Source organism: Somniosus microcephalus, unplaced genomic scaffold, assembly GCF_052327205.1.
Source record: "Somniosus microcephalus isolate GS21.2 unplaced genomic scaffold, FLI_Smic_1.0 unresolved_chr1, whole genome shotgun sequence".
Taxonomy (NCBI): Eukaryota; Metazoa; Chordata; class Chondrichthyes; order Squaliformes; family Somniosidae; genus Somniosus; species Somniosus microcephalus.
In genome coordinates, this window is record NW_028225179.1 from 22,900,437 (window position 1) to 22,968,060 (window position 67,624).

Below are 67,624 nucleotides of genomic sequence, written 5' to 3' on the forward strand. Positions count from 1 at the left end.
GTAAAAAGAGTTTCACCGGCATCAGCGGACGCACAGATTAATGGATAAGACGTTTGACTTCCGTTCCAAATGCTTTAGTTATCAGAAGATTGAAGGTTCGAGTCCAACCACGGTCGTTTAGTTATCTGGGTGACACTTTTTATATTCTGAAACTGGCGTTAAACCGACCATTTTTGACAGTCCCTCACCTGAAGTTGAATTTCTTTCAGGGTAGTTCTACTTAGATGCAAAATGCAAGAAATGGAATGTCTGAGAGCAGTGTATCGGTGAGAAAAGGTGGCCGAGAGGTTAAGGCGATGGACTGCTAATCCATTGTGCTTTACAAGCGTGGGTTAGAATCCAATCCTCGTCGCTGTTATATTACACGTTTGATGCTGATGCACTTTCTAAGCATTTTACTGAATCTTACTTGAAATACAATTTCCTGAAAATTGCACTTGTGTTGCTAGTCTGTGCCTCTGCATTGCTCATATCTTGTTAAAATTAAAATATTCCAAGAAATTTCTCAACCCACCTTGAATGAAAGTGGAGATGAGATCGCGAATCGGAGACTGAGAACCCTCTCTTCCTTCTTCCGTCCTCTGCGATTGGCACCGAATGAAAGACTAGCGGCAACACAGGCAAATGATTAGGGAGCAGAAACATAAATTTCTCCTTTGCGGGCAATTTAATTTCAAAAATATTTATCAAACTTAATGACGATTTTTCTGTTTTTGGGACTTTGGTTGAGAGATAAATAATGCGCGAGAAATCCTCGTTCTTTTCAGCATTCTCTCATGGGATCTGAAGCCCCAGTTTAACATCTTACTAGAAAGACGGCACTCTCGACAGTGCAGCACGACCTCAGCACTGCCCTGGAGTGGCAGCCTGGATTATGTGCTCAAGTCTCTGGAGTGAGGCTTGAGTTTGCTACCGCTGAGCCACGGCTGACACCTAAACTCAGTTCATTTGCCTGGAGTAAAATGACGGAGATAAAGGGAAAAATGATAATGGAGTAAACTTTCAACTTGGCGTCCAAGATTAAACCGGGCATCGTTTTAGAAACAGCCCGATTTATGTTGCCATAGATTTCATAAGCTTTGAAAATCAGGCCTGTCTATAATGGGCGGGGTCGCGGTCAGTTGCGAATCATTCTGGGTCTGTTTAAACCGCGAGTGCTCACAGCCCCGGATCATTCTGTGTCTGTTTGAAATGGCAGAGCTCACAATCTCGGATCATGCCGTTTTTTCAGAAGCAGAGCGATTTCAGCTTTAATGACCGAGTTGTTGAGTTTAACAAAATGTGTCAGGGCTCGTCCGGGATTTAGAACCCGGGACTTCTCCCATTTTAATCGTGAAATGCCCAAAGCGAGAATCATACCCCGAGACCAACGAGCCGCCGATGTCATTTCCCATTTGCATTGAGTTTCACTGCGCTGGTGCGAATCCAGCTCACAGAGGACCTGTTAATACAGTTGAAATATTTTTATCTTTTCCTCAATCCACTTCTTTTTTCGAGCAGTTTCCTTGAACCTGCTCACAATTCGCCCCATAAAAAGAGATTCAGCGGCATCAGCGGCCGCATAGACTAATGGATTAGGCATCTGACTTCTGTTGCAAATTCTTCAGTTATCAGAAGATTGAAGGTTCAAGTCCTGCAAAGGTCTTTTAATTATCTGGGCGACACTTTTTATATTCTGAATCTGGCGTGAAACCGGCCATTTTTGACAGTCGCTCATCTGAAGTAACGGAAGGCCTGTTGCTTACATTAAGCTGATTGTACATTTTCAACATTGTAGATCTGTGTGCACGGGCAGGATAAGCGGTGAAGTTGAATTTCTTTCAGGGTAGTTCTAATTAGATGTAAAAAGCAAGAAATGGAATGTCTGAAAGCAGTGTATTGGTGAGACGAGGTGGTCGAGCGGTTAAGGCGATGGACTGCTAATCCATTGTACTCTGCAGGCGTGGGTTCGAATCCCATCCTCGTCGTTACTGTATTGCACGTTTGATGCTGATGCACTTTCCAAGCATTTCACTGAATCTTACTTGAAATACAATTTCGTGAAAATTGCACTGGTGTTGCTGGTCTGTGCCCCTGCATTGCTCATATCTTGTTAAAATTATAATATTCCGAGAAATTTCTCAACCCACCTTGAATGAAAGTGGAGATGAGATCGTGAATCGGAGATTGAGAACCCTCTCTTCCTTCTTCCTTCCTTTGAGATTGGCACCGAATGAAAAGACTAGCGGCAAATGATTAGGGAACAGGAACATAAATTTCTCCTTTGGAATTTCAAAAATATTTATCAAACTTAAAGACGAGATTTTCTGTTTTTGGGTCTTTGGTTGAGAGATAAATAATGCGCGAGAAATCCTCGTTCTTTTCAGCATTCTCTCATGAGATCTGAAACCCCAGTTTAACATCTTACTAGAAGGACGGCACTGCCGACAGTGCAGCACTACCTCAGTACTGCCCTGGAGTGTCAGCCTGGATTATGCACTCAAGTCTCTGGAGTGAGGCTTGAGTATGCTGCCGCTGAGCCACGGCTGACACCTAAACTCAGTTCATTTGGATGGAGTAAAATGACGGAGATAATGAGAAAAATGATAATGGGGTAAATTTTCAACTTGGTGTCCAAGATTAAACCGGGCATCGTTTTAGAAACAGCCCGATTTATGTTGCCATAGATTTCATAAGCTTTGAAAATCAGGCCTGTCGAAAATGGGCGGGGTCGCGGTCAGTTGCGAATCATTCTGGGTCTGTTTAAACCGCGAGTGCTCACAGCCCCGGATCATTCTGTGTCTGTTTGAAATGGCAGAGCTCACAATCTCGGATCATGCCGTTTTTTTAGAAGCAGAGCGATTTCAGCTTTGATGACCGAGTTGTTGAGTTTAACAAAATGTGCCAGGGCTCGTCCGGGATTTGAACCCGGGACCTCTCGCATTTTAATCGTGAAGTGCCCAAAGCGAGAATCATACCCCTAGACCAACGAGCCGCCGATGTCATTTCCCATTTGCATTGAGTTTCACTGCGCTGGTGCGAATCCAGCTCACAGAGGACCTGTTAATACAGTTGAAATATTTTTATCTTTTCCTCAATCCACTTCTTTTTTCGAACAGTTTCCTTGAACCTGCTCACAATTCGCCCCATAAAAAGAGATTCAGCGGCATCAGCGGCCGCATAGACTAATGGATTAGGCATCTGACTTCTGTTGCAAATTCTTCAGTTATCAGAAGATTGAAGGTTCAAGTCCTACAAAGGTCTTTTAATTATCTGGGCGACACTTTTTATATTCTGAATCTGGCGTGAAACCGGCCATTTTTGACAGTCCCTCATCTGAAGTAACGGAAGGCCTGTTGCTTACATTAAGCTGATTGTACATTTTCAACATTGTAGATCTGTGTGCACGGGCAGGATAAGCGGTGAAGTTGAATTTCCTTCAGGGTAGTTCTAATTAGATGTAAAAAGCAAGAAATGGAATATCTGAAAGCAGAATATTGGTGAGACTAGGTGGCCGAGAGGTTAAGGCGATGGACTGCTAATCCAGTGTGCTCTGCACGCGTGGGTTCCAATCCCATCCTCGTCGTTACTGTATTACACGTTTGATGCTGATGCACTTTCCAAGCATTTCACTGAATCTTACTTGAAATACAATTTCTTTAAAATTGCACTGGTGTTGCTGGTCTGTGCCCCTGCATTGCTCATATCTTGGTAAAATTAAAATATTCCAAGAAATTTCTCAACCCACCTTGAATGAAAGTGGAGATGAGATCGTGAATCGGAGATTGAGAACCCTCTCTTCCTTCTTCCTTCCTTTGAGATTGGCACCGAATGAAAAGACCAGAGGCAAATGATTAGGGAACAGGAACATAAATTTCTCCTTTGGAATTTCAAAAATATTTATCAAACTTAAAGACGAGATTTTCTGTTTTTGGGTCTTTGGTTGAGAGATAAATAATGCGCGAGAAATCCTCGTTCTTTTCAGCATTCTCTCATGGGATCTGAAGCCCCAGTTTAACATCTTACTAGAAGGACGGCACTGCCGACAGTGCAGCACTACCTCAGTACTGCCCTGGAGTGTCAGCCTGGATTATGCACTCAAGTCTCTGGAGTGAGGCTTGAGTATGCTGCCGCTGAGCCACGGCTGACACCTAAACTCAGTTCATTTGGATGGAGTAAAATGACGGAGATAATGAGAAAAATGATAATGGGGTAAATTTTCAACTTGGTGTCCAAGATTAAACCGGGCATCGTTTTGGAAACAGCCCGATTTATGTTGCCATAGATTTCATAAGCTTTGAAAATCAGGCCTGTCGAAAATGGGCGGGGTCGCGGTCAGTTGCGAATCATTCTGGGTCTGTTTAAACCGCGAGTGCTCACAGCCCCGGATCATTCTGTGTCTGTTTGAAATGGCAGAGCTCACAATCTCGGATCATGCCGTTTTTTTAGAAGCAGAGCGATTTCAGCTTTGATGACCGAGTTGTTGAGTTTAACAAAATGTGCCAGGGCTCGTCCGGGATTTGAACCCGGGACCTCTCGCATTTTAATCGTGAAATGCCCAAAGCGAGAATCATACCCCTAGACCAACGAGCCGCCGATGTCATTTCCCATTTGCATTGAGTTTCACTGCGCTGGTGCGAATCCAGCTCACAGAGGACCTGTTAATACAGTTGAAATATTTTTATCTTTTCCTCAATCCACTTCTTTTTTCGAACAGTTTCCTTGAACCTGCTCACAATTCGCCCCATAAAAAGAGATTCAGCGGCATCAGCGGCCGCATAGACTAATGGATTAGGCATCTGACTTCTGTTGCAAATTCTTCAGTTATCAGAAGATTGAAGGTTCAAGTCCTACAAAGGTCTTTTAATTATCTGGGCGACACTTTTTATATTCTGAATCTGGCGTGAAACCGGCCATTTTTGACAGTCCCTCATCTGAAGTAACGGAAGGCCTGTTGCTTACATTAAGCTGATTGTACATTTTCAACATTGTAGATCTGTGTGCACGGGCAGGATAAGCGGTGAAGTTGAATTTCTTTCAGGGTAGTTCTAATTAGATGTAAAAAGCAAGAAATGGAATATCTGAAAGCAGTATATTGGTGAGACGAGGTGGCCGAGAGGTTAAGGCGATGGACTGCTAATCCATTGTGCTCTGCACGCGTGGGTTCGAATCCCATCCTCGTCGTTACTGTATTACACGTTTGATGCTGATGCACTTTCCAAGCATTTCACTGAATCTTACTTGAAATACAATTTCGTGAAAATTGCACTGGTGTTGCTGGTCTGTGCCCCTGCATTGCTGATATCTTGTTAAAATTAAAATATTCCAAGAAATTTCTCAACCCACCTTGAATGAAAGTGGAGATGAGATCGTGAATCGGAGATTGAGAACCCTCTCTTCCTTCTTCCTTCCTTTGAGATTGGCACCGAATGAAAAGACCAGAGGCAAATGATTAGGGAACAGGAACATAAATTTCTCCTTTGGAATTTCAAAAATATTTATCAAACTTAAAGACGAGATTTTCTGTTTTTGGGTCTTTGGTTGAGAGATAAATAATGCGCGAGAAATCCTCGTTCTTTTCAGCATTCTCTCATGGGATCTGAAGCCCCAGTTTAACATCTTACTAGAAGGACGGCACTGCCGACAGTGCAGCACTACCTCAGTACTGCCCTGGAGTGTCAGCCTGGATTATGCACTCAAGTCTCTGGAGTGAGGCTTGAGTATGCTGCCGCTGAGCCACGGCTGACACCTAAACTCAGTTCATTTGGATGGAGTAAAATGACGGAGATAATGAGAAAAATGATAATGGGGTAAATTTTCAACTTGGTGTCCAAGAGTAAACCGGGCATCGTTTTAGAAACAGCCCGATTTATGTTGCCATAGATTTCATAAGCTTTGAAAATCATGCCTGTCGAAAATGGGCGGGGTCGCGGTCAGTTGCGAATCATTCTGGGTCTGTTTAAACCGCGAGTGCTCACAGCCCCGGATCATTCTGTGTCTGTTTGAAATGGCAGAGCTCACAATCTCGGATCATGCCGTTTTTTTAGAAGCAGAGCGATTTCAGCTTTGATGACCGAGTTGTTGAGTTTAACAAAATGCGCCAGGGCTCGTCCGGGATTTGAACCCGGGACCTCTCGCATTTTAATCGTGAAATGCCCAAAGCGAGAATCATACTCCTAGACCAACGAGCCGCCGATGTCATTTCCCATTTGCATTGAGTTTCACTGCGCTGGTGCGAATCCAGCTCACAGAGGACCTGTTAATACAGTTGAAATATTTTTATCTTTTCCTCAATCCACTTCTTTTTTCGAACAGTTTCCTTGAACCTGCTCACAATTCGCCCCATAAAAAGAGATTCAGCGGCATCAGCGGCCGCATAGACTAATGGATTAGGCATCTGACTTCTGTTGCAAATTCATCAGTTATCAGAAGATTGAAGGTTCAAGTCCTACAAAGGTCTTTTAATTATCTGGGCGACACTTTTTATATTCTGAATCTGGCGTGAAACCGACCATTTTTGACAGTCCCTCATCTGAAGTAACGGAAGGCCTGTTGCTTACATTAAGCTGATTGTACATTTTCAACATTGTAGATCTGTGTGCACGGGCAGGATAAGCGGTGAAGTTGAATTTCTTTCAGGGTAGTTCTAATTAGATGTAAAAAGCAAGAAATGGAATATCTGAAAGCAGTATATTGGTGAGACGAGGTGGCCGAGAGGTTAAGGCGATGGACTGCTAATCCATTGTGCTCTGCACGCGTGGGTTCGAATCCCATCCTCGTCGTTACTGTATTACACGTTTGATGCTGATGCACTTTCCAAGCATTTCACTGAATCTTACTTGAAATACAATTTCGTGAAAATTGCACTGGTGTTGCTGGTCTGTGCCCCTGCGTTGCTCATATCTTGTTAAAATTAAAATATTCCAAGAAATTTCTCAACCCACCTTGAATGAAAGTGGAGATGAGATCGTGAATCGGAGATTGAGAACCCTCTCTTCCTTCTTCCTTCCTTTGAGATTGGCACCGAATGAAAAGACTAGCGGCAACAGAGGCAAATGATTAGGGAACAGGAACATAAGTTTCTCCTTTGGAATTTCAAAAATATTTATCAAACTTAAAGACGAGATTTTCTGTTTTTGGGTCTTTGGTTGAGAGATAAATAATGCGCGAGAAATCCTCGTTCTTTTCAGCATTCTCTCATGGGATCTGAAGCCCCAGTTTAACATCTTACTAGAAGGACGGCACTGCCGACAGTGCAGCACTACCTCAGTACTGCCCTGGAGTGTCAGCCTGGATTATGCACTCAAGTCTCTGGAGTGAGGCTTGAGTATGCTGCCGCTGAGCCACGGCTGACACCTAAACTCAGTTCATTTGGCTGGAGTAAAATGACGGAGATAATGGGAAAAATGATAATGGAGTAAATTTTCAACTTGGTGTCCAAGATTAAACCGGGCATCGTTTTGGAAACAGCCCGATTTATGTTGCCATAGATTTCATAAGCTTTGAAAATCAGGCCTGTCGAAAATGGGCGGGGTCGCGGTCAGTTGCGAATCATTCTGGGTCTGTTTAAACCGCGAGTGCTCACAGCCCCGGATCATTCTGTGTCTGTTTGAAATGGCAGAGCTCACAATCTCGGATCATGCCGTTTTTTTAAAAGCAGAGCGATTTCAGCTTTGATGACCGAGTTGTTGAGTTTAACAAAATGTGCCAGGGCTCGTCCGGGATTTGAACCCGGGACCTCTCGCATTTTAATCGTGAAATGCCCAAAGCGAGAATCATACCCCTAGACCAACGAGCCGCCGATGCCATTTCCCATTTGCATTGAGTTTCACAGCGCTGGTGCGAATCCAGCTCACAGAGGACCTGTTAATACAGTTGAAATATTTTTATCTTTTCCTCAATCCACTTCTTTTTTCGAACAGTTTCCTTGAACCTGCTCACAATTCGCCCCATAAAAAGAGATTCAGCGGCATCAGCGGCCGCATAGACTAATGGATTAGGCATCTGACTTCTGTTGCAAATTCTTCAGTTATCAGAAGATTGAAGGTTCAAGTCCTACAAAGGTCTTTTAATTATCTGGGCGACACTTTTTATATTCTGAATCTGGCGTGAAACCGGCCATTTTTGACAGTCCCTCATCTGAAGTAACGGAAGGCCTGTTGCTTACATTAAGCTGATTGTACATTTTCAACATTGTAGATCTGTGTGCACGGGCAGGATAAGCGGTGAAGTTGAATTTCTTTCAGGGTAGTTCTAATTAGATGTAAAAAGCAAGAAATGGAATATCTGAAAGCAGAATATTGGTGAGACGAGGTGGCCGAGAGGTTAAGGCGATGGACTGCTAATCCATTGTGCTCTGCACGCGTGGGTTCGAATCCCATCCTCGTCGTTACTGTATTACACGTTTGATGCTGATGCACTTTCCAAGCATTTCACTGAATCTTACTTGAAATACAATTTCGTGAAAATTGCACTGGTGTTGCTGGTCTGTGCCCCTGCATTGCTGATATCTTGTTAAAATTAAAATATTCCAAGAAATTTCTCAACCCACCTGTGGAGATGAGATCGTGAATCGGAGATTGTAAAACCCTCTCTTCCTTCTTCCTTCCTTTGAGATTGGCACCGAATGAAAAGACTAGCGGCAACAGAGGCAAATGATTAGGGAACAGGAACATAAGTTTCTCCTTTGGAATTTCAAAAATATTTATCAAACTTAAAGACGAGATTTTCTGTTTTTGGGTCTTTGGTTGAGAGATAAATAATGCGCGAGAAATCCTCGTTCTTTTCAGCATTCTCTCATGGGATCTGAAGCCCCAGTTTAACATCTTACTAGAAGGACGGCACTGCCGACAGTGCAGCACTACCTCAGTACTGCCCTGGAGTGTCAGCCTGGATTATGCACTCAAGTCTCTGGAGTGAGGCTTGAGTATGCTGCCGCTGAGCCACGGCTGACACCTAAACTCAGTTCATTTGGATGGAGTAAAATGACGGAGATAATGAGAAAAATGATAATGGGGTAAATTTTCAACTTGGTGTCCAAGATTAAACCGGGCATCGTTTTAGAAACAGCCCGATTTATGTTGCCATAGATTTCATAAGCTTTGAAAATCAGGCCTGTCGAAAATGGGCGGGGTCGCGGTCAGTTGCGAATCATTCTGGGTCTGTTTAAACCGCGAGTGCTCACAGCCCCGGATCATTCTGTGTCTGTTTGAAATGGCAGAGCTCACAATCTCGGATCATGCCGTTTTTTTAGAAGCAGAGCGATTTCAGCTTTGATGACCGAGTTGTTGAGTTTAACAAAATGCGCCAGGGCTCGTCCGGGATTTGAACCCGGGATCTCTCGCATTTTAATCGTGAAATGCCCAAAGCGAGAATCATACCCCTAGACCAACCAGCCGCCGATGTCATTTCCCATTTGCATTGAGTTTCACTGCGCTGGTGCCAATCCAGCTCACAGAGGACCTGTTAATACAGTTGAAATATTTTTATCTTTTCCTCAATCCACTTCTTTTTTCGAACAGTTTCCTTGAACCTGCTCACAATTCGCCCCATAAAAAGAGATTCAGCGGCATCAGCGGCCGCATAGACTAATGGATTAGGCATCTGACTTCTGTTGCAAATTCTTCAGTTATCAGAAGATTGAAGGTTCAAGTCCTACAAAGGTCTTTTAATTATCTGGGCGACACTTTTTATATTCTGAATCTGGCGTGAAACCGGCCATTTTTGACAGTCCCTCATCTGAAGGAACGGAAGGCCTGTTGCTTACATTAAGCTGATTGTACATTTTCAACATTGTAGATCTGTGTGCACGGGCAGGATAAGCGGTGAAGTTGAATTTCTTTCAGGGTAGTTCTAATTAGATGTAAAAAGCAAGAAATGGAATATCTGAAAGCAGTATATTGGTGAGACGAGGTGGCCGAGAGGTTAAGGCGATGGACTGCTAATCCATTGTGCTCTGCACGCGTGTGTTCGAATCCCATCCTCGTCGTTACTGTATTACACGTTTGATGCTGATGCACTTTCCAAGCATTTCACTGAATCTTACTTGAAATACAATTTCGTGAAAATTGCACTGGTGTTGCTGGTCTGTGCCCCTGCATTGCTGATATCTTGTTAAAATTAAAATATTCCAAGAAATTTCTCAACCCACCTGTGGAGATGAGATCGTGAATCGGAGATTGTAGAACCCTCTCTTCCTTCTTCCTTCCTTTGAGATTGGCACCGAATGAAAAGACTAGCGGCAACAGAGGCAAATGATTAGGGAACAGGAACATAAGTTTCTCCTTTGGAATTTCAAAAATATTTATCAAACTTAAAGACGAGATTTTCTGTTTTTGGGTCTTTGGTTGAGAGATAAATAATGCGCGAGAAATCCTCGTTCTTTTCAGCATTCTCTCATGGGATCTGAAGCCCCAGTTTAACATCTTACTAGAAGGACGGCACTGCCGACAGTGCAGCACTACCTCAGTACTGCCCTGGAGTGTCAGCCTGGATTATGCACTCAAGTCTCTGGAGTGAGGCTTGAGTATGCTGCCGCTGAGCCACGGCTGACACCTAAACTCAGTTCATTTGGATGGAGTAAAATGACGGAGATAATGAGAAAAATGATAATGGGGTAAATTTTCAACTTGGTGTCCAAGATTAAACCGGGCATCGTTTTAGAAACAGCCCGATTTATGTTGCCATAGATTTCATAAGCTTTGAAAATCAGGCCTGTCGAAAATGGGCGGGGTCGCGGTCAGTTGCGAATCATTCTGGGTCTGTTTAAACCGCGAGTGCTCACAGCCCCGGATCATTCTGTGTCTGTTTGAAATGGCAGAGCTCACAATCTCGGATCATGCCGTTTTTTTAGAAGCAGAGCGATTTCAGCTTTGATGACCGAGTTGTTGAGTTTAACAAAATGTGCCAGGGCTCGTCCGGGATTTGAACCCGGGACCTCTCGCATTTTAATCGTGAAATGCCCAAAGCGAGAATCATACCCCTAGACCAACCAGCCGCCGATGTCATTTCCCATTTGCATTGAGTTTCACTGCGCTGGTGCGAATCCAGCTCACAGAGGACCTGTTAATACAGTTGAAATATTTTTATCTTTTCCTCAATCCACTTCTTTTTTCGAACAGTTTCCTTGAACCTGCTCACAATTCGCCCCATAAAAAGAGATTCAGCGGCATCAGCGGCCGCATAGACTAATGCATTAGGCATCTGACTTCTGTTGCAAATTCTTCAGTTATCAGAAGATTGAAGGTTCAAGTCCTACAAAGGTCTTTTAATTATCTGGGCGACACTTTTTATATTCTGAATCTGGCGTGAAACCGGCCATTTTTGACAGTCCCTCATCTGAAGGAACGGAAGGCCTGTTGCTTACATTAAGCTGATTGTACATTTTCAACATTGTAGATCTGTGTGCACGGGCAGGATAAGCGGTGAAGTTGAATTTCTTTCAGGGTAGTTCTAATTAGATGTAAAAAGCAAGAAATGGAATATCTGAAAGCTGTATATTGGTGAGACGAGGTGGCCGAGAGGTTAAGGCGATGGACTGCTAATCCATTGTGCTCTGCACGCGTGGGTTCGAATCCCATTCTCGTCGTTACTGTATTACACGTTTGATGCTGATGCACTTTCCAAGCGTTTCAGTGAATCTTACTTGAAATACAATTTCGTGAAAATTGCACTGGTGTTGCTGGTCTGTGCCCCTGCATTGCTGATATCTTGTTAAAATTAAAATATTCCAAGAAATTTCTCAACCCACCTGTGGAGATGAGATCGTGAACGGGAGATTGAGAACCCTCTCTTCCTTCTTCCTTCCTTTGAGATTGGCACCGAATGAAAAGACTAGCGGCAACAGAGGCAAATGATTAGGGAACAGGAACATAAGTTTCTCCTTTGGAATTTCAAAAATATTTATCAAACTTAAAGACGAGATTTTCTGTTTTTGGGTCTTTGGTTGAGAGATAAATAATGCGCGAGAAATCCTCGTTCTTTTCAGCATTCTCTCATGGGATCTGAAGCCCCAGTTTAACATCTTACTAGAAGGACGGCACTGCCGACAGTGCAGCACTCCCTCAGTACTGCCCTGGAGTGTCAGCCTGGATTATGCACTCAAGTCTCTGGAGTGAGGCTTGAGTATGCTGCCGCTGAGCCACGGCTGACACCTAAACTCAGTTCATTTGGCTGGAGTAAAATGACGGAGATAATGGGAAAAATGATAATGGAGTAAATTTTCAACTTGGTGTCCAAGATTAAACCGGGCATCGTTTTAGAAAAAGCCCGATTTATGTTGCCATCGATTTCATAAGCTTTGAAAATCAGGCCTGTCGAAAATGGGCGGGGTCGCGGTCAGTTGCGAATCATTCTGGGTCTGTTTAAACCGCGAGTGCTCACAGCCCCGGATCATTCTGTGTCTGATTTGAAATGGCAGAGCTCACAATCTCGGATCATGCCGTTTTTTTAGAAGCAGAGCGATTTCAGCTTTGATGACCGAGTTGTTGAGTTTAACAAAATGTGCCAGGGCTCGTCCGGGATTTGAACCCGGGACCTCTCGCATTTTAATCGTGAAATGCCCAAAGCGAGAATCATACCCCTAGACCAACGAGCCGCCGATGTCATTTCCCATTTGCATTGAGTTTCACTGCGCTGGTGCGAATCCAGCTCACAGAGGACCTGTTAATACAGTTGAAATATTTTTATCTTTTCCTCAATCCCCTTCTTTTTTCGAGCAGTTTCCTTGAACCTGCTCACAATTCGCCCCATAAAAAGAGATTCAGCGGCATCAGCGGCCGCATAGACTAATGGATTAGGCATCTGACTTCTGTTGCAAATTCTTCAGTTATCAGAAGATTAAAGGTTCAAGTCCTGCAAAGGTCTTTTAATTATCTGGGCGACACTTTTTATATTCTGAATCTGGCGTGAAACCGGCCATTTTTGACAGTCCCTCATCTGAAGTAACGGAAGGCCTGTTGCTTACATTAAGCTGATTGTACATTTTCAACATTGTAGATCTGTGTGCACGGGCAGGATAAGCGGTGAAGTTGAATTTCTTTCAGGGTAGTTCTAATTAGATGTAAAAAGCAAGAAATGGAATATCTGAAAGCAGTATATTGGTGAGACGAGGTGGCCGAGAGGTTAAGGCGATGGACTGCTAATCCATTGTGCTCTGGACGCGTGGGTTCGAATCCCATCCTCGTCGCTTACTGTATTACACGTTTGATGCTGATGCACTTTCCAAGCATTTCACTGAATCTTACTTGAAATACAATTTCGTGAAAATTGCACTGGTGTTGCTGGTCTGTGCCCCTGCATTGCTCATATCTTGGTAAAATTAAAATATTCCAAGAAATTTCTCAACCCACCTTGAATGAAAGTGGAGATGAGATCGTGTAATCGGAGATTGAGAACCCTCTCTTCCTTCTTCCTTCTTTTGAGATTGGCACCGAATGAAAAGACTAGCGGCAACAGAGGCAAATGATTAGGGAACAGGAACATAAGTTTCTCCTTTGGAATTTCAAAAATATTTATCAAACTTAAAGACGAGATTTTCTGTTTTTGGGTCTTTGGTTGAGAGATAAATAATGCGCGAGAAATCCTCGTTCTTTTCAGCATTCTCTCATGGGATCTGAAGCCCCAGTTTAACATCTTACTAGAAGGACGGCACTGCCGACAGTGCAGCACTACCTCAGTACTGCCCTGGAGTGTCAGCCTGGATTATGCACTCAAGTCTCTGGAGTGAGGCTTGAGTGTGCTGCCGCTGAGCCACGGCTGACACCTAAACTCAGTTCATTTGGCTGGAGTAAAATGACGGAGATAATGGGAAAAATGATAATGGAGTAAATTTTCAACTTGGTGTCCAAGATTAAACCGGGCATCGTTTTAGAAACAGCCCGATTTATGTTGCCATAGATTTCATAAGCTTTGAAAATCAGGCCTGTCGAAAATGGGCGGGGTCGCGGTCAGTTGCGAATCATTCTGGGTCTGTTTAAACCGCGAGTGCTCACAGCCCCGGATCATTCTGTGTCTGTTTGAAATGGCAGAGCTCACAATCTCGGATCATGCCGTTTTTTTAGAAGCAGAGCGATTTCAGCTTTGATGACCGAGTTGTTGAGTTTAACAAAATGCGCCAGGGCTCGTCCGGGATTTGAACCCGGGACCTCTCGCATTTTAATCGTGAAATGCCCAAAGCGAGAATCATACCCCTAGACCAACGAGCCGCCGATGTCATTTCCCATTTGCATTGAGTTTCACTGCGCTGGTGCGAATCCAGCTCACAGAGGACCTGTTAATACAGTTGAAATATTTTTATCTTTTCCTCAATCCACTTCTTTTATCGAGCAGTTTCCTTGAACCTGCTCACAATTCGCCCCATAAAAAGAGATTCAGCGGCATCAGCGGCCGCATAGACTAATGGATTAGGTATCTGACTTCTGTTGCAAATTCTTCAGTTATCAGAAGATTAAAGGTTCAAGTCCTGCAAAGGTCTTTTAATTATCTGGGCGACACTTTTTATATTCTGAATCTGGCGTGAAACCGGCCATTTTTGACAGTCCCTCATCTGAAGTAACGGAAGGCCTGTGGCTTACATTAAGCTGATTGTACATTTTCAACATTGTAGATCTGTGTGCACGGGCAGGATAAGCGGTGAAGTTGAATTTCTTTCAGGGTAGTTCTAATTAGATGTAAAAAGCAAGAAATGGAATATCTGAAAGCAGTATATTGGTGAGACGAGGTGGCCGAGAGGTTAAGGCGATGGACTGCTAATCCATTGTGCTCTGTACGCGTGGGTTCGAATCCCATTCTCGTCGTTACTGTTTTACACGTTTGATGCTGATGCACTTTCCAAGCGTTTCAGTGAATCTTACTTGAAATACAATTTCGTGAAAATTGCACTGGTGTTGCTGGTCTGTGCCCCTGCATTGCTGATATCTTGTTAAAATTAAAATATTCCAAGAAATTTCTCAACCCACCTTGAATGAAAGTGGAGATGAGATCGTGAATCGGAGATTGAGAACCCTCTCTTCCTTCTTCCTTCCTTTGAAATTCTGTTTTTGGGTCTTTGGTTGAGAGATAAATAATGCGCGAGAAATCCTCGTTCTTTTCAGCATTCTCTCATGGGATCTGAAGCCCCAGTTTAACATCTTACTAGAAGGACGGCACTGCCGACAGTGCAGCACTCCCTCAGTACTGCCCTGGAGTGTCAGCCTGGATTATGCACTCAAGTCTCTGGAGTGAGGCTTGAGTATGCTGCCGCTGAGCCACGGCTGACACCTAAACTCAGTTCATTTGGCTGGAGTAAAATGACGGAGATAATGGGAAAAATGATAATGGAGTAAATTTTCAACTTGGTGTCCAAGATTAAACCGGGCATCGTTTTAGAAACAGCCCGATTTATGTTGCCATAGATTTCATAAGCTTTGAAAATCAGGCCTGTCGAAAATGGGCGGGGTCGCGGTCAGTTGCGAATCATTCTGGGTCTGTTTAAACCGCGAGTGCTCACAGCCCCGGATCATTCTGTGTCTGTTTGAAATGGCAGAGCTCACAATTTCGGATCATGCCGTTTTTTTAGAAGCAGAGCGATTTCAGCTTTGATGACCGAGTTGTTGAGTTTAACAAAATGTGCCAGGGCTCGTCCGGGATTTGAACCCGGGACCTCTCGCATTTTAATCGTGAAATGCCCAAAGCGAGAATCATACCCCTAGACCAACGAGCCGCCGATGTCATTTCCCATTTGCATTGAGTTTCACTGCGCTGGTGCGAATCCAGCTCACAGAGGACCTGTTAATACAGTTGAAATATTTTTATCTTTTCCTCAATCCACTTCTTTTTTCGAGCAGTTCCCTTGAACCTGCTCACAATTCGCCCCATAAAAAGAGATTCAGCGGCATCAGCGGCCGCATAGACTAATGGATTAGGCATCTGACTTCTGTTGCAAATTCTTCAGTTATCAGAAGATTGAAGGTTCAAGTCCTACAAAGGTCTTTTAATTATCTGGGCGACACTTTTTATATTCTGAATCTGGCGTGAAACCGGCCATTTTTGACAGTCCCTCATCTGAAGTAACGGAAGGCCTGTTGCTTACATTAAGCTGATTGTACATTTTCAACATTGTAGATCTGTGTGCACGGGCAGGATAAGCGGTGAAGTTGAATTTCTTTCAGGGTAGTTCTAATTAGATGTAAAAAGCAAGAAATGGAATATCTGAAAGCAGTATATTGGTGAGACGAGGTGGCCGAGAGGTTAAGGCGATGGACTGCTAATCCCTTGTGCTCTGCACGCGTGGGTTCGAATCCCATCCTCGTCGCTTACTGTATTACACGTTTGATGCTGATGCACTTTCCAAGCATTTCACTGAATCTTACTTGAAATACAATTTCGTGAAAATTGCACTGGTGTTGCTGGTCTGTGCCCCTGCATTGCTGATATCTTGTTAAAATTAAAATATTCCAAGAAATTTCTCAACCCACCTGTGGAGATGAGATCGTGAATCGGAGATTGAGAACCCTCTCTTCCTTCTTCCTTCCTTTGAGATTGGCACCGAATGAAAAGACTAGCGGCAACAGAGGCAAATGATTAGGGAACAGGAGCATAAATTTCTCCTTTGGAATTTCAAAAATATTTATCAAACTTAAAGACGAGATTTTCTGTTTTTGGGTCTTTGGTTGAGAGATAAATAATGCGCGAGAAATCCTCGTTCTTTTCAGCATTCTCTCATGGGATCTGAAGCCCCAGTTTAACATCTTACTAGAAGGACGGCACTGCCGACAGTGCAGCACTACCTCAGTACTGCCCTGGAGTGTCAGCCTGGATTATGCACTCAAGTCTCTGGAGTGAGGCTTGAGTATGCTGCCGCTGAGCCACGGCTGACACCTAAACTCAGTTCATTTGGCTGGAGTAAAATGACGGAGATAATGGGAAAAATGATAATGGAGTAAATTTTCAACTTGGTGTCCAAGATTAAACCGGGCATCGTTTTAGAAACAGCCCGATTTATGTTGCCATAGATTTCATAAGCTTTGAAAATCAGGCCTGTCGAAAATGGGCGGGGTCGCGGTCAGTTGCGAATCATTCTGGGTCTGTTTAAACCGCGAGTGCTCACAGCCCCGGATCATTCTGTGTCTGTTTGAAATGGCAGAGCTCACAATCTCGGATCATGCCGTTTTTTTAGAAGCAGAGCGATTTCAGCTTTGATGACCGAGTTGTTGAGTTTAACAAAATGTGCCAGGGCTCGTCCGGGATTTGAACCCGGGACCTCTCGCATTTTAATCGTGAAATGCCCAAAGCGAGAATCATACTCCTAGACCAACGAGCCGCCGATGTCATTTCCCATTTGCATTGAGTTTCACTGCGCTGGTGCGAATCCAGCTCACAGAGGACCTGTTAATACAGTTGAAATATTTTTATCTTTTCCTCAATCCACTTCTTTTTTCGAGCAGTTTCCTTGAACCTGCTCACAATTCGCCCCATAAAAAGAGATTCAGCGGCATCAGCGGCCGCATAGACTAATGGATTAGGCATCTGACTTCTGTTGCAAATTCTTCAGTTATCAGAAGATTAAAGGTTCAAGTCCTGCAAAGGTCTTTTAATTATCTGGGCGACACTTTTTATATTCTGAATCTGGCGTGAAACCGGCCATTTTTGACAGTCCCTCATCTGAAGTAACGGAAGGCCTGTTGCTTACATTAAGCTGATTGTACATTTTCAACATTGTAGATCTGTGTGCACGGGCAGGATAAGCGGTGAAGTTGAATTTCTTTCAGGGTAGTTCTAATTAGATGTAAAAAGCAAGAAATGGAATATCTGAAAGCAGTATATTGGTGAGACGAGGTGGCCGAGAGGTTAAGGCGATGGACTACTAATCCATTGTGCTTTGCACGCGTGGGTTCGAATCCCATCCTCGTCGTTCCTGTTTTACACGTTTGATGCTGATGCACTTTCCAAGCATTTCACTGAATCTGACTTGAAATACAATTTCGTGAAAATTGCACTGGTGTTGCTGGTCTGTGCCCCTGCTATGCTCATATCTTGGTAAAATTAAAATATTCCAAGAAATTTCTCAACCCACCTTGAATGAAAGTGGAGATGAGATCGTGAATCGGAGATTGAGAACCCTCTCTTCCTTCTTCCTTCCTTTGAGATTGGCACCGAATGAAAAGACCAGAGGCAAATGATTAGGGAACAGGAACATAAATTTCTCCTTTGGAATTTCAAAAATATTTATCAAACTTAAAGACGAGATTTTCTGTTTTTGGGTCTTTGGTTGAGAGATAAATAATGCGCGAGAAATCCTCGTTCTTTTCAGCATTCTCTCATGGGATCTGAAGCCCCAGTTTAACATCTTACTAGAAGGACGGCACTGCCGACAGTGCAGCACTACCTCAGTACTGCCCTGGAGTGTCAGCCTGGATTATGCACTCAAGTCTCTGGAGTGAGGCTTGAGTATGCTGCCGCTGAGCCACGGCTGACACCTAAACTCAGTTCATTTGGCTGGAGTAAAATGACGGAGATAATGGGAAAAATGATAATGGAGTAAATTTTCAACTTGGTGTCCAAGATTAAACCGGGCATCGTTTTAGAAACAGCCCGATTTATGTTGCCATAGATTTCATAAGCTTTGAAAATCAGGCCTGTCGAAAATGGGCGGGGTCGCGGTCAGTTGCGAATCATTCTGGGTCTGTTTAAACCGCGAGTGCTCACAGCCCCGGATCATTCTGTGTCTGTTTGAAATGGCAGAGCTCACAATCTCGGATCATGCCGTTTTTTTAGAAGCAGAGCGATTTCAGCTTTGATGACCGAGTTGTTGAGTTTAACAAAATGTGCCAGGGCTCGTCCGGGATTTGAACCCGGGACCTCTCGCATTTTAATCGTGAAATGCCCAAAGCGAGAATCATACCCCTAGACCAACGAGCCGCCGATGTCATTTCCCATTTGCATTGAGTTTCACTGCGCTGGTGCGAATCCAGCTCACAGAGGACCTGTTAATACAGTTGAAATATTTTTATCTTTTCCTCAATCCACTTCTTTTATCGAGCAGTTTCCTTGAACCTGCTCACAATTCGCCCCATAAAAAGAGATTCAGCGGCATCAGCGGCCGCATAGACTAATGGATTAGGTATCTGACTTCTGTTGCAAATTCTTCAGTTATCAGAAGATTAAAGGTTCAAGTCCTGCAAAGGTCTTTTAATTATCTGGGCGACACTTTTTATATTCTGAATCTGGCGTGAAACCGGCCATTTTTGACAGTCCCTCATCTGAAGTAACGGAAGGCCTGTGGCTTACATTAAGCTGATTGTACATTTTCAACATTGTAGATCTGTGTGCACGGGCAGGATAAGCGGTGAAGTTGAATTTCTTTCAGGGTAGTTCTAATTAGATGTAAAAAGCAAGAAATGGAATATCTGAAAGCAGTATATTGGTGAGACGAGGTGGCCGAGAGGTTAAGGCGATGGACTGCTAATCCATTGTGCTCTGCACGCGTGGGTTCGAATCCCATTCTCGTCGTTACTGTATTACACGTTTGATGCTGATGCACTTTCCAAGCGTTTCAGTGAATCTTACTTGAAATACAATTTCGTGAAAATTGCACTGGTGTTGCTGGTCTGTGCCCCTGCATTGCTGATATCTTGTTAAAATTAAAATATTCCAAGAAATTTCTCAACCCACCTGTGGAGATGAGATCGTGAATGGGAGATTGAGAACCCTCTCTTCCTTCTTCCTTCCTTTGAGATTGGCACCGAATGAAAAGACTAGCGGCAACAGAGGCAAATGATTAGGGAACAGGAACATAAGTTTCTCCTTTGGAATTTCAAAAATATTTATCAAACTTAAAGACGAGATTTTCTGTTTTTGGGTCTTTGGTTGAGAGATAAATAATGCGCGAGAAATCCTCGTTCTTTTCAGCATTCTCTCATGGGATCTGAAGCCCCAGTTTAACATCTTACTAGAAGGACGGCACTGCCGACAGTGCAGCACTCCCTCAGTACTGCCCTGGAGTGTCAGCCTGGATTATGCACTCAAGTCTCTGGAGTGAGGCTTGAGTATGCTGCCGCTGAGCCACGGCTGACACCTAAACTCAGTTCATTTGGCTGGAGTAAAATGACGGAGATAATGGGAAAAATGATAATGGAGTAAATTTTCAACTTGGTGTCCAAGATTAAACCGGGCATCGTTTTAGAAAAAGCCCGATTTATGTTGCCATCGATTTCATAAGCTTTGAAAATCAGGCCTGTCGAAAATGGGCGGGGTCGCGGTCAGTTGCGAATCATTCTGGGTCTGTTTAAACCGCGAGTGCTCACAGCCCCGGATCATTCTGTGTCTGTTTGAAATGGCAGAGCTCACAATCTCGGATCATGCCGTTTTTTTAGAAGCAGAGCGATTTCAGCTTTGATGACCGAGTTGTTGAGTTTAACAAAATGCGCCAGGGCTCGTCCGGGATTTGAACCCGGGACCTCTCGCATTTTAATCGTGAAATGCCCAAAGCGAGAATCATACCCCTAGACCAACGAGCCGCCGATGTCATTTCCCATTTGCATTGAGTTTCACTGCGCTGGTGCGAATCCAGCTCACAGAGGACCTGTTAATACAGTTGAAATATTTTTATCTTTTCCTCAATCCACTTCTTTTTTCGAGCAGTTTCCTTGAACCTGCTCACAATTCGCCCCATAAAAAGAGATTCAGCGGCATCAGCGGCCGCATAGACTAATGGATTAGGCATATGACTTCTGTTGCAAATTCTTCAGTTATCAGAAGATTAAAGGTTCAAGTCCTTCAAAGGTCTTTTAATTATCTGGGCGACACTTTTTATATTCTGAATCTGGCGTGAAACCGGCCATTTTTGACAGTCCCTCATCTGAAGTAACGGAAGGCCTGTTGCTTACATTAAGCTGATTGTACATTTTCAACATTGTAGATCTGTGTGCACGGGCAGGATAAGCGGTGAAGTTGAATTTCTTTCAGGGTAGTTCTAATTAGATGTAAAAAGCAAGAAATGGAATATCTGAAAGCAGTATATTGGTGAGACGAGGTGGCCGAGAGGTTAAGGCGATGGACTGCTAATCCATTGTGCTCTGCACGCGTGGGTTCGAATCCCATCCTCGTCGCTTACTGTATTACACGTTTGATGCTGATGCACTTTCCAAGCATTTCACTGAATCTTACTTGAAATACAATTTCGTGAAAATTGCACTGGTGTTGCTGGTCTGTGCCCCTGCATTGCTCATATCTTGGTAAAATTAAAATATTCCAAGAAATTTCTCAACCCACCTTGAATGAAAGTGGAGATGAGATCGTGTAATCGGAGATTGAGAACCCTCTCTTCCTTCTTCCTTCTTTTGAGATTGGCACCGAATGAAAAGACTAGCGGCAACAGAGGCAAATGATTAGGGAACAGGAACATAAGTTTCTCCTTTGGAATTTCAAAAATATTTATCAAACTTAAAGACGAGATTTTCTGTTTTTGGGTCTTTGGTTGAGAGATAAATAATGCGCGAGAAATCCTCGTTCTTTTCAGCATTCTCTCATGGGATCTGAAGCCCCAGTTTAACATCTTACTAGAAGGACGGCACTGCCGACAGTGCAGCACTACCTCAGTACTGCCCTGGAGTGTCAGCCTGGATTATGCACTCAAGTCTCTGGAGTGAGGCTTGAGTATGCTGCCGCTGAGCCACGGCTGACACCTAAACTCAGTTCATTTGGCTGGAGTAAAATGACGGAGATAATGGGAAAAATGATAATGGAGTAAATTTTCAACTTGGTGTCCAAGATTAAACCGGGCATCGTTTTAGAAACAGCCCGATTTATGTTGCCATAGATTTCATAAGCTTTGAAAATCAGGCCTGTCGAAAATGGGCGGGGTCGCGGTCAGTTGCGAATCATTCTGGGTCTGTTTAAACCGCGAGTGCTCACAGCCCCGGATCATTCTGTGTCTGTTTGAAATGGCAGAGCTCACAATCTCGGATCATGCCGTTTTTTTAGAAGCAGAGCGATTTCAGCTTTGATGACCGAGTTGTTGAGTTTAACAAAATGTGCCAGGGCTCGTCCGGGATTTGAACCCGGGACCTCTCGCATTTTAATCGTGAAATGCCCAAAGCGAGAATCATACCCCTAGACCAACGAGCCGCCGATGTCATTTCCCATTTGCATTGAGTTTCACTGCGCTGGTGCGAATCCAGCTCACAGAGGACCTGTTAATACAGTTGAAATATTTTTATCTTTTCCTCAATCCACTTCTTTTATCGAGCAGTTTCCTTGAACCTGCTCACAATTCGCCCCATAAAAAGAGATTCAGCGGCATCAGCGGCCGCATAGACTAATGGATTAGGTATCTGACTTCTGTTGCAAATTCTTCAGTTATCAGAAGATTAAAGGTTCAAGTCCTGCAAAGGTCTTTTAATTATCTGGGCGACACTTTTTATATTCTGAATCTGGCGTGAAACCGGCCATTTTTGACAGTCCCTCATCTGAAGTAACGGAAGGCCTGTGGCTTACATTAAGCTGATTGTACATTTTCAACATTGTAGATCTGTGTGCACGGGCAGGATAAGCGGTGAAGTTGAATTTCTTTCAGGGTAGTTCTAATTAGATGTAAAAAGCAAGAAATGGAATATCTGAAAGCAGTATATTGGTGAGACGAGGTGGCCGAGAGGTTAAGGCGATGGACTGCTAATCCATTGTGCTCTGCACGCGTGGGTTCGAATCCCATTCTCGTCGTTACTGTATTACACGTTTGATGCTGATGCACTTTCCAAGCGTTTCAGTGAATCTTACTTGGAATACAATTTCGTGAAAATTGCACTGGTGTTGCTGGTCTGTGCCCCTGCATTGCTGATATCTTGTTAAAATTAAAATATTCCAAGAAATTTCTCAACCCACCTGTGGAGATGAGATCGTGAATGGGAGATTGAGAACCCTCTCTTCCTTCTTCCTTCCTTTGAGATTGGCACCGAATGAAAAGACTAGCGGCAACAGAGGCAAATGATTAGGGAACAGGAACATAAGTTTCTCCTTTGGAATTTCAAAAATATTTATCAAACTTAAAGACGAGATTTTCTGTTTTTGGGTCTTTGGTTGAGAGATAAATAATGCGCGAGAAATCCTCGTTCTTTTCAGCATTCTCTCATGGGATCTGAAGCCCCAGTTTAACATCTTACTAGAAGGACGGCACTGCCGACAGTGCAGCACTCCCTCAGTACTGCCCTGGAGTGTCAGCCTGGATTATGCACTCAAGTCTCTGGAGTGAGGCTTGAGTATGCTGCCGCTGAGCCACGGCTGACACCTAAACTCAGTTCATTTGGCTGGAGTAAAATGACGGAGATAATGGGAAAAATGATAATGGAGTAAATTTTCAACTTGGTGTCCAAGATTAAACCGGGCATCGTTTTAGAAAAAGCCCGATTTATGTTGCCATCGATTTCATAAGCTTTGAAAATCAGGCCTGTCGAAAATGGGCGGGGTCGCGGTCAGTTGCGAATCATTCTGGGTCTGTTTAAACCGCGAGTGCTCACAGCCCCGGATCATTCTGTGTCTGTTTGAAATGGCAGAGCTCACAATCTCGGATCATGCCGTTTTTTTAGAAGCAGAGCGATTTCAGCTTTGATGACCGAGTTGTTGAGTTTAACAAAATGCGCCAGGGCTCGTCCGGGATTTGAACCCGGGACCTCTCGCATTTTAATCGTGAAATGCCCAAAGCGAGAATCATACCCCTAGACCAACGAGCCGCCGATGTCATTTCCCATTTGCATTGAGTTTCACTGCGCTGGTGCGAATCCAGCTCACAGAGGACCTGTTAATACAGTTGAAATATTTTTATCTTTTCCTCAATCCACTTCTTTTTTCGAGCAGTTTCCTTGAACCTGCTCACAATTCGCCCCATAAAAAGAGATTCAGCGGCATCAGCGGCCGCATAGACTAATGGATTAGGCATATGACTTCTGTTGCAAATTCTTCAGTTATCAGAAGATTAAAGGTTCAAGTCCTTCAAAGGTCTTTTAATTATCTGGGCGACACTTTTTATATTCTGAATCTGGCGTGAAACCGGCCATTTTTGACAGTCCCTCATCTGAAGTAACGGAAGGCCTGTTGCTTACATTAAGCTGATTGTACATTTTCAACATTGTAGATCTGTGTGCACGGGCAGGATAAGCGGTGAAGTTGAATTTCTTTCAGGGTAGTTCTAATTAGATGTAAAAAGCAAGAAATGGAATATCTGAAAGCAGTATATTGGTGAGACGAGGTGGCCGAGAGGTTAAGGCGATGGACTGCTAATCCATTGTGCTCTGCACGCGTGGGTTCGAATCCCATCCTCGTCGCTTACTGTATTACACGTTTGATGCTGATGCACTTTCCAAGCATTTCACTGAATCTTACTTGAAATACAATTTCGTGAAAATTGCACTGGTGTTGCTGGTCTGTGCCCCTGCATTGCTCATATCTTGGTAAAATTAAAATATTCCAAGAAATTTCTCAACCCACCTTGAATGAAAGTGGAGATGAGATCGTGTAATCGGAGATTGAGAACCCTCTCTTCCTTCTTCCTTCTTTTGAGATTGGCACCGAATGAAAAGACTAGCGGCAACAGAGGCAAATGATTAGGGAACAGGAACATAAGTTTCTCCTTTGGAATTTCAAAAATATTTATCAAACTTAAAGACGAGATTTTCTGTTTTTGGGTCTTTGGTTGAGAGATAAATAATGCGCGAGAAATCCTCGTTCTTTTCAGCATTCTCTCATGGGATCTGAAGCCCCAGTTTAACATCTTACTAGAAGGACGGCACTGCCGACAGTGCAGCACTACCTCAGTACTGCCCTGGAGTGTCAGCCTGGATTATGCACTCAAGTCTCTGGAGTGAGGCTTGAGTATGCTGCCGCTGAGCCACGGCTGACACCTAAACTCAGTTCATTTGGCTGGAGTAAAATGACGGAGATAATGGGAAAAATGATAATGGAGTAAATTTTCAACTTGGTGTCCAAGATTAAACCGGGCATCGTTTTAGAAACAGCCCGATTTATGTTGCCATAGATTTCATAAGCTTTGAAAATCAGGCCTGTCGAAAATGGGCGGGGTCGCGGTCAGTTGCGAATCATTCTGGGTCTGTTTAAACCGCGAGTGCTCACAGCCCCGGATCATTCTGTGTCTGTTTGAAATGGCAGAGCTCACAATCTCGGATCATGCCGTTTTTTTAGAAGCAGAGCGATTTCAGCTTTGATGACCGAGTTGTTGAGTTTAACAAAATGCGCCAGGGCTCGTCCGGGATTTGAACCCGGGACCTCTCGCATTTTAATCGTGAAATGCCCAAAGCGAGAATCATACCCCTAGACCAACGAGCCGCCGATGTCATTTCCCATTTGCATTGAGTTTCACTGCGCTGGTGCGAATCCAGCTCACAGAGGACCTGTTAATACAGTTGAAATATTTTTATCTTTTCCTCAATCCACTTCTTTTTTCGAGCAGTTTCCTTGAACCTGCTCACAATTCGCCCCATAAAAAGAGATTCAGCGGCATCAGCGGCCGCATAGACTAATGGATTAGGTATCTGACTTCTGTTGCAAATTCTTCAGTTATCAGAAGATTAAAGGTTCAAGTCCTGCAAAGGTCTTTTAATTATCTGGGCGACACTTTTTATATTCTGAATCTGGCGTGAAACCGGCCATTTTTGACAGTCCCTCATCTGAAGTAACGGAAGGCCTGTTGCTTACATTAAGCTGATTGTACATTTTCAACATTGTAGATCTGTGTGCACGGGCAGGATAAGCGGTGAAGTTGAATTTCTTTCAGGGTAGTTCTAATTAGATGTAAAAAGCAAGAAATGGAATATCTGAAAGCAGTATATTGGTGAGACGAGGTGGCCGAGAGGTTAAGGCGATGGACTGCTAATCCATTGTGCTCTGCACGCGTGGGTTCGAATCCCATGCTCGTCGTTACTGTATTACACGTTTGATGCTGATGCACTTTCCAAGCGTTTCACTGAATCTTACTTGAAATACAATTTCGTGAAAATTGCACTGGTGTTGCTGGTCTGTGCCCCTGCATTGCTGATATCTTGTTAAAATTAAAATATTCCAAGAAATTTCTCAACCCACCTGTGGAGATGAGATCGTGAATGGGAGATTGAGAACCCTCTCTTCCTTCTTCCTTCCTTTGAGATTGGCACCGAATGAAAAGACTAGCGGCAACAGAGGCAAATGATTAGGGAACAGGAACATAAGTTTCTCCTTTGGAATTTCAAAAATATTTATCAAACTTAAAGACGAGATTTTCTGTTTTTGGGTCTTTGGTTGAGAGATAAATAATGCGCGAGAAATCCTCGTTCTTTTCAGCATTCTCTCATGGGATCTGAAGCCCCAGTTTAACATCTTACTAGAAGGACGGCACTGCCGACAGTGCAGCACTCCCTCAGTACTGCCCTGGAGTGTCAGCCTGGATTATGCACTCAAGTCTCTGGAGTGAGGCTTGAGTATGCTGCCGCTGAGCCACGGCTGACACCTAAACTCAGTTCATTTGGCTGGAGTAAAATGACGGAGATAATGGGAAAAATGATAATGGAGTAAATTTTCAACTTGGTGTCCAAGATTAAACCGGGCATCGTTTTAGAAAAAGCCCGATTTATGTTGCCATCGATTTCATAAGCTTTGAAAATCAGGCCTGTCGAAAATGGGCGGGGTCGCGGTCAGTTGCGAATCATTCTGGGTCTGTTTAAACCGCGAGTGCTCACAGCCCCGGATCATTCTGTGTCTGTTTGAAATGGCAGAGCTCACAATCTCGGATCATGCCGTTTTTTTAGAAGCAGAGCGATTTCAGCTTTGATGACCGAGTTGTTGAGTTTAACAAAATGCGCCAGGGCTCGTCCGGGATTTGAACCCGGGACCTCTCGCATTTTAATCGTGAAATGCCCAAAGCGAGAATCATACCCCTAGACCAACGAGCCGCCGATGTCATTTCCCATTTGCATTGAGTTTCACTGCGCTGGTGCGAATCCAGCTCACAGAGGACCTGTTAATACAGTTGAAATATTTTTATCTTTTCCTCAATCCACTTCTTTTTTCGAGCAGTTTCCTTGAACCTGCTCACAATTCGCCCCATAAAAAGAGATTCAGCGGCATCAGCGGCCGCATAGACTAATGGATTAGGCATATGACTTCTGTTGCAAATTCTTCAGTTATCAGAAGATTAAAGGTTCAAGTCCTTCAAAGGTCTTTTAATTATCTGGGCGACACTTTTTATATTCTGAATCTGGCGTGAAACCGGCCATTTTTGACAGTCCCTCATCTGAAGTAACGGAAGGCCTGTTGCTTACATTAAGCTGATTGTACATTTTCAACATTGTAGATCTGTGTGCACGGGCAGGATAAGCGGTGAAGTTGAATTTCTTTCAGGGTAGTTCTAATTAGATGTAAAAAGCAAGAAATGGAATATCTGAAAGCAGTATATTGGTGAGACGAGGTGGCCGAGAGGTTAAGGCGATGGACTGCTAATCTATTGTGCTCTGCACGCGTGGGTTCGAATCCCATCCTCGTCGCTTACTGTATTACACGTTTGATGCTGATGCACTTTCCAAGCATTTCACTGAATCTTACTTGAAATACAATTTCGTGAAAATTGCACTGGTGTTGCTGGTCTGTGCCCCTGCATTGCTCATATCTTGGTAAAATTAAAATATTCCAAGAAATTTCTCAACCCACCTTGAATGAAAGTGGAGATGAGATCGTGTAATCGGAGATTGAGAACCCTCTCTTCCTTCTTCCTTCTTTTGAGATTGGCACCGAATGAAAAGACTAGCGGCAACAGAGGCAAATGATTAGGGAACAGGAACATAAGTTTCTCCTTTGGAATTTCAAAAATATTTATCAAACTTAAAGACGAGATTTTCTGTTTTTGGGTCTTTGGTTGAGAGATAAATAATGCGCGAGAAATCCTCGTTCTTTTCAGCATTCTCTCATGGGATCTGAAGCCCCAGTTTAACATCTTACTAGAAGGACGGCACTGCCGACAGTGCAGCACTACCTCAGTACTGCCCTGGAGTGTCAGCCTGGATTATGCACTCAAGTCTCTGGAGTGAGGCTTGAGTATGCTGCCGCTGAGCCACGGCTGACACCTAAACTCAGTTCATTTGGCTGGAGTAAAATGACGGAGATAATGGGAAAAATGATAATGGAGTAAATTTTCAACTTGGTGTCCAAGATTAAACCGGGCATCGTTTTAGAAACAGCCCGATTTATGTTGCCATAGATTTCATAAGCTTTGAAAATCAGGCCTGTCGAAAATGGGCGGGGTCGCGGTCAGTTGCGAATCATTCTGGGTCTGTTTAAACCGCGAGTGCTCACAGCCCCGGATCATTCTGTGTCTGTTTGAAATGGCAGAGCTCACAATCTCGGATCATGCCGTTTTTTTAGAAGCAGAGCGATTTCAGCTTTGATGACCGAGTTGTTGAGTTTAACAAAATGCGCCAGGGCTCGTCCGGGATTTGAACCCGGGACCTCTCGCATTTTAATCGTGAAATGCCCAAAGCGAGAATCATACCCCTAGACCAACGAGCCGCCGATGTCATTTCCCATTTGCATTGAGTTTCACTGCGCTGGTGCGAATCCAGCTCACAGAGGACCTGTTAATACAGTTGAAATATTTTTATCTTTTCCTCAATCCACTTCTTTTTTCGAGCAGTTTCCTTGAACCTGCTCACAATTCGCCCCATAAAAAGAGATTCAGCGGCATCAGCGGCCGCATAGACTAATGGATTAGGTATCTGACTTCTGTTGCAAATTCTTCAGTTATCAGAAGATTAAAGGTTCAAGTCCTGCAAAGGTCTTTTAATTATCTGGGCGACACTTTTTATATTCTGAATCTGGCGTGAAACCGGCCATTTTTGACAGTCCCTCATCTGAAGTAACGGAAGGCCTGTTGCTTACATTAAGCTGATTGTACATTTTCAACATTGTAGATCTGTGTGCACGGGCAGGATAAGCGGTGAAGTTGAATTTCTTTCAGGGTAGTTCTAATTAGATGTAAAAAGCAAGAAATGGAATATCTGAAAGCAGTATATTGGTGAGACGAGGTGGCCGAGAGGTTAAGGCGATGGACTGCTAATCCATTGTGCTCTGCACGCGTGGGTTCGAATCCCATGCTCGTCGTTACTGTATTACACGTTTGATGCTGATGCACTTTCCAAGCGTTTCACTGAATCTTACTTGAAATACAATTTCGTGAAAATTGCACTGGTGTTGCTGGTCTGTGCCCCTGCATTGCTGATATCTTGTTAAAATTAAAATATTCCAAGAAATTTCTCAACCCACCTGTGGAGATGAGATCGTGAATGGGAGATTGAGAACCCTCTCTTCCTTCTTCCTTCCTTTGAGATTGGCACCGAATGAAAAGACTAGCGGCAACAGAGGCAAATGATTAGGGAACAGGAACATAAGTTTCTCCTTTGGAATTTCAAAAATATTTATCAAACTTAAAGACGAGATTTTCTGTTTTTGGGTCTTTGGTTGAGAGATAAATAATGCGCGAGAAATCCTCGTTCTTTTCAGCATTCTCTCATGGGATCTGAAGCCCCAGTTTAACATCTTACTAGAAGGACGGCACTGCCGACAGTGCAGCACTCCCTCAGTACTGCCCTGGAGTGTCAGCCTGGATTATGCACTCAAGTCTCTGGAGTGAGGCTTGAGTATGCTGCCGCTGAGCCACGGCTGACACCTAAACTCAGTTCATTTGGCTGGAGTAAAATGACGGAGATAATGGGAAAAATGATAATGGAGTAAATTTTCAACTTGGTGTCCAAGATTAAACCGGGCATCGTTTTAGAAAAAGCCCGATTTATGTTGCCATCGATTTCATAAGCTTTGAAAATCAGGCCTGTCGAAAATGGGCGGGGTCGCGGATCATTCTGGGTCTGTTTAAACCGCGAGTGCTCACAGCCCCGGATCATTCTGTGTCTGTTTGAAATGGCAGAGCTCACAATCTCGGATCATGCCGTTTTTTTAGAAGCAGAGCGATTTCAGGCTTTGATGACCGAGTTGTTGAGTTTAACAAAATGTGCCAGGGCTCGTCCGGGATTTGAACCCGGGACCTCTCGCATTTTAATCGTGAAATGCCCAAAGCGAGAATCATACCCCTAGACCAACGAGCCGCCGATGTCATTTCCCATTTGCATTGAGTTTCACTGCGCTGGTGCGAATCCAGCTCACAGAGGACCTGTTAATACAGTTGAAATATTTTTATCTTTTCCTCAATCCACTTCTTTTTTCGAGCAGTTTCCTTGAACCTGCTCACAATTCGCCCCATAAAAAGAGATTCAGCGGCATCAGCGGCCGCATAGACTAATGGATTAGGCATCTGACTTCTGTTGCAAATTCTTCAGTTATCAGAAGATTAAAGGTTCAAGTCCTGCAAAGGTCTTTTAATTATCTGGGCGACACTTTTTATATTCTGAATCTGGCGTGAAACCGGCCATTTTTGACAGTCCCTCATCTGAAGTAACGGAAGGCCTGTTGCTTACATTAAGCTGATTGTACATTTTCAACATTGTAGATCTGTGTGCACGGGCAGGATAAGCGGTGAAGTTGAATTTCTTTCAGGGTAGTTCTAATTAGATGTAAAAAGCAAGAAATGGAATTTCTGAAAGCAGTATATTGGTGAGACGAGGTGGCCGAGAGGTTAAGGCGATGGACTGCTAATCCATTGTGCTCTGCACGCGTGGGTTCGAATCCCATCCTCGTCGTTTACTGTATTACACGTTTGATGCTGATGCACTTTCCAAGCATTTCACTGAATCTTACTTGAAATACAATTTCGTGAAAATTGCACTGGTGTTGCTGGTCTGTGCCCCTGCATTGCTGATATCTTGTTAAAATTAAAATATTCCAAGAAATTTCTCAACCCACCTTGAATGAAAGTGGAGATGAGATCGTGAATCGGAGATTGAGAACCCTCTCTTCCTTCTTCCTTCCTTTGAAATTCTGTTTTTGGGTCTTTGGTTGAGAGATAAATAATGCGCGAGAAATCCTCGTTCTTTTCAGCATTCTCTCATGGGATCTGAAGCCCCAGTTTAACATCTTACTAGAAGGACGGCACTGCCGACAGTGCAGCACTACCTCAGTACTGCCCTGGAGTGTCAGCCTGGATTATGCACTCAAGTCTCTGGAGTGAGGCTTGAGTATGCTGCCGCTGAGCCACGGCTGACACCTAAACTCAGTTCATTTGGCTGGAGTAAAATGACGGAGATAATGGGAAAAATGATAATGGAGTAAATTTTCAACTTAGTGTCCAAGATTAAACCGGGCATCGTTTTAGAAACAGCCCGATTTATGTTGCCATAGATTTCATAAGCTTTGAAAATCAGGCCTGTCGAAAATGGGCGGGGTCGCGGTCAGTTGCGAATCATTCTGGGTCTGTTTAAACCGCGAGTGCTCACAGCCCCGGATCATTCTGTGTCTGTTTGAAATGGCAGAGCTCACAATCTCGGATCATGCCGTTTTTTTAGAAGCAGAGCGATTTCAGCTTTGATGACCGAGTTGTTGAGTTTAACAAAATGTGCCAGGGCTCGTCCGGGATTTGAACCCGGGACCTCTCGCATTTTAATCGTGAAATGCCCAAAGCGAGAATCATACCCCTAGACCAACGAGCCGCCGATGTCATTTCCCATTTGCATTGAGTTTCACTGCGCTGGTGCGAATCCAGCTCACAGAGGACCTGTTAATACAGTTGAAATATTTTTATCTTTTCCTCAATCCACTTCTTTTTTCGAGCAGTTTCCTTGAACCTGCTCACAATTCGCCCCATAAAAAGAGATTCAGCGGCATCAGCGGCCGCATAGACTAATGGATTAGGCATCTGACTTCTGTTGCAAATTCTTCAGTTATCAGAAGATTAAAGGTTCAAGTCCTGCAAAGGTCTTTTAATTATCTGGGCGACACTTTTTATATTCTGAATCTGGCGTGAAACCGGCCATTTTTGACAGTCCCTCATCTGAAGTAACGGAAGGCCTGTTGCTTACATTAAGCTGATTGTACATTTTCAACATTGTAGATCTGTGTGCACGGGCAGGATAAGCGGTGAAGTTGAATTTCTTTCAGGGTAGTTCTAATTAGATGTAAAAAGCAAGAAATGGAATATCTGAAAGCAGTATATTGGTGAGACGAGGTGGCCGAGAGGTTAAGGCGATGGACTGCTAATCCATTGTGCTTTGCACGCGTGGGTTCGAATCCCATCCTCGTCGTTCCTGTTTTACACGTTTGATGCTGATGCACTTTCCAAGCATTTCACTGAATCTGACTTGAAATACAATTTCGTGAAAATTGCACTGGTGTTGCTGGTCTGTGCCCCTGCTATGCTCATATCTTGGTAAAATTAAAATATTCCAAGAAATTTCTCAACCCACCTTGAATGAAAGTGGAGATGAGATCGTGAATCGGAGATTGAGAACCCTCTCTTCCTTCTTCCTTCCTTTGAGATTGGCACCGAATGAAAAGACCAGAGGCAAATGATTAGGGAACAGGAACATAAATTTCTCCTTTGGAATTTCAAAAATATTTATCAAACTTAAAGACGAGATTTTCTGTTTTTGGGTCTTTGGTTGAGAGATAAATAATGCGCGAGAAATCCTCGTTCTTTTCAGCATTCTCTCATGGGATCTGAAGCCCCAGTTTAACATCTTACTAGAAGGACGGCACTGCCGACAGTGCAGCACTACCTCAGTACTGCCCTGGAGTGTCAGCCTGGATTATGCACTCAAGTCTCTGGAGTGAGGCTTGAGTATGCTGCCGCTGAGCCACGGCTGACACCTAAACTCAGTTCATTTGGCTGGAGTAAAATGACGGAGATAATGGGAAAAATGATAATGGAGTAAATTTTCAACTTGGTGTCCAAGATTAAACCGGGCATCGTTTTAGAAACAGCCCGATTTATGTTGCCATAGATTTCATAAGCTTTGAAAATCAGGCCTGTCGAAAATGGGCGGGGTCGCGGTCAGTTGCGAATCATTCTGGGTCTGTTTAAACCGCGAGTGCTCACAGCCCCGGATCATTCTGTGTCTGTTTGAAATGGCAGAGCTCACAATCTCGGATCATGCCGTTTTTTTAGAAGCAGAGCGATTTCAGCTTTGATGACCGAGTTGTTGAGTTTAACAAAATGTGCCAGGGCTCGTCCGGGATTTGAACCCGGGACCTCTCGCATTTTAATCGTGAAATGCCCAAAGCGAGAATCATACCCCTAGACCAACGAGCCGCCGATGTCATTTCCCATTTGCATTGAGTTTCACTGCGCTGGTGCGAATCCAGCTCACAGAGGACCTGTTAATACAGTTGAAATATTTTTATCTTTTCCTCAATCCACTTCTTTTTTCGAGCAGTTTCCTTGAACCTGCTCACAATTCGCCCCATAAAAAGAGATTCAGCGGCATCAGCGGCCGCATAGACTAATGGATTAGGCATCTGACTTCTGTTGCAAATTCTTCAGTTATCAGAAGATTAAAGGTTCAAGTCCTGCAAAGGTCTTTTAATTATCTGGGCGACACTTTTTATATTCTGAATCTGGCGTGAAACCGGCCATTTTTGACAGTCCCTCATCTGAAGTAACGGAAGGCCTGTTGCTTACATGAAGCTGATTGTACATTTTCAACATTGTAGATCTGTGTGCACGGGCAGGATAAGCGGTGAAGTTGAATTTCTTTCAGGGTAGTTCTAATTAGATGTAAAAAGCAAGAAATGGAATATCTGAAAGCAGTATATTGGTGAGACGAGGTGGCCGAGAGGTTAAGGCGATGGACTGCTAATCCATTGTGCTCTGGACGCGTGGGTTCGAATCCCATCCTCGTCGCTTACTGTATTACACGTTTGATGCTGATGCACTTTCCAAGCATTTCACTGAATCTTACTTGAAATACAATTTCGTGAAAATTGCACTGGTGTTGCTGGTCTATGCCCCTGCATTGCTCATATCTTGGTAAAATTAAAATATTCCAAGAAATTTCTCAACCCACCTTGAATGAAAGTGGAGATGAGATCGTGAATCGGAGATTGAGAAACCCTCTCTTCCTTCTTCCTTCCTTTGAGATTGGCACCGAATGAAAAGACCAGAGGCAAATGATTAGGGAACGGGAACATAAATTTCTCCTTTGGAATTTCAAAAATATTTATCAAACTTAAAGACGAGATTTTCTGTTTTTGGGTCTTTGGTTGAGAGATAAATAATGCGCGAGAAATCCTCGTTCTTTTCAGCATTCTCTCATGGGATCTGAAGCCCCAGTTTAACATCTTACTAGGAGGACGGCACTGCCGACAGTGCAGCACTACCTCAGTACTGCCCTGGAGTGTCAGCCTGGATTATGCACTCAAGTCTCTGGAGTGAGGCTTGAGTATGCTGCCGCTGAGCCACGGCTGACACCTAAACTCAGTTCATTTGGCTGGAGTAAAATGACGGAGATAATGGGAAAAATGATAATGGAGTAAATTTTCAACTTGGTGTCCAAGATTAAACCGGGCATCGTTTTAGAAACAGCCCGATTTATGTTGCCATAGATTTCATAAGCTTTGAAAATCAGGCCTGTCGAAAATGGGCGGGGTCGCGGTCAGTTGCGAATCATTCTGGGTCTGTTTAAACCGCGAGTGCTCACAGCCCCGGATCATTCTGTGTCTGTTTGAAATGGCAGAGCTCACAATTTCGGATCATGCCGTTTTTTTAGAAGCAGAGCGATTTCAGCTTTGATGACCGAGTTGTTGAGTTTAACAAAATGTGCCAGGGCTCGTCCGGGATTTGAACCCGGGACCTCTCGCATTTTAATCGTGAAATGCCCAAAGCGAGAATCATACCCCTAGACCAACGAGCCGCCGATGTCATTTCCCATTTGCATTGAGTTTCACTGCGCTGGTGCGAATCCAGCTCACAGAGGACCTGTTAATACAGTTGAAATATTTTTATCTTTTCCTCAATCCACTTCTTTTTTCGAACAGTTTCCTTGAACCTGCTCACAATTCGCCCCATAAAAAGAGATTCAGCGGCATCAGCGGCCGCATAGACTAATGGATTAGGCATCTGACTTCTGTTGCAAATTCTTCAGTTATCAGAAGATTGAAGGTTCAAGTCCTACAAAGGTGTTTTAATTATCTGGGCGACACTTTTTATATTCTGAATCTGGCGTGAAACCGGCCATTTTTGACAGTCCCTCATCTGAAGTAACGGAAGGCCTGTTGCTTACATTAAGCTGATTGTACATTTTCAACATTGTAGATCTGTGTGCACGGGCAGGATAAGCGGTGAAGTTGAATTTCTTTCAGGGTAGTTCTAATTAGATGTAAAAAGCAAGAAATGGAATATCTGAAAGCAGTATATTGGTGAGACGAGGTGGCCGAGAGGTTAAGGCGATGGACTGCTAATCCATTGTGCTCTGCACGCGTGGGTTCGAATCCCATTCTCGTCGTTACTGTATTACACGTTTGATGCTGATGCACTTTCCAAGCATTTTACTGAATCTTACTTGAAATACAATTTCGTGAAAATTGCACTGGTGTTGCTGGTCTGTGCCCCTGCATTGCTGATATCTTGTTAAAATTAAAATATTCCAAGAAATTTCTCAACCCACCTGTGGAGATGAGATCGGAGATTGAGAACCCTCTCTTCCTTCTTCCTTCCTTTGAGATTGGCACCGAATGAAAAGACTAGCGGCAACAGAGGCAAATGATTCGGGAACAGGAACATAAATTTCTCCTTTGGAATTTCAAAAATATTTATCAAACTTAAAGACGAGATTTTCTGTTTTTGGGTCTTTGGTTGAGAGATAAATAATGCGCGAGAAATCCTCGTTCTTTTCAGCATTCGCTCATGGGATCTGAAGCACCAGTTTAACATCTTACTAGAAGGACGGCACTGCCGACAGTGCAGCACTACCTCAGTACTGCCCTGGAGTGTCAGCCTGGATTATGCACTCAAGTCTCTGGAGTGAGGCTTGAGTATGCTGCCGCTGAGCCACGGCTGACACCTAAACTCAATTCATTTGGCTGGAGTAAAATGACGGAGATAATGGGAAAAATGATAATGGAGTAAATTTTCAACTTGGTGTCCAAGATTAAACCGGGCATCGTTTTAGAAACAGCCCGATTTATGTTGCCACAGATTTCATAAGCTTTGAAAATCAGGCCTGTCGAAAATGGGCGGGGTCGCGGTCAGTTGCGAATCATTCTGGGTCTGTTTAAACCGCGAGTGCTCACAGCCCCGGATCATTCTGTGTCTGTTTGAAATGGCAGAGCTCACAATCTCGGATCATGCCGTTTTTTTAGAAGCAGAGCGATTTCAGCTTTGATGACCGAGTTGTTGAGTTTAAGAAAATGTGCCAGGGCTCGTCCGGGATTTGAACCCGGGACCTCTCGCAATTTTAATCGTGAAATGCCCAAAGCGAGAACCAACGAACCGCCGATGTCATTTCCCATTTGCATTGAGTTTCACTGCGCTGGTGCGAATCCAGCTCACAGAGGACCTGTTAATACAGTTGAAATATTTTTATCTTTTCCTCAATCCACTGCTTTTTTCGAGCAGTTTCCTTGAACCTGCTCACAATTCGCCCCATAAAAAGAGATTCAGCGGCATCAGCGGCCGCATAGACTAATGGATTAGGCATCTGACCTCTGTTGGAAATTCTTCAGTTATCAGAAGATTGAAGGTTCAAGTCCTACAAAGGTGTTTTAATTATCTGGGCGACACTTTTTATATTCTGAATCTGGCGTGAAACCGGCCATTTTTGACAGTCCCTCATCTGAAGTAACGGAAGGCCTGTTGCTTACATTAAGCTGATTGTACATTTTCAACATTGTAGATCTGTGTGCACGGGCAGGATAAGCGGTGAAGTTGAATTTCTTTCAGGGTAGTTCTAATTAGATGTAAAAAGCAAGAAATGGAATATCTGAAAGCAGTATATTGGTGAGACGAGGTGGCCGAGAGGTTAAGGCGATGGACTGCTAATCCATTGTATCTCTGCACGCGTGGGTTCGAATCCCATCCTCGTCGTTACTGTATTACACGTTTGATGCTGATGCACTTTCCAAGCATTTCACTGAATCTTACTTGAAATACAATTTCGTGAAAATTGCACTGGTGTTGCTGGTCTGTGCCCCTGCATTGCTGATATCTTGTTAAAATTAAAATATTCCAAGAAATTTCTCAACCCACCTGTGGAGATGAGATCGTGAATCGGAGATTGAGAAACCCTCTCTTCCTTGTTCCTTCCTTTGAGATTGGCACCGAATGAAAAGACTAGCGGCAACAGAGGCAAATGATTAGGGAACAGGAACATAAATTTCTCCTTTGGAATTTCAAAAATATTTATCAAACTTAAAGACGAGATTTTCTGTTTTTGGGTCTTTGGTTGAGAGATAAATAATGCGCGAGAAATCCTCGTTCTTTTCAGCATTCTCTCATGGGATCTGAAGCCCCAGTTTAACATCTTACTAGGAGGACGGCACTGCCGACAGTGCAGCACTACCTCAGTACTGCCCTGGAGTGTCAGCCTGGATTATGCACTCAAGTCTCTGGAGTGAGGCTTGAGTATGCTGCCGCTGAGCCACGGCTGACACCTAAACTCAGTTCATTTGGCTGGAGTAAAATGACGGAGATAATGGGAAAAATGATAATGGAGTAAACTTTCAACTTGGCGTCCAAGATTAAACCGGGCATCGTTTTAGAAACAGCCCGATTTATGTTGCCATAGATTTCATAAGCTTTGAAAATCAGGCCTGTCTATAATGGGCGGGGTCGCGGTCAGTTGCGAATCATTCTGGGTCTGTTTAAACCGCGAGTGCTCACAGCCCCGGATCATTCTGTGTCTGTTTGAAATGGCAGAGCTCACAATCTCGGATCATGCCGTTTTTTAGAAGCAGAGCGATTTCAGCTTTGATGACCGAGTTGTTGAGTTTAAGAAAATGTGCAAGGGCTCGTCCGGGATTTGAACCCGGGACCTCTCGCATTTTAATCGTGAAATGCCCAAAGCGAGAATCATACCCCTAGACCAACGAGCCGCCGATGTCATTTCCCATTTGCATTGAGTTTCACTGCGCTGGTGCGAATCCAGCTCACAGAGGACCTGTTAATACAGTTGAAATATTTTTATCTTTTCCTCAATCCACTTCTTTTTTCGAGCAGTTTCCTTGAACCTGCTCACAATTCGCCCCATAAAAAGAGATTCAGCGGCATCAGCGGCCGCATAGACTAATGGATTAGGCATCTGACTTCTGTTGCAAATTCTTCAGTTATCAGAAGATTGAAGGTTCAAGTCCGACAAAGGTCTTTTAATTATCTGGGCGACACTTTTTATATTCTGAATCTGGCGTGAAACCGGCCATTTTTGACAGTCCCTCATCTGAAGTAACGGAAGGCCTGTTGCTTACATTAAGCTGATTGTACATTTTCAACATTGTAGATCTGTGTGCACGGGCAGGATAAGCGGTGAAGTTGAATTTCTTTCAGGGTAGTTCTAATTAGATGTAAAAAGCAAGAAATGGAATATCTGAAAGCAGTATATTGGTGAGATGAGGTGGCCGAGAGGTTACGGCGATGGACTGCTAATCCATTGTGTCTCTGCTCGCGTGGGTTCGAATCCCATCCTCGTCGTTACTGTATTGCACGTTTGATGCTGATGCACTTTCCAAGCATTTCACTGAATCTTACTTGAAATACAATTTCGTGAAAATTGCACTGGTGTTGCTGGTCTGTGCCCCTGCATTGCTCATATCTTGTTAAAATTAAAATATTCCAAGAAATTTCTCAACCCACCTTGAATGAAAGTGGAGATGAGATCGTGAATCGGAGATTGAGAAACCCTCTGTTCCTTTGAGATTGGCACCGAATGAAAAGACTAGCGGCAACAGAGGCAAATGATTAGGGAACAGGAACATAAATTTCTCCTTTGGAATTTCAAAAATATTTATCAAACTTAAAGACGAGATTTTCTGTTTTTGGGTCTTTGGTTGAGAGATAAATAATGCGCGAGAAATCCTCGTTTTTTCAGCATTCTCTCATGGGATCTGAAGCCCCAGTTTAACATCTTACTAGAAGGACGGCACTGCCGACAGTGCAGCACTACCTCAGTACTGCCCTGGAGTGTCAGCCTGGATTATGCACTCAAGTCTCTGGAGTGAGGCTTGAGTATGCTACCGCTGAGCCACGGCTGACACCTAAACTCAGTTCATTTGGCTGGAGTAAAATGACGGAGATAATGGGAAAAATGATAATGGAGTAAACTTTCAACTTGGCGTCCAAGATTAAACCGGGCATCGATTTAGAAACAGCCCGATTGATGTTGCCATGGATTTCATAAGCTTTGAAAAACAGGCCTGTCTATAATGGGCGTGGTCGTGGTCAGTTGCGAATCAATCTGGGTCTGTTTGAACCAGGAGTGCTCACAGTCCCGGATCATTCTGTGTCTGTTTGAAATGGCAGAGCTCACAATCTCGGATCATGCCGTTTTTTAAGAAGCAGAGCGATTTCAGCTTTGATGACCGAGTTGTTGAGTTTAAGAAAATGTGCCAGGGCTCGTCCGGGATTTGAACCCGGGACCTCTCGCATTTTAATCGTGAAATGCCCAAAGCGAGAATCATACCCCTAGACCAACGAGCCGCCGATGTCATTTCCCATTTGCATTGAGTTTCACTGCGCTGGTGCGAATCCAGCTCACAGAGGACCTGTTAATACAGTTGAAATATTTTTATCTTTTCCTCAATCCACTTCTTTTTTCGAGCTGTTTCCTTGAACCTGCTCACAATTCACCCCATAAAAAGAGAGTCAGCGGCATCAGCGCCCGCATAGACTAATGGATAATGCGTCTGACTTCGGTTGCAAATTCTTCAGTTATTTGAAGGTTCAAGTCCTACAAAGGTCTTTTAATTATCTGGGCGACACTTTTTATATTCTGAATCTGGCGTGAAACCGGCCATTTTTGACAGTCCCTCATCTGAAGTAACGGAAGGCCTGTTGCTTTCATTAAGCTGATTGTACATTTTCAACATTGTAGATCTGTGTGCACGGGCAGGATAAGCGGTGAAGTTGAATTTCTTTCAGGGTCGTTCTAATTAGATGTAAAAAGCAAGAAATGGAATGTCTGAAAGCCGTACATTGGTGAGACGACGTGGACGAGTGGTTAAGGCGATGGACTGTTAATCTATTGTGCTCTGCACGCGTGGGTACGAATCTAATCCTCGTCGTTACTGTATTACACGTTTGATGCTGATGCACTTTCCAAGCATTTCACTGAATCTTACTTGCAATGCATTTTCGTGGAAATTGCACTGGTGTTGCTGGTCTCTGCCCCTGCATTGCTCATATCTTGTTAAAATTAAAATATTCCAAGAAATTTCTCAACCCACCTTGAATGAAAGTGGAGATGAGATCGCGAATCGGAGACTGAGAACCCTCTCTTCCTTCTTCCTTCCTCTGAGATTGGCACCGAAACAGTTATCAGAAGATTGAAGGTTTAAATCCTACAAAGGTCTTTTAATTATCTGGGTGACACTTTTTATATTCTGAATCTGGCGTGAAACCGGCCAATTTTGACAGTCCCTCATCTGAAGTATGAATGGGAGAGGTTCCCAGGCTCAAATGATGGCTTTTTACCGTTCCAGAAGGTCGGATTCTCTTTTCTCCAGAGAATGTTTGAGCTCCAGAGGACAGAAGGCACAGGGTTTGTCGACACAACACTCGTGGAGTAAAGAAAAATTTTCCAGCAGGTGCGCAGATTGAAGCTTACATGAGGTGCGCAGGTTGAAGCTGACATGAGGTGCGCAAATTGAAGCTGACATGAGGTGCGCAGATTGAAGCTGACATGAGGTGCGCAGATTGAAGCTGACATGTTAATTAATCACAATTCAAACGGACTCATTGGCGATTTCCATTCCTTGAAGGACATCAATGAACGAGTTGTGGTTTTGCTGCAAAAGTTCATCACTAAATCCTGACTGTACAGCGACTCTGGCGGGACTCCAACCCACAACCTTCCCACCATTAATTAGAAGGCCAACGCGCTATCCATTGACCCACAGAGCCGATTACACTCAAAGATTCTGAATCCGTAAGTTTGAGCTTCTTTATGGGTGAACGCGAGACTTGAAGATATGTTTTGATAATTTCCCTGTAAATCATTTCCACCTCCGTCCTTTCCCGAGGTTTGTACAAACGAATGAATGAGAGGATCAGGCACATCACTCCGAGAAACTAGTCCGCTAAACAGTGAAAAGTGACAGTGTTTATTGTGAGGGGTTTCGAGTTATTCACACACAATCTGGTAAAAAAATTTAGCCGCAACCCAGACACGTCGTCTTATGATCTGGAGTCAGGCGAGTTCCCCAAATCATGTTGTGTCTCCAAAACCCCCATAAAGAGGCGCTTCCTTCATATGTTGGTACTTTGAGACAACACTTCTTAAATCCTAACTGTGTCACACATGAATGCTTTCAAACCCCCGCTAGCTCCCGCGGGGGGTGAGGCAGCCATGAGAAGCAGCATTCCCTGTGAGCGCCCATATCCCGCTCGCTTTTGCCGCCAGCTGCCAGTGATCTACAACAAATCCAAATGCAGAGACAGGGCGCAAAGCATCATCAGGGAAAGAGGCACGGGCTCAAAATATAAATTAGTGGGATAGGATCAGAGGAACAGTTAATGTCCTGGGATGTGGACTTCGGTTAGAGCTGCAGTCAAATAAGTGTGAGAGAGAGAGAGAAACTATTTCCTCTGGTGGGAGGGTCCAGCAGAATGGGAAATAACCATAAAATTAAAGCTATCACGTTCAGAGATAATGTAAGGAAGGGCTTCTTCAGACAGAGGGTAGTGGGAATCCGGAACTCTCTCCTACAAAAGGCTTTTGAGGCCGGGGGTCAATTGACAATTTCTAAATTGAGGTTGATAGATTTTTGTTAGGCAAGGATATGAAGATTTATGGAATCAGAGCAGGTAGATGGAGTTACGACATGATGTAATTGAATGGCGGAGCAGGCTCGATGGTTAAATGGCCACCACCTGTTTCTATGTTCCTATGACTGAAACAGCTGTAAACAACAATTGCATTTTATTCATATTTAGCAGCAAACCTATCCATGCCGTGCGCAACTATGCTGTGGTGAGAGCAAACACCCCGCAACTGATGTGTGCCGCTGTTATCGTAAAGTGACTGGTGATACTGCGTTCTAACCACAGCAACCACGGTTCGAATCCTTATTACAGCACAGCTGGCTTTATATTGTCTGTTCTCTGATAGACCGCTGGGACACATCAGTATTTACCACCTGAAGAAATGTGTCTTATTGGTGATGAAAACCTATTTATTCCTTCAAAACCCTGCGCTCTCACATACCTGTGTTGATGCTCCATAATACAAACCCGCCAACATTATCATCCTTTCACAATCACCAGCCCTCCGTTACTTTCCTCCTTCCATTTCATTGTCACTTTCCTGCGGTGTTGTCTAATCCAACATTCACTTTCAGCTGCTTACGATGTTACGTTTGATCTGCTACCACCGCTGGTTTGGGCACAGGACCCATTCGCACCAATTTACATTAGTGCCTTAGAACCAGTCGATACCTTTAGATCTGTGGGACTGCTCGACAGACAAGGACAGTGGCCCGATTGTTCACAAAATTTTCTTGGGGAATCTTGTGATAGTGGGCTTGTTAACTGAAGGACTGGATTTTATTGTCTTGCTGGTTGGCGCTTTTCCCAAAACTGTTGTGATGCGTGAACGATGGGCAGCATCACCTAGCTGCCAATGAGGGTTGGAATGTGAAACTTTGGCTGGCTGGCGTGGTGCAGTTAGATCGAAAGCATTCCGCCTTAATCTTAACAGGTCTTTTGAAGTGTGCCATTGAACCAATTAACAGACAAATGAAAAGGGCGCTAGTGGATGAACGCAGCGATTACAGGAGGTTGGCCATAATTGAAAGGTTTTTGAAGGCCCATGGCGAGGGACACATTGTTCTTTATGAAGAGTGGGAGCAAAATAAAGTTTAACAGAAATTAATTGTACAGACTTGGTGCCAATCAGAAAACTGCGCTCATCTAAAATCAATAAAAATAAGAAATTAAATGAATTTTCAAATGATAAAGTAAACCATTTTTCCAGCTCCCTAGGCTGGATAGCTCTTTGTTGGCCGTCGTGGACACGAATGGCCAAAATGGCCTCATTCCGTGCTGTAACTTTCTATGATTCTATGATTCCTCATCATTTGCTTTTCCTGTCAATCTTTCAAGCGGTGTAAAGCCAGTGTAGATTGGAGATCGCTCTCAGCTTCTCCCATCGATGTGAAAATGAAACAGGACGAGGCGAGGATTGCCTTGGTATTGATTTGGATAGAGAACTGGTTGGCGGACAGAAAGCAAAGAGTTGAAATAAACGGGTCATTTTCCGAGTGGCAGGCAGTGACTAGTGGGGTACCGGCAGGATCGGTCCTAGGGCCCCAGCTGTTCACAATATATATTAATGATCTGGACGAGGGAATTGGATGTAATATCTCCAAATTTGCAGACGACACAAAGCTGGGTGGGAGGGTATGCTGTGAGGAGGATGTCGTGAAATTCCAGTACGATTTGTACAGGTTGGATGATTGGGCAGAAACATGGCAAATGCACTATAATGTGGATAAATGTGAGGTTATCCACTTTGGTGGCAAAAACAGGAAGGCAGATTATTATTTGCATGGCAATAGATTGGGAGAAGGGGAAGTGCAAAGAGTCCTGGGTGTTCTTGTGCACCAGTCGCTGAAGGTAAGCTTGCAGGTGCAGCAGGCGGTTAAGAAGGCAAATGTTATGTTGGCCTTCGTAGCAAGAGGGTTCGAGTACAAGAAAAAGGTTGTCTTGCTGCAGTTGTACAGGGCCTTGGTGAGACCGCACCTTGAGTATTGTGTGCAGTTTTCGTCGCCTTACCTGAGGAAGGACGTACTTGCCATGGAAGGAGTGCAGCGAAGATTCACCAGGCTGATACATGGGATGGCAGGAATGACGTACGAGGAGAGATTGTGTCGATTGGGCTTATACTCACTGGAGTTTAGAAGATTGAGAGGGGATCTCATCGAAACCTATAAAATCCTGTCAGGCCTGGACAGACTAGATGCAGGAAGAATGTTTCTGATGGCCGGGGAGTCCAGAAACAGGGGTCATAGTCTAAGGATAAGGGGTAAGCCATTTAGAACTGAAATGAGGAGCAATTTCTTCACCCAGAGAGTGGTGAACCTGTGGAATTCTCTGCCACAGAGGGCGGTGGAGCCCAGTTCATTATGTATATTCAAGAAAGAGTTGGATATATTTCTTAAGGCTAAAGGGATCAAGGGATATGGGGAGAAGGCAGGGACAGGGTACTGAATTTGGATGATCAGCCATGATCTCATTGAGTGGCGGAGCAGGCTCGAAGGGCCGAATGGCCTACTCCTGCTCCTATCTTCTATGTTTCTATGTTGCCCCGAACAGCAGAGCTGGGCACTGATTCTATTTCTGATGTCGCAGGAGTTGTTCCTCTAAAGATTCCCCTCACCATTGAAACGACTGTTATAACTCACTGGCTTTAAATGGACGATGTTATTATATGTTGGATAGTTTCAATCAAATAGATTTTAATAAATGTGCAAAAAGCCGAGGTTAGGACTGGAACTGATAAGCTTTTGATCACAGAGTTAACATCAAAATCAGGCTCCTTGCCCAATAAGGCAGGAAAGTGCGAACAAGGAAAGACAGAAAGATTCAAAATTCCGCCACGCGTTTCATGGCCACCGGACGTTCCAAAGTGCATTGCAGCCAATGAAGTACTTTTAAAGTATATTCACTGTTGTAATGTAGGAAACGCGGCAGGCAATGGAATGGAAGGAAGGAAGGAAGCGGGGAAAGATCTATCTGTAATCCGAGATCTCTGTTCCATTAGAACTGGGTGAAGCATTAGTTCGAGAAAGTGAGAGAATCTTACACAGCGAGAGGTAAGATTGTCTTACTTGGTTACTGTAAAATTTTCAGGCCAAGTGTCTTCCAACTGGATGAACAATCCATCACCTTAACCTCTCACCAACCTCGATCTACCTTTATTATCCAAAGAGGGTCGTCCGAAAATACCTTTTATTTCAATATTTTAGCTACCAAAGGATAGAAACAACGATTAATAAAGTCGTCCTTACCGTCTCTTCTGCCTGTGCTCCCAGATTGACAATATGGAAATTGTGGAGGCGGCTTCTGGGAATAGACGGATTTTCATATTTACGTCGCAGTTTCTGCACATCTGGGACTGAATTCCCGCTGTTAAAAATAAGCTCGTGAGTTTCTTGCGATACAATGGAATTAGGCTCTGCGCTGATTTTCTAACAATTACTGATTTGAAGACTTCTGCAATGTCTCCAGGGTGAGGAAATTGTTGATGTTTGACTAAAGATTCTTTTCAAGCAAGCATCATACCACTGGAGCAATGAGCCGCTGGTAGAAAACCTTTCAATGCTTGGAGTAATACAATCATATAATTCTTAATGTGGTGATGAAAATCATTGGGCCAATCCTTCCCGTGCTGGCTCTCTGCACGAGCTGTCCAATTATTGCCACGTCCCTGCTCTAACACACAGTCCGACCAATGTTTTTCATTCGAGGTATGTATCAGTAATTTGAGCCGTGCCATGAGCTAAGTGCAGCATGCTTGGGAGGAAAATGCGACTTTGGACTTGAGATTCTGTAGGATTTTTCTATTAACTCTCTTCACTCTTTAGGGTAATCAGAGCTAAGATCAACCAAGGCTTTAAACTTTTCTATCAAATTGGATTTATTAATATTTAAATATAACAAGCTTTGAACTTCCCGAGGCAGAACCGTGAAATGCTTTCTGCATTGCCTTTAACCAATTGGCCATGCTGAATTCAGAAATATCTGACGCTGCACTGATTGTTACATAACCATTTCGTTGGTTTGGTGATATTTAATTTGCAGCAAATTCTTAAAGTTGAAAAGAGCCGCAGCGATCATTGCAATAAACTAAACCCTCCGATATTAAGTGTATGGAATATCCTGCAGGATAATGAAAATAAACAGCAGGAATATTGTGTTCTGTTCCCACGGGATACAGATCAGCCTCAGCCTCTGCTCCCTCCCTGAAACTTTGCTACAATTGTACAGGGTCTTGGTGAGACCACACCTGGAGAACTGTGCAGTATTTTGATTTGCCTTTTATTCTTTCATTAACAGAAACACGAATGCGACTGGAGAATTGAAACGTAAGGTAAGGTGAGCATTGGTGTTTCAGGGGTAGCATTCTCGCCTGCAACGCAGAGACCCGGGCTTCGGTTCCCAGTCAATGCAAAGCTGATTACTAAAGTATTCTCAGGTTTGATTGCGGTCGCTCTACACAATTCGATTAAAATGTCCAACAGAGAAAAGAACGGAGTTTATTTAACATTAAGTTCATGCCAAAGCTCATTCGGTCTCATTACTCACAATGACTCATTTCATTCCAAACGATGCTTTTTTATTATTACTTATATTTTCACTGCTGTTTTAGCAACCGTGCAAACTACCGCCCCATCTCCACCCTCCCTTTCCTCTTCAAATCCATTAACATGCTGTCGCCTCCCAATTCCGTGTCCATCTATACCGGAACTTCATGCTTTTATCCCCCAATCACGTTTCCGCCCCACCACAGTACGGAAATTGATCTTATCAAAGTCACAATTGACATCCTATGCGACTGTGACAGAAGATAAACGATCCCTCTTCAACCTTCTCGAACTCGCTATAGCATTTGACATAGTTCACCATGCTTCTCCAGCACCTCCAGGCCGCCGTCCAGCTGGATGGGACTGCACACGCCTGGTTCCATTCTTATCTATTCAGTCGTAGCCATAGTATCATCTACAATGGCTTATCCTCCAGCTCCGGCACTATTATCTCTAGTGAGCCCAAGGATCTATGCTTGGTCCCCTTCTGTTGCTCATCAATAAGCTTCCCCTTGGCGACATCATCCGAAACCACAGCGTCAGTTTCCACATATATGCTGATACCCAGTTCTACCTCACCACTGCCGCTCTACACCCCCCCCCCCCCACTGCCTCTGTTTTGTCATTCTGCTTCTACATAATCCAGTACTGGTTGAGTGGATATTTCTTCCAATGGTTTATGCGGAAGACCAAAGCCATTGATTCCAGACCCCGCCACAAACTCCATTCCCTCACCATCAACTCTATCCCTCTCTCACTCGTAACTGTCTGAGGTTGAAGCATACTATTCACAAACTTGGTGACATATTTGACCCCGAGAGGCGCTTCTGACAACATATGTGCTCCATCACCAAGACTGCCTGTTTCCACCTCCGGGACATCGCCCGACTCCATCCCTGCCTCGGCTCATCTGCTGCTAAAAAGCTCATCCATGCCTTTCTTAACTCTAGACTTGACAATTACAATGCACGCCTGGCCGGTCTCCCACGTTATATCCTCCGTAAATCTGAGATCATCCTGGCTGCCCGAGTCCTAACTCGCACCAAGTCTCATTCATCCACCACCCCTGTGTACAGAACAGGAAGCTGGGTAGCTATGGAAACCCGGAGGGAACGAGAACTTTTTCATTTCGTGTTCAACTTTTGACAAAGCAGAATCGCTGTATGGCAGCTTCCTATCAAATATGATTATGGAGCCTGAAATTACAGGCAGCTCGAGTCATAGCAATGAAGCATTAAATGCGTGCATCATTGTTAATACATCAATGTTGCAGCACGCACGAGGCGAGATATGTTGTGTTGCGCCATAAACTGCCGGCTTTTTACTACAATATTGCGCTCATTTGGGATTTGAACCTAAGCCTTCTCGCATATCAGTCAGTGAAACGCCTTAGCGAGAATCACAACACTAGAGCAACAATCCACTGGCCGCATTGCCGTTCAGCCAGTGTATGATTTCATGGCCAGCCACATCCAATCAGACAGCCTTTAACACCACTTCTGTCCATCCAATGCAAATTCAAATTCCAGCAAAACTCGTTGACATAAAGTGTACGTCGTTGAGGTGCCTTTATTCCAGAATATTTGCAAACACCCTTGCGCTTCACCCGGATTGATTTGGGAACATGCTTTCTGAATTTTCAACGGCAGTTCAAGTTCAAAAGCCGGGAACAAAACGAGGGCTCGCCCGGGATTTGAATCCGGGACTTCTCTCAAGTTCCAACCAATAAACCCGAAGCGAGAATCATACCCCTAGAACAACGAGCCAGCTGGTGGAAGCAAGTGCACTCAAGAGGTATCCATAATCAAACCATGTGTTAGCCATTCTTGATAACCAGAGCACTTGAGGCCGAAATAGCTCTGATTTTGCCTTCTCTACCTGTCTTCTAAAGTGCCACACTGCTCCACTCAGTCAGTTAATGAACTGTTAGGACAGTAATGTATCGGGACAGCAGGAGCCCAGCCTTGGGCAGCAGCAGAGTTTCTGCATTAGTTTGGCGCGATGCCTCAGATTTGGACAATGAATCAGCAAAGGCAGTGAGAAGACATGGAGGCAGCAAGTGATGCAACAAACGCCCCGGAAGTGACATTCGATTCTGTGGCGGAGACAAATTTTGCTTGTGGAGGGGGTTTGCTGTCAGTTCATAGCACCACCCATCTCCTCCACCACCCTTTGTGTTTTCTGCCACATTCGCACATTCAGGGTCGGGCCCGGGCAGATTCACCCCTGTCTCACCCGGGGACACTGAGGGTTCCATCGCCCCTGATTACCAACTCAACCAGTCTGTAAATTAAACCTGAAAAACTCCCTCGCAAATGGCAGGAGCGCATGGGGGTGGGGGAGGCTGTGACCTCTGACCAAATTTCAACCCAATAAGCGAAGTTTGTATGTCTATAAAGATCCTACATGTGTGCTGTGTGTGCTAGGCCGATGTAGCAGAGCCTGGTCTGCAATCATCTTTGATCCCCTTGCAATTGCACCAAGACCTTGTTCTGTCAAGCCCGTGTGATAGCTGGAGTGAAACGGCCACCGCACGTTAGAAGAATTCACGCACAGGCATCTTCCAACATTTAAAATGAAGTTCGGGACCTGGAACATCGGGATCCTCATGGCCAACCCCAACAGCGACAACCCGGAATGCTGTACAGGTATCGTTGTCAGCGAACTCAGCCACTTAGACATAGATGTCGCCACCCTAATCGAGACCTAGCATGCAGGGGAAGGCCAGCTCAAGGAGCAAGGTGGTGGTTAAACCTTCTTCTGGAAAGGCAAATCTGAAGAAGAATGCCGCCTCCATGGGATAGGCTTCACCATAAAAAATGAGCTAGTTGAACGTCTCAGAGTCTCCCCTGGTGTAATAAACGAACGCCTGATGACTCTACGGCTCACCTTAGCCCAGAACCAGTGCGCTGCGGTCATCAGTGCAAACGTCCCAACACTGGAAGTCACCGACGAGACCAAAGAGGAATTCTACTCTAGTCCCGAGTCCCAACGGGCGACAAGCTGATCCTCCTTGGTGACTTCAATGCCAGAGTTGAAAAGGACACAGACCTCTGTGGAGGTGCGATCGGCAGATAGGGAACAGGGAAAGCCAACTCCAAGGTAGCCTCCTCCTGATGAAATGCTTAGAACGTAACCAACACCTTGTTCCATCAGAGCGTCAAGTGCAAGGCTTCATGGAAACATGCTCGCTCAAAGCACTGCCATCTGCTGGACTATGTCATCATCCGAGCGAGGGACCACAAGGATGACAGCGTCACCTGCGCCATGACAGGAGCTGACGATTGCTGGACAATCCACTGCCTAATCCACTCTGTCATCTCCATCAACGTAGCCACAGAACAGCGGCAGCAACAGAAGCAATGCCACAAGAAAATCAACGCTGGAGCACTCAAAGACCCTGCTAAGAAAGCCCTATTCAGCCAGCAACTCACAATCAACCTGACGACTCCCAGTGATTCAGAGGCACAGAGTGCCCACAGTGCCTGGTCTGCAATAAAGACCTCCATAATAAGCACCTGTAAAGAGATGCTCGGTCACTCGACCCGGAAAACCAAGACTGGTTCGACGAGAATGACCAGGAGATCCAGGAGCTAATAAGCCACAAGCACAAGGCATGCCTGATCTGGAAACAGGAACAGAACTTGAAAGCAAGAAAGCAACTCTACAGCCGCCTGAAGGCCGAGGTGCAACATAAAACTAGCGACAAAAAGAACAGATGGTGGGTGGATAAATCACAGGAGATCCAGCAGCTAACCAACAACCACGACGTGCGTGGATTCTTTAGTGCAGTCAAGACCACGTACGGACCAAGCACTCAAGCTCCTACCCCACTGTGGGCCAAGAATGGCGAGGCACTCATCAGGAACAGAGAGGCAGTGAAATCCCGCTGGAAGGAGCACTTCAAAGATCTCCTTAACTAAGAATCTGTCTTCGATGCAAGTGTACTCAACTCCATCCCGCAGCATGCTCCCCGCCACCACCTAATCACAACCCCAGGCCGGCAAGAGGTTGAAAAGGCCATCCGACAACTGAAGAACAAAAAAGGCACAGGAGCAGATGGAATCCCTGACGAGGTACTAAAGCATGGCAGAGAAGCACTACTGCTGTGAATTCATGAACTACTTTCTCTTATCTGGAAGGAGGAGTGCATGCCAGGGGATCTCAGAGATGCCGTAATTATGACCATCTTCAAGAAAGGTGACAAATCCGATTGCGGTAATTACAGAGGAGTTTCCCTGCGGTCTGCCCCAGGGAAAGTCATCACAAGAATCCTCCTCAATTGCCTTCTCCCCAGTGGCTGAAGAGCTCCTCCCGGAGTCGCAATGCGGATTCCGCCCACTAAAGAGCACAATGGAAATGACCTTCACCGTGCCTCAATTACAAGAGAAATGCAGGGAACAGCACCAACTGCTGTACATGGCCTTCTTTGACCTACAAACACCTTTGACACTGTCAACTGTGAGGGATTATGGAGTGTCCTCCTCAAATTCGGCTGCCCTAAAAAGTTTGTCACCATCCTCCACCTGCTTCACGACAATATGCAAGCCATGGTCCTGACGTATGGTTCCACAACAGACCCAATTCAAGTATGGACCGGGGTTAAGCAAGGCTCTGTCATCGCACCAACATTCTTCTCGATCTTCCTTGCTGCAATGCTCCAACTCACCCTCAGTAAGCTCCCCGCTTGAGTGAAGCTAATTTACAGAACAAACGGGAAATTGTGAAATCTCCATCGCCTCCAGTCCAGATGCAAGGTCGTCCCATTCTCTGTCATCTAATTACATTATCCAGATGATGCTTGCGTCTGCATACAGTTGGAGGTCGAACGCCAAACCATCATCAACACTTTCACCAAAGTGTACCAGAGCATGGGCCTTACACTAAACATCCATAAGATGAAGGTCCTCTACCAACCTACCTGCCACACAGTACTGCACCCTGATTATCAAAAACCAGGACAAGGCCTTGGACAACTTGGACCACTTTCCTTACCTCGGGAGCCTACTGTCAACAAGGGCAGACATCGATGACAAGTCCAACACAGTTACCAGTGCAGCCTTTGGTCGCCTGCGGAAGAGAGTGTTTGAAGACCAGGACCTCAAATCCGGCACCAAGCTCATGGTCTACAGAGCAGTAGTGATTCCTGCCCTCCTGTATGCCTACCAGACATGGACGATGTACAGCAGGCAACTCAAAGCACTGGAGTGGAAGCACCAACGCTGCCTCTGCAAGATCCTGCAAATCCATTGACAGGATAGGCGCACCACCATCAGTGTTCTCGCTCAGGCCAGCATCCCCAGCATCGAAGCTTTGACCACGATTTAGTCCGTATCCCCGGTACGAGACACGCAAAACAAATGCTCGACTCAGAACTGCGACACAGCAAGAGAGCCCCAGGAAATGCTTTAAGGGCAACCTCAATGCCTCCTTGAAAAAGTGCAACATCGCCACTGACAACCTGGCCCAAGACCGCACAAAATGATGGAGAAGCATCCGGGAAGGCGCCAAACACCTCGAGACACTTCGCCGGGAGCAAATGGAAGCCAAGCACAAGGAGCGCATTTTAACCCAAGCGTCCCACCAACCCGCCCCTTCAACCACCTTCTGCCCCACCTGTGACAGAGTCTGTAGATCCCGCATTGGATCCATCAATCACCTGAGAATTAATATTTAACGTGGAAGCAAGTCATCCTCGGGTTCCCAGGCACTGCCTAAGAAGAATGCCCCAATTTATGTTGCCATCGATTCTTAAGCTATGAAAATCATGCAATTTCTATAACGAGCGTTGGATTGGTAGAATCATAGAATCTTAGAAATTATGCCCTGTATACCCAAGTCCAGGTCATTACTTATATATAATAGAGCAGTGCATGTGGCCTCAGACAGCGTATTACAGCCCATCCCTGGGAAACGATATACCCCGGCCCAGCCAAACCTTCCTACACACCGAGCACAAGCACAGCAAAAACAGACACAGCAACATTTGCCGAGGAACCGCAGTGAGTAAAATGTTCTTTTATCTCTGATAGTTGTAAATACATTTTGGTGACTCTGCGTTAGTAACAAATGTAGTTGTGAGTTGTTGTGTTGAATAAAAATATATTTTGTTTATTTGTGTTAGTGTTTATGTATTTGAATGCAACAGTTTTATTTACAATTGTACTGCGGCGCTTCTGTATTTGTTATAAATGTGATTTTTGTGTATATATTTGTACTTATGTTGCTCGTAAATAAATTGTAAATAAATGTAAATACGATTATAACACAGCAATACATGCAGCGATGCTCTCCGGCTGTGCAGCACCTGCCGCTTGCAGCTGCGATGGCCGGAAGGGTTAATGCGTTGGGCTTGAATTCCCCTCGGGTTTTCCTGCTTGCTGCGATACTGTTTAAAGCTCCGTACAATGCTCGAATAAGTAAGAGCTGGAGCTGCCGGGCTACATTTACATCGATTGCCAGGGCTGATCTAACCCGCAAAAGGGGCAGAAAAGGGGAAAGACTGAAAGAACATGCAGTCTGGCAGAGCTGGACGTCCAGCAGATTGACTTTTCTGCTGAGCAGACGATGAACCTCCTTCTTGAAAATGGTTCGTCAGTCCAGCTCAGAGGGGATTAAGCATCATGAAAGTTCGAATGGACTGGGGCCACTTGTATAACAGGAAGTGTAGGGGGCAGTTTCCCTTCCTTGAAGAACATTCATGATTCAGTTGCAGAATTTGTTTGCACCACTTGCCACTCGGCCCAAGGTTGAGTCGAGTCGATCAGGTGGAGTTAAAGCAATTCAGTGGCATTTAAAGAGAAATAAGAAATTAGCGTCATTAGATGCATTTGTCCTAAACTGATGCCTTTTGCACATCTCGGGACGGTCAGACACGCTCTGTCTGTCTGTTACTGCTTGTGACAATTAACGGGAACTGGCCGCCAGTTAAACGTTTATCAGCAAACCAAAGAAAGACATATAAACAGAAAGATGTGTTACTCGGCCCAGTGCAAAGGTGCAATGGATGTCCTTCAAAAAAATTGCCCCAGACATTTTGTGTGGATTTCGCTTTGTAAAGTTTAGATTTTGCACGTTACGAATATTATAACAAACTGTAAAGCAACAACAACTTGAATATATATAGCGCCTTTCATAGAATCATAGAATGGAATGGTTACAGCACGGAAGAAGGCCATTCAGCCCGTCGAGGCCGTGCCGGCTCTCGGCAAGAACACTTGAGCTAGTCCCTGGCACCCGCCCATTCCCGTATCCCTGCATTTTTTTTTCTTCAGATACTTATCCAACTCCCTTTTGAAAGCCATGATTGAACTGCCTCCACCACCTTTTCAGGCAGTGAATTCCAAATCCGAACCAATCGCTGTGTAACAATAGGTTGTGCTTCAGTCGCCTTTGGTTTGTTGCCAATCATATTCAATCTGTGTCCTCTGGTTCTCGACACTTCTGCCAATGGGAACAGTTTATCTCTACTCTATCCAGACCCCTCATGATTTTGAAAACCTCTATTAAATCTCAACTCAATCTTCTCTGCGCTAAGGAAAACAACCTGAGCTTCTCCGGTCTATCCACGTAACTGAAATCCCTCATCCCTGGAATCATTCTCGTTCACCTTTTTCTGCACCCTCTCTAAGGCCTTCACATCCTTCCTAAATTTTGGTGCCCAGGATTGGACAGAATACTCCAGTTGGAGTCGAGCCAGTGTTTTCCACAGGATCATCATAATTTCCATGCTTTTGTACTCAAAAGACCTATTCATGAAGCCCAGGACCCTGTAAGCTTATTTGTTAACTGCTTTCTCAACCTGCTCTGCCACCTTAAACGATTTGTGCACATATACCCCCAGGTCTCTCTCTTCATACACCCACTTTATGTTTGTACCCTTTATTTTATATTTCCTCTCCTCAATCTTTCGACCAGTATGTATCACTTCGCACTTTTCTGCATTAAATTTCATCTTCCACGTGTCATCGCTTTCCTCCAGGCTGTCTATGACCTCATGAACTCTACCACTATCCTCCTCATTGTTCACTGTACTTCCAAGTTTTGCATCAGCTGCAAGTTTTGAAATTGTGCCCTGAACTCCCAGGCCCAAGTCATTAATATATATCAACAAAAGCAGTGGTCCCAGTACTGAGCCCGGGATCAACACTGTAAACCTTCCTCAAGTCCGAAAAGCAACAGTTCAGCACAACTCTCTGTTTCCTGTACTTAGATCAGTTTCGTATCCATGCTACAACTGTCCCTTTTATTCCATGGGCTTTAACATTGCTGGCAAGCCTATTAAGTGTCACATTGTCGAAAACCTTTTCGAAGTCCATGTACACCACGTCAATTGCATTGCGCTCATCAACCCTCTCTGTTACCGCATCAGAAATCTCTATCTAGTGGGTGAGAGAGTTATTCTAAAATCAGTGAGCGCAGCACATCCCTTCAACATTGTTCAGATATAAGATTTAAAAAATACACTCTAACAGAAAAACTGACAGTGTAATCAAAAGTAACAGAAAAGGCACACTTAATTCGGAAAATAATTATTGCCCCAAAACTGGATATTCAATCATTCAAACACTGCCCTGATATAAACTCAGTACCGCACACTGTGAAAGCTCAGTGATCCCGCAGTGATTCAAACACACAGCATTATACTGTGAATGCAGATACACTGGCGTTCCACCACTAGGTCCACAGTTTGCAAGTGACACCGAATCCAGAGAAGGTAGATCGGTGTGGACCACCACCAGGGCTCTCGGAATGCAAAAGGCAGAAGCAGCAGCAGCCAGGATGCCCGCCCTCTAATCCGCCACTACCGGTGGAGAGCTGCCGGTCCCAGCTTGAGGCATGCCTGGGAGCCGCTGAAAACTGTGGCTACAAGAGCAAGTCAGATGCTGGGTATTCTATGGCGATTGTCTCATCTCCTGACTCCCCAAGTCATTTCCACCATCTACAAGGCACAAGTCAAGTGTGTGATGGAATACTCTCCAATTGCTTGGATGAGTGCAGCTCCAACAACACTCAGAAAGCTCGACACCATACAGGACAAAGCAGCCCGCTTGATTGGCATCCCATTCACCACCTTAAACATTCACTCCCTTCACCAGTGGTGTACCGCGGCTGCAGTGTGTACCATCTACAAGATGCATTGCAGCATCACGCCAAGGCTTCTTCAACAGCACCTGCCAAACCCACGAACTCTACCACCTAGAAGAACAAGGGCAGCAGGCGCATGGGAACACCATCACCTCCATGTACCCCTCCAAGTCGCACACCAGCCTGAGTTGGAAATATATCAACGTTCCTTCATCGTCACTGGGTCAAAATCCTGGAAGTCCCTCTCTAACAGCATTGTGGGAGTACCTTCATCACACGGACTGCAGCGGTTCAAGAAGGCGGCTCACCATCGCCTTCTCAAGGACAATTAGGGATTGCCAGCGAGGCCCACATTCCAGGAAGGGAAAAAAAACAGATTTTTCACGCATGATGTTGCTTAATATAAGGGATTGTTGATGAAGTGCATTTCTCACTAGATGCTGCTTGACCTGATTAATGTTCGCTCCATCATATATTTTTTATTTTGAACTTTGCAGCGAGCATTTCTTTGGACAACAACAAAAATTGACGCAATTTTATGGCAGTGGTGGCTTTTGAACCCACAGCCCTCGAAGAAACTGGAACTTAAACCCAGTGCCTTTGACCACAGCCATGCTACCCCGCCAATGACTGCACATTTCTGATACTGGTGACTGATAATTGAAAGCCGGCTCTCCTATTGCTTTTGCATTGAGTCCAGGGCTTTGCAGTGAGAAAGAAGGAAATAAAAGAGCTTTCTGAGCTGTGTTTATGGAGCGAGGTGGTTGAGGGGTTAAGGCGGTGGGTCGCTAATCGTCTGTGCTCTACACGCATTGTTTTGAATTCTACTGTTATTGCATTTAAGACTAGATATTTTTCAACACATCCAAGACTCCTGTATCTGAGTCCTTTCCTTGCCCAATCCGCAGTGGGAAGTTTTGTTTAGCTGCCTCGCTCTATTTGCACAAATCAGCAAAGTCCTCATTTCAGCCCAAACTGTTTCTTGCACGGAGGTGTTGAAATTGTAAGATATAAGTTACGTGAAGTATAATTCAAAGTGGACAGTGACGTCTTGGTAAAAGGAAAATTTCTCTTCAGATGCTGCCTGAGCTATTGAATATTTCCAGCATTTTCTGTTTTAATTTTGTGTTTTCACTATAGCAGTTTACCCGACAACACAAAACTTGCCTCAAGGGCGCAGCTCCAGGCAAAACGTTTCTGCGCTCTTCTCACATACAAGATCTACTTAACTTTCCCCACACATGATGTAAAGGCAGCCGTTTCTGCCCACATTGTCCTGCGCCGCAACATTCCAAACACACATTGCTCCTGGCATCAGGGAGTCTCAGATTTTCTCAGAGGGGATTGCCAGAGCAATGGGGAGCTCAGAGGCTGTGAGAGAAGTGAAGGGTTTCTGAGATAGTATCACGTGGGTATGAGGGCTCTCAGTGTATACCAGAGAGAGTAACGGACACTCAGAAGGTATTGCAGAGGTAAAGGGAACTCACGAGGTATCAGAGAGGTTAATGAGCGATCGGGAGGTATGAGAGAGAGAGTAAGGGACGCTCAGAATGTATCGAAGAGGGTACGGGACACTGAGGAGCTATCAGTGAGAGTAACCAATGCTCTGGAGATATCAGAGTGGGAAATTAAATCTCAGGTTGTATCAGAAAGATTGAGGAACGCTTAGGTGGTAGCGGCGAGTCTGGTGGAACAAGAATTGTTATCATCTAATCATCACATTGTCTTAATATCAACATGGTTAATGTAAGCAAAGTTGAATCCGAATGTGACAGATGGTCTGCCGTGTCCTAAGTGGGAACAATGAGAAGGTAGAATGGGGCCGGACTGGACATTTGCAGCGCTCAGAAATACATTTATAACTGACACACATTCCCGACCCAATACATTAAATAATAATACAGACACATCTAACTATATTAGTAACTAACAGAGACGCAAAATCATTTACATTCAACACATTAGCAACTCACAAATACATGTGTATCTAACATGGGCACACCCAAATATATTTAGAAGGATCACAGGTAATTGATTGCTAAAAAAAGACTTTAATTGTGTGTCTTTAAGTCCTGAATTAAATATGGTAGTTTACATTAACCCTCTTCCAAAGCCATTGGAGATTGCTGTGGAATGATTTGGGTCCTATCTGATAATTTATGACGTGGAACTGCAAGTTTGAAGCACAATAGATTGATTCTGGCCCTGTTCTGCTGACTCCCAACACAATACCTACTTACAACCAATAAAACAAACCAACTTGGATGGAAGTGGGCTTCGTTTTCTGGAAGGACTAAATCAACTGGGCCGAAAAGTTACCTCCAAAAGATCCAGATAAAATCGTTCTGTATAAGTAAAGGACAAAATGTCAGAAGGGGGATTTAAACACGCGCCTCTAGAGAAAATTACACCCTGAACGGAGCGCCTTAGACCATTCGGACATTCTGACTTCCTGATTCAAAACACAATGACCCTGCAGTTACACACTGAATTAAACAAAATGCGAACTGTTGCTGGAAGGCTGAGTGACTGGCAGTAATGCGCTGCCTTCGCTGCAGTGGGTCCACCAGCGATGGGTATTAGGATTATTGCTTTTCTTGTTATATATAAATGACCCGGACTTGGGTATAAGGAGTCAAAATTCAAAGTTTGCGGATGTGTTGGCAACGTAATAAATAGTGAGTATGTTATTGGCAGATTTCAGGGGGACATATGGTCATGGCAGATGAAATTTGGCAAATTAATTAAGTTTGGTAGGAAGTATCAGGAGAGTCAAAATAAACCACGTGTTACATTTAAAGTGGGTGCAGGAACAGAGCGACCTGGGGGTGTACGTTCACATGTGTTTGGAGGTGGTGGGACAAGTTGAGAAGGCTGTAAGGAGGGCATTCGCGGTCCATGACTTTATAAATCGAGGAATTGAGGAAAAAGCAAGGAATTTATGTTCAAACTTCATAAAACACTAATTAGGCCCAAGCTGGAGTATTGTGGCCAATTCTGGGCTCCACAGTGAGGAATGATGTCACGCCCTCAGAGAGTGTGCAGTGGAGATTTACTAGAATGGTACTAGTGATGAAAGACTTCAGTTATGTGCAGAGACTAGAGAAGCTGGATTGTTCTCGTTGGAGCAGCGAAGATTAAGGAGAGATTTGAGGGAAGTGATTAAAAACTTGAAGGATTTGGGGAGAGTTAAGAAGAACAATCAGTTTCCAGTGACCAGAGGGTGGGTTACATGAATTCACAGATTTACGATATTTGGAACTGAAACAGAAGTGACAGGAGGAAACATTAATACAGTGAATTTTTATGATCTGTAATGCACTGCCTGAAGGGGTAGTGGAAGCAGATTCAATACTAATATTTAAAAGGTAATTCGATAAACAATTGGAAATAAAAAATATGCTGGACTATGGGGAACCCGCAGGGGAGTGGGATTAATTGGTTCGCTCTTACCAAGGCTCGATGGGCCGAATGCCCTCTACTGTGCTGTAATATTCTATCATTCTATGATTCTATGTTATCCATCTCCATGGCGTCACCTATAGGCGTGAGATGCAAAGCTCTGCACAACTCTGCTTCAGTGGTATCTTGTTCCCCAGAGATGGGCTGTAATGCGCTCTCTGAGGCCACATTCACTGCTATTTGCCATCAGCAGGTTATTGAAGAGAGCTGCTTTTCGCGGCCTCACTCATTCCAGGCTCTGGAAAACAGCAACAAAACGATAGATTTGTTGCCTTGTCTGAAGTTGAGCTTAAAACAGTTGCTATTAACCGAGGCAGCCCTGCAGGATCTTATAATGATCTCTCACAAATCAACTGAAGCCAGTGAGAATGTGAATATCATTTTGCTTTTCTAAAATAAACGGTGTGACTTTCATTGTGGAAACACGGAGAGAGTCTGGTCTGGATCACTGCGTAAACATCCATGTCATAGCAAACCAGCTCTCCTGCAAACAGTGCAGCCTCCCATCCGGCCTTTCGGGGCCTTGCCTGCGAAGATGAATTCTGATTTCCGTGAAGCCAGTCTCAGGCTTTTATATATTTTTGATGTGTTTGCTATCCGACCGCAGGGTAAATGTTAGGAATATCAGCCGGGCCCAGCTGGCAATGTTTGCAGCACAGTTGTGTTCATTCATTGAAACCTGAAACTGTGAGACAATAAGGTAAAGATTACTCGATCCTTAATGGAGCCATCAATTATTTGAGCTGACAGCTGACCCTGTCAAATGAATGTGCCACAGAGACCCAACCCTTTCCAAACTGAAACGCTGAGCTACAACCTCAGATTACAGCGACCAATATGGATCGATGATGTATTACAAATTACTTTCAGTCTGATGCAGATAAGTGGAGCATTTGAGACTGCATTTATACATTCCGAATTCCAATGTCCTGTCAGCTCATCCCGCAGATTTATTCCCGGTCCCAATCCTCTTTCACATTTTGATGACGACCATCCTATAACCAAGTTTGCTGATGGCATTAAGTTAGGCGGCAAAGTAAGTAGTTTAGGTGGGAGCAGAAAGCTCCAAAGGAACATTGATAGATTAAGTGAGTGGGCACAACTGTGGCCGATGGAGTTCAACGTGGAGAACAGTGAGATCATCCACTTTAGACCTGAGAAATATAGATCAGAGTATATTCAAAAAGGTGAGAAGTTAGGAACTGTGGAGGAGCAGTAATTAGTTCAAACTACTGGACAGGTACAAAAGAAGATGAAAGGTTCATGGAATTGTAGCCTTCATCTCAAGTTGGCAGTAATACAGATTGGTGGAAGTTCTGCTGGACGTCTACAGGAAAGATAGGGAAATGGTACAGGGGGGGTCGTAGTCTTAGTGATTAAGCGTGAAAGCACTTCAATCATAAGAGAGACTATAATGAGAGATAAGCAGGCAATGGAGACTTTATGGTTAGAATTAAGAGCTAGTAAAAGATTTCAGACTGTAGTGGGAGCTGGGTAGAAGCCCCCTGGTCGCAGCTGTGAAGTGCTACATTTTATAAAAGCAGAAATTAGACAAGCGTGTCGGAAAAGCAGAGTGGTTTTAATGGAGGTTTTTAATTTTCATATAGATAGGGATAAGCAGACTAGCACCTATCAGAAAGTTAATTAATTTATTGAGTGCATCCGGAATAGTTTTCTGCAACAATATGCCTTAGAAACAACACACGGGCAGGCCATATTTGATTTAGTAATGAGTAACGAGTCAGATTTATTCAACAGACTAAAGGTGCATGAACATTTATTTAATAGTGATCATAACATGATCGAGTTCAACGTAGTGTTTGAAAGGGAGAAACGCGAATCAGCTACTAAGATTCTAGATTTGGGTGGGGCCGACTTCAACGGGATGAGACAGAGACTGTCCACATTAAAATGGGCGAATCTGTTAATAGGTAAAATGACAGAAGATCAGTGGGAGGTGTTCAAAATAAATTTAACATGGTACAGAATCAGTTTATACCCCCGAGGGGCAAGAACTCTACTGGACAAAAAAACAGGCATGGACGACTAAAGAGGTAAGAGACAGACAGCGGTAAAATAAAATAAAAAGCATACAAAAATGCTAAACATAGAACAGATCCTGGCGAATGGGAAAGATACAAAGAACAGATAGTAAGAGCAGATAGTAATAGCTACAAAGAGGGAGTATGAACAGAAAGGGACTGGTGAAATGGGCAGACACATGGCAGATGAAAGTTAACGCAGAGAAGTGCAAAGGGATATATTTTGGTCGGAAGAATGAGGAGAGGCAAGATAAACTAAATGGCACTAATTTAATGGGGCCGATTATTTCCTTTTATCGGCTCCCTCTGGAGATCACTGGCCCCGAAACTGCTCAGAATGCTCTCCCCTGCAATTTATTAACCAGCTCTAAATGGTACAATTTTAAAGAGGGTGCAGGGACAGGGAGACATTGCCTGTGTGCACACAAATCTTTGAAGGTGGCAGGACAAGGCGAGAAGGATGTTAAAAATGATTAGGGTTCCTTTCTTTTATTAATAGATGAATAGAGCATAAAAGCAAGGAAATTATGCTAAACATTTATAAAGCACTAGTGTATTGCGTTCAATTCTGGGCACCACATATTAGGGAAGAAGTCAAGGCCTTGGAGAGAGTGCAGACTAGAGTTACTGGAATGGTACCAGGGATGCGGGACCTCATTTATGGGAAGAGACTGGAGAAGCTGGGATTTTTCTTCTTAGAGCAGTGAATGTCAAGAGGAGAGTTGATAGAAATGTTCAAAATTATGAATGGTTTTGATAGAGGTAAAAAAGGAGAAACCTTAAAAATGTAAAAGTAAATTTGATAAAATCCTCCCAGGCGCAGTTGGGGGTCGAACCCATGATATTCGGTTTACGTAACAGACGCCTTACCACTTGGTCTCCACGCCGTACATCAGCATTTGCTTTGAGGTTGAGGGAAAGCAGAACAGACACTTGTATACAGGAATAAAATGAAATAGTGGAGCCAGCAAATAACCGCCTCATTTAGATGAATCTTTTCATAAAACCTTTCAGAGAATCACAGAATCCGACATCACAGAAGGAGGCCATTTGCCCCGTCGTGCTCTTGGAAGAGCAATCAAATTATTCCCAGTTCGTTCCCCATACCCCTGCAAAATTTTCCAATTCAAGTATTTATCCAATTCCCTTTTGAAAGTTACTATTGAATCTGCTTCCACCACCACTTCAGGCAGAGCATTAAGGTGATAATAACTTGTAATGTAAAAAAGAAAATCTGTTGTCGCCTGGGTGTTGCCAGGACTGGAGGATTTTGACCCTGAGGAAAGCTTGGAGAGGCTGGAGTTGCTTTCTTTGGAACAGAGGAGGCGGAGGGGAGACTTAATTGAAGTGTATAAAATTATGAGGGGCCGCGATAAAGTGGATAGGAAGCAGCTATTTCAGTTAGCAGAGAGGCCAATAACAAGGAGGAATAGATTTAAAGTAATTGGTAGAAGAAGTAGAGGGAAGTTGAGGAGAACTTTTTTCACCCAAAGGGTGGTGGGGGTCTATAACTCACTGCCTGAAATGGTGGTAGAGGCAGAAACCCTCATCATATTTGAGAAGTACTTGGATATATACTTGATGTGCCGTAAACTGCAAGGCTACGTACCAACAGTTGGAAAGTGGGATTAGGCTGGATAGCTCTTTCGACCAGAGCCGACGACCCTCCTTCTGTGCTGTAAATTTCTAAGGTTCTATGAGTCTAAGAGGTACTGATTTTCCTAGGTGTCCTGGGCATAGCTGTGTCCGACAGCCAACATCAATTCAATTTCAATTTTATTTGTCATGCAAACAAATACAACAAGTGAAATCCAGTCAGTGAAATGCTTTTTCCTTAACGAGCCGAGCGCACCAAGCAGCAAGGACACTTAGCTGCCTGGTACACACAGAGCCCGCAAGGACGGCAGCCATCTTCATTGGCGCCATAAAACAGCGCCCAAACAGGCACAGGAACAACATCACAGTGGGATATTGCTGTGTAGAATTCGGCTGCCGTGTTTTCCTATATTATAAGCAGTGACTACGCTTCAAAAAGTACTTCATTTTCTGTAAAGCAATTTAAAGAAAAATCACCATTCATGGGATGTGGATGTCGCTGACAATATCAGCATTTATTGCACAATCCCAATTGCCCTTGAGAGGGTGGTGATGAGCCCCTTTTTGAACCACTGCAGTCCGTGAGGTGAAGGGACCCAGAGTGCTGTTGGGGAAGGAGGTCCCGGGTTTGACCCAGCGACAATGAAGGAGCGACGATATATTTCCAAGTCAGGATGGTGCATGCCTTGGAGTGGAACTTGCAGGTGGTGGTGTTTCCATGCGTGAACTGCTCTTGTCCTTCTAGGAGGTACAGGTCGCAGTTTTGGGAGGTGTTGTGGAAGAAGCTTTGGCATTTGTGCAGCGCGATTGTTACTTACCACATATCAGCCCAAGCCGGAATGTTGTGCAGGTCTTGCTGCATGCAGGCCAGGATTGCTTAATTATCTGATGAGATGAGAATGGAACTGAACACTTTACAATCATCGCTGAACATCCCCACTTCTGACCTTATGATAGAGGGAAGGTCATTGATGAAGCAGGTGAAGATTAACTCCTGCAGTGATGTCTCGGTGCTGACATGATTGACCTCCAACAACCACAAGCATCTTCCTTTATGCTAGGTATGTCTCTAACAGTGGACTTTCCCCCGTGTCCACCCATAGGTTCCATTGACTTCAATTTGACTCGGGCTCCTTGATGCAACACTTGGTCTAATTCTGTTTTGCTGCTAAGAGCAATCACTCTCACCTCGCCTTTAGAATTCATCTCCTTTGTCCATGTTAGGATCAAGACTGTAATGAGGTCTGGAAACTAGTGGTCCTGTCGGGACTCAAACTGAGCATTGGTGAGCAATTGGGACGTCCCAAGGCCGTGAAAGGTGCTATAGGAGTGCAGGTTCTCTTTTTTACTGTTTAAAAACTACTAACACATGCATGATGTTTATTTGTAGGAACGGATGGTCATCGCGCTGAAACTTTAACCCTACCTTCCTCTCCCCACAGATCGTGCCAGGGTGTCCCAGCATGGCTCATTTATAAATGTTGATATGAAATAAATGGTTCCTTCTGCAGTGGGGAAAGAGTTAATCTGACACCGCTGGCAGTTTTACTGAATGGTGTAATAAAGACAGAATCTAACAGGTATTTGCAGTCGTAAGCTTTTTCTAAAGTGCTGAACTGGCAGTTGAGACAACCTAAGCAGTAGTGTTAGAACTGCATACTGTGTCAATTAGAGACAATTGGAAATAGTCGGATGTGGAAACCATAAGTGGCCTAGAGGATGTAAGTTCTGTTCTGGCAGGAAAGTAAAATAATGAGTTGGAAGTAAAGAGACCTACAGAGGCAGGAAAGGACGACAATGAGTCAGAAGTACAATGTTGATGAGACCCTATCTGGCATAAACAAAGGTCATAGGTTCAACAATAGCTTGGGGGATAACGGACATATAGGTTTACGATAATAAAAGTGGTACTTTAATGTAACGCAGCATAGGCAACCAATCAGTGAAGATGCATACGGGCCAAGCTCCAATCAGGTGGCAGGAATGAATTCTGACCGAGCTGGACATATATGTTTTAATGTATAAAAAATGTAGTGTTTGCTGTACCAATTTGGTGAAGTCTGGCTAAGACAAAGCAGATTGTCTCCCCACCAGTGTAATAAAGATGACTTGATTATCGATCCGAAAACCTTGTGTCGAGTGTTGGTTTAAAATACTACACAACAATTGTCATCTCGAACAGGATCCCACATGGATGGGAGGCATGGGCGAGCGGAGCTGAGCCAAAAATGTGAGTTATTTTGAAAAACCACGTACAGTTAGGGCAAGGCAACACCGTCTCGTGTCCGCCACCCCCTTTGGAATCAAAGAACTAAAAGGTTTCATTCGATAAATCAAGCAGTCTTGGGGTTCAGGTGAAATGCGCAGAAGTATAGGTGTGGTATGTGTTACAAGTAGTGTGCTAACTTTGGAGTAAAAGACTAAAGCATACCTCTGACAACTCGAGGTACAAGCAATGCAGAACGTTTAAGCATACCTCTGACAACTCCAGTTGCAAGTAGTGTTAAGCATACATCTGACAACAAGTTACCCGAACAAAATTGTTGCAAGTATGGACTCACTCTGCGAGAGTAAATACGGGAGCTACCTCTGACAACTGCGGTTGCAAGTACCGTCTCACACTGTGAGAGTAAAGCAAGGATGGTACCTCTGACAACTGCGGTTGCAAGTACCGTCTCACTCTGCGAGAGTAAAGGATGGGACATACCGCTGGCAACAATTAACCATGGAAAGTGAAAAACTCGAGGAGGGATCGGTGGGGTTGCTGATACACTATTTAGTGGACAAAAATAAAAGATTCAATGACAAAATTGTTAATAACAATTGGCAACCGAACTACCCACCGTCCAAACAAAGAGAATGGTGGGCTAAAGAAACAAAATTAAGGCAGAAAAGGCCATCATTTTAGTGGCTCATGCATATTATGAGTTGAGCAGATGTGCTCGAGTTTGGACCACAAACGGGTGCCAAAATTGTACCCAAGTACCTATTTTGGCAACAACTCCTTTAGCGCCATCTGAGGTGAAAAGAGTAGACGAGGACAGGATAGACTGGGATGCGCTGAGCCGAAAAGTTGCTGAACATGACCCCGACTATAATGATGGGGAAATCTCTCCCCCATATGACGACATAAAAGTGGCACCTATTAAAGTGGAATTTATTCCTGTCACCCCGGCGGTGCCTATACTAGTAGGGGCACCCCCAGGCACCATAGCGATCCCAGCAGTACCAGTTCAGATAAAAAACACTGACGTATCTTTCTCCGCAGGAGATAAATTAAAGTTGCTTCAAATTCTGCTGGAACTAAAGCTCCGACAGAGTAATGCCATATTCTGGCAGAAACTAAGAGAAATGAGAATATGTCACAACTTCCACAACCGGGATGTTGATGGACTAGTGAGGGGAAAAATGAGCGAAGATATGTTGGGTCAATTACCTCAACAATATAGGGAGGGGACATGGTGTCAAGATGTAGCCCCTATAAACCAGCAACGAGATGTGGATTATACAGCATTTAGGACCGCTGTTACACAAGTTTTAGGATTAGTACCAGTAAACTGGGGACCAGTCATGGGAATTAGTCAGGGGAAAGGGGTGTCCACCCATGATTATGGAGAACAGAAGTGGACTAGTTTTGTAGCCCACTCAGGTATAATAGCACCACAACGAGAGAATTTGGCATTTTTGAAAGTGTACAAGGGCTGTGTCGTGCCCATCAGGCCATAGTACAAGTTGGATTGGTCACCAGACAGACCTTTGATGAATTGATCAGATGGGCGACCGAGGTAGGCAACCAGCAGAAAGTTAAGGTGGCTGCCTTGGAGGAACAGATAGCTGCAGTAAAGGAGATGGAAGTCTGTATAAAATGCAATAGGCTTGGGCACAAGAGTTATCATTGCACATTAACTAGGAAAGACACAGGAAGGAGATGTAAAAATTGTAATAAACCTGGACATGAACAGCGAGACTGTTGGTCCAAGGGAGGGGGGAAGGAAGCCCAAGGCTCAAGACAATAAGAGGCAGCGTGTAGCGAGAAGATAACGGACGAGGCCAATATGAATAAGATTCAACTGATCGAACTAATCAAAACCCTGTCACAGTCCCGCTAGGTAGCATCGGCCCTCGGTGCAGGCACCGATCCCCGTCTGTATCTAACAGCACTGTTATGGGGCCAGCAGTGTGATATGTTAGTTGACACAGGGGCATCAGTGTCTATAACCAATTTGGACCGCCGGCACACAAAAACCTCAAAACCTCAATAATGATACAAGGAGTGGGCGGGATGAGTAATTGCGCTTACAAAAGCGGGACACAATTTTTGGAACTAGGAGGAATTTTTCTCCCATTCCAGTTATGGGCATGTGATAACCCAGAGGGAACAATCTTAGGAGTGGATATAATAAGTGAACTGGACCAAGTGACAGATGTATGAAATAAGACTGCATTACGAAAGCGCGTAATTGATGATAAATTTGAAGCCAGGATTATGGCCAGTTATATGATAAAGATCGGTAGTAAAGGGATTGGGAACAATATGGAATATGGGGAGTCCTATGCCAGGCGGTGGAAGGAGTATGGGTCACCTCTAAACAGGACTGTGGACTAACTACAATTAACCCTATCATGATACCCGGACCGGAGCACAAGGCGCATAGACAATACCCGATAAAACCAGCAGCCAAAGAGGCTGTATTCAGAATAATAACCGAGTTACTGAAACAGGGAGTGTTTAAAAGAAACCACAGCAACCATAAACTCACCAATTTGGCCGGTAGGTAAACCAGGCAGATCATAACGAGTGACTCTCACGGAAGCATTGAAATTGGCAAAAGCAAAACGAGTAAATATATACACAGACAGTAGATATGCATTTGGGGTGGTGAATGATTATATGATAGCGTGGAATAGGAGAGGATATATAACCTCCAGAGGAGGAGAAATACAGCATGAGGAAGTAGTGAGAGACCTAGTAGAAGCGGTAAAGGGAGCAGAAGAGGGAGCAGTGATTAAAATAAAGGCACACTGCAAGATAGTGAGCGAGCAACAAAAAGGAAATA

The 67,624-nt window shown here is 44.2% G+C and overlaps 37 non-coding genes across 37 annotated transcripts; 18 read left to right on the plus strand and 19 right to left on the minus strand.

Moving 5' to 3' along the window:
- Positions 1-2,886: 2,886 nt before the first annotated feature.
- trnap-ugg (transfer RNA proline (anticodon UGG)) lies at positions 2,887-2,974 on the minus strand. Its single transcript is given in 2 exon segments — positions 2,887-2,922; positions 2,939-2,974. It is a non-coding gene; the product is annotated as a tRNA-Pro (tRNA).
- A 1,510-nt stretch (positions 2,975-4,484) lies between these two features.
- Positions 4,485-4,572, minus strand: trnap-ugg (transfer RNA proline (anticodon UGG)). The gene is given in 2 exon segments: positions 4,485-4,520; positions 4,537-4,572. It is a non-coding gene; the product is annotated as a tRNA-Pro (tRNA).
- Positions 4,573-5,081: 509 nt separating this feature from the next.
- Positions 5,082-5,163, plus strand: trnas-gcu (transfer RNA serine (anticodon GCU)). The gene has a single exon. It is a non-coding gene; the product is annotated as a tRNA-Ser (tRNA).
- A 1,516-nt stretch (positions 5,164-6,679) lies between these two features.
- On the plus strand, positions 6,680-6,761 carry trnas-gcu (transfer RNA serine (anticodon GCU)). Its single transcript has one exon. It is a non-coding gene; the product is annotated as a tRNA-Ser (tRNA).
- Positions 6,762-7,689: 928 nt separating this feature from the next.
- trnap-ugg (transfer RNA proline (anticodon UGG)) lies at positions 7,690-7,777 on the minus strand. Its single transcript is given in 2 exon segments — positions 7,690-7,725; positions 7,742-7,777. It is a non-coding gene; the product is annotated as a tRNA-Pro (tRNA).
- Positions 7,778-8,286: 509 nt separating this feature from the next.
- trnas-gcu (transfer RNA serine (anticodon GCU)) lies at positions 8,287-8,368 on the plus strand. Its single transcript has one exon. It is a non-coding gene; the product is annotated as a tRNA-Ser (tRNA).
- A 3,116-nt stretch (positions 8,369-11,484) lies between these two features.
- Positions 11,485-11,566, plus strand: trnas-gcu (transfer RNA serine (anticodon GCU)). Its single transcript has one exon. It is a non-coding gene; the product is annotated as a tRNA-Ser (tRNA).
- Positions 11,567-12,486: 920 nt separating this feature from the next.
- trnap-ugg (transfer RNA proline (anticodon UGG)) lies at positions 12,487-12,574 on the minus strand. The gene is given in 2 exon segments: positions 12,487-12,522; positions 12,539-12,574. It is a non-coding gene; the product is annotated as a tRNA-Pro (tRNA).
- Positions 12,575-13,083: 509 nt separating this feature from the next.
- On the plus strand, positions 13,084-13,165 carry trnas-gcu (transfer RNA serine (anticodon GCU)). Its single transcript has one exon. It is a non-coding gene; the product is annotated as a tRNA-Ser (tRNA).
- A 930-nt stretch (positions 13,166-14,095) lies between these two features.
- Positions 14,096-14,183, minus strand: trnap-ugg (transfer RNA proline (anticodon UGG)). The gene is given in 2 exon segments: positions 14,096-14,131; positions 14,148-14,183. It is a non-coding gene; the product is annotated as a tRNA-Pro (tRNA).
- Positions 14,184-15,591: 1,408 nt separating this feature from the next.
- Positions 15,592-15,679, minus strand: trnap-ugg (transfer RNA proline (anticodon UGG)). Its single transcript is given in 2 exon segments — positions 15,592-15,627; positions 15,644-15,679. It is a non-coding gene; the product is annotated as a tRNA-Pro (tRNA).
- Positions 15,680-16,188: 509 nt separating this feature from the next.
- On the plus strand, positions 16,189-16,270 carry trnas-gcu (transfer RNA serine (anticodon GCU)). Its single transcript has one exon. It is a non-coding gene; the product is annotated as a tRNA-Ser (tRNA).
- A 1,517-nt stretch (positions 16,271-17,787) lies between these two features.
- Positions 17,788-17,869, plus strand: trnas-acu (transfer RNA serine (anticodon ACU)). Its single transcript has one exon. It is a non-coding gene; the product is annotated as a tRNA-Ser (tRNA).
- A 919-nt stretch (positions 17,870-18,788) lies between these two features.
- trnap-ugg (transfer RNA proline (anticodon UGG)) lies at positions 18,789-18,876 on the minus strand. Its single transcript is given in 2 exon segments — positions 18,789-18,824; positions 18,841-18,876. It is a non-coding gene; the product is annotated as a tRNA-Pro (tRNA).
- Positions 18,877-19,385: 509 nt separating this feature from the next.
- Positions 19,386-19,467, plus strand: trnas-gcu (transfer RNA serine (anticodon GCU)). Its single transcript has one exon. It is a non-coding gene; the product is annotated as a tRNA-Ser (tRNA).
- Positions 19,468-20,386: 919 nt separating this feature from the next.
- On the minus strand, positions 20,387-20,474 carry trnap-ugg (transfer RNA proline (anticodon UGG)). Its single transcript is given in 2 exon segments — positions 20,387-20,422; positions 20,439-20,474. It is a non-coding gene; the product is annotated as a tRNA-Pro (tRNA).
- A 509-nt stretch (positions 20,475-20,983) lies between these two features.
- trnas-gcu (transfer RNA serine (anticodon GCU)) lies at positions 20,984-21,065 on the plus strand. The gene has a single exon. It is a non-coding gene; the product is annotated as a tRNA-Ser (tRNA).
- Positions 21,066-21,995: 930 nt separating this feature from the next.
- On the minus strand, positions 21,996-22,083 carry trnap-ugg (transfer RNA proline (anticodon UGG)). Its single transcript is given in 2 exon segments — positions 21,996-22,031; positions 22,048-22,083. It is a non-coding gene; the product is annotated as a tRNA-Pro (tRNA).
- A 509-nt stretch (positions 22,084-22,592) lies between these two features.
- trnas-gcu (transfer RNA serine (anticodon GCU)) lies at positions 22,593-22,674 on the plus strand. Its single transcript has one exon. It is a non-coding gene; the product is annotated as a tRNA-Ser (tRNA).
- A 919-nt stretch (positions 22,675-23,593) lies between these two features.
- trnap-ugg (transfer RNA proline (anticodon UGG)) lies at positions 23,594-23,681 on the minus strand. Its single transcript is given in 2 exon segments — positions 23,594-23,629; positions 23,646-23,681. It is a non-coding gene; the product is annotated as a tRNA-Pro (tRNA).
- A 509-nt stretch (positions 23,682-24,190) lies between these two features.
- On the plus strand, positions 24,191-24,272 carry trnas-gcu (transfer RNA serine (anticodon GCU)). Its single transcript has one exon. It is a non-coding gene; the product is annotated as a tRNA-Ser (tRNA).
- A 930-nt stretch (positions 24,273-25,202) lies between these two features.
- On the minus strand, positions 25,203-25,290 carry trnap-ugg (transfer RNA proline (anticodon UGG)). The gene is given in 2 exon segments: positions 25,203-25,238; positions 25,255-25,290. It is a non-coding gene; the product is annotated as a tRNA-Pro (tRNA).
- Positions 25,291-25,799: 509 nt separating this feature from the next.
- trnas-gcu (transfer RNA serine (anticodon GCU)) lies at positions 25,800-25,881 on the plus strand. The gene has a single exon. It is a non-coding gene; the product is annotated as a tRNA-Ser (tRNA).
- Positions 25,882-26,800: 919 nt separating this feature from the next.
- Positions 26,801-26,888, minus strand: trnap-ugg (transfer RNA proline (anticodon UGG)). Its single transcript is given in 2 exon segments — positions 26,801-26,836; positions 26,853-26,888. It is a non-coding gene; the product is annotated as a tRNA-Pro (tRNA).
- Positions 26,889-27,397: 509 nt separating this feature from the next.
- Positions 27,398-27,479, plus strand: trnas-gcu (transfer RNA serine (anticodon GCU)). Its single transcript has one exon. It is a non-coding gene; the product is annotated as a tRNA-Ser (tRNA).
- A 930-nt stretch (positions 27,480-28,409) lies between these two features.
- On the minus strand, positions 28,410-28,497 carry trnap-ugg (transfer RNA proline (anticodon UGG)). Its single transcript is given in 2 exon segments — positions 28,410-28,445; positions 28,462-28,497. It is a non-coding gene; the product is annotated as a tRNA-Pro (tRNA).
- A 509-nt stretch (positions 28,498-29,006) lies between these two features.
- On the plus strand, positions 29,007-29,088 carry trnas-gcu (transfer RNA serine (anticodon GCU)). The gene has a single exon. It is a non-coding gene; the product is annotated as a tRNA-Ser (tRNA).
- Positions 29,089-29,998: 910 nt separating this feature from the next.
- trnap-ugg (transfer RNA proline (anticodon UGG)) lies at positions 29,999-30,086 on the minus strand. Its single transcript is given in 2 exon segments — positions 29,999-30,034; positions 30,051-30,086. It is a non-coding gene; the product is annotated as a tRNA-Pro (tRNA).
- Positions 30,087-30,595: 509 nt separating this feature from the next.
- trnas-gcu (transfer RNA serine (anticodon GCU)) lies at positions 30,596-30,677 on the plus strand. The gene has a single exon. It is a non-coding gene; the product is annotated as a tRNA-Ser (tRNA).
- An 818-nt stretch (positions 30,678-31,495) lies between these two features.
- Positions 31,496-31,583, minus strand: trnap-ugg (transfer RNA proline (anticodon UGG)). The gene is given in 2 exon segments: positions 31,496-31,531; positions 31,548-31,583. It is a non-coding gene; the product is annotated as a tRNA-Pro (tRNA).
- A 509-nt stretch (positions 31,584-32,092) lies between these two features.
- trnas-gcu (transfer RNA serine (anticodon GCU)) lies at positions 32,093-32,174 on the plus strand. The gene has a single exon. It is a non-coding gene; the product is annotated as a tRNA-Ser (tRNA).
- Positions 32,175-33,093: 919 nt separating this feature from the next.
- trnap-ugg (transfer RNA proline (anticodon UGG)) lies at positions 33,094-33,181 on the minus strand. Its single transcript is given in 2 exon segments — positions 33,094-33,129; positions 33,146-33,181. It is a non-coding gene; the product is annotated as a tRNA-Pro (tRNA).
- A 509-nt stretch (positions 33,182-33,690) lies between these two features.
- trnas-gcu (transfer RNA serine (anticodon GCU)) lies at positions 33,691-33,772 on the plus strand. The gene has a single exon. It is a non-coding gene; the product is annotated as a tRNA-Ser (tRNA).
- Positions 33,773-34,693: 921 nt separating this feature from the next.
- Positions 34,694-34,781, minus strand: trnap-ugg (transfer RNA proline (anticodon UGG)). The gene is given in 2 exon segments: positions 34,694-34,729; positions 34,746-34,781. It is a non-coding gene; the product is annotated as a tRNA-Pro (tRNA).
- Positions 34,782-35,290: 509 nt separating this feature from the next.
- On the plus strand, positions 35,291-35,372 carry trnas-gcu (transfer RNA serine (anticodon GCU)). The gene has a single exon. It is a non-coding gene; the product is annotated as a tRNA-Ser (tRNA).
- A 2,499-nt stretch (positions 35,373-37,871) lies between these two features.
- trnap-ugg (transfer RNA proline (anticodon UGG)) lies at positions 37,872-37,959 on the minus strand. The gene is given in 2 exon segments: positions 37,872-37,907; positions 37,924-37,959. It is a non-coding gene; the product is annotated as a tRNA-Pro (tRNA).
- Positions 37,960-39,468: 1,509 nt separating this feature from the next.
- Positions 39,469-39,556, minus strand: trnap-ugg (transfer RNA proline (anticodon UGG)). The gene is given in 2 exon segments: positions 39,469-39,504; positions 39,521-39,556. It is a non-coding gene; the product is annotated as a tRNA-Pro (tRNA).
- Positions 39,557-67,624: the final 28,068 nt, after the last annotated feature.